This window comes from Leptodactylus fuscus, chromosome 11 (genome assembly GCF_031893055.1).
Source record: "Leptodactylus fuscus isolate aLepFus1 chromosome 11, aLepFus1.hap2, whole genome shotgun sequence".
In the NCBI taxonomy this organism is placed as follows: Eukaryota; Metazoa; Chordata; class Amphibia; order Anura; family Leptodactylidae; genus Leptodactylus; species Leptodactylus fuscus.
The window spans coordinates 23,007,176-23,074,569 of record NC_134275.1 but is presented as its reverse complement, the minus strand read 5'-3'; the positions used below and the strand labels follow the sequence as shown (position 1 = coordinate 23,074,569).

The 67,394-nt window shown below is 42.8% G+C and overlaps 1 protein-coding gene across 1 annotated transcript; it reads right to left on the bottom strand.

Moving 5' to 3' along the window:
• Positions 1 to 12,540: 12,540 nt before the first annotated feature.
• LOC142184480 (uncharacterized) lies at positions 12,541 to 62,590 on the bottom strand. The gene is made up of 9 exons (XM_075259367.1): positions 62,421 to 62,590; positions 51,844 to 51,951; positions 48,200 to 49,828; positions 48,019 to 48,118; positions 32,074 to 32,225; positions 29,946 to 30,058; positions 27,550 to 27,630; positions 15,673 to 15,795; positions 12,541 to 13,174 (listed from the first exon to the last, which is right to left on the bottom strand). The coding sequence occupies exons 1-9, from the start codon at positions 62,473 to 62,475 to the stop codon at positions 13,100 to 13,102; spliced, it is 2,436 nt and encodes an 811-aa protein (XP_075115468.1). The 5' UTR covers positions 62,476 to 62,590; the 3' UTR covers positions 12,541 to 13,099.
• Between the last annotated feature and the right edge of the window lie 4,804 nt (positions 62,591 to 67,394).

Below are 67,394 nucleotides of genomic sequence, written 5' to 3'. Positions count from 1 at the left end.
ACTATTCATTTTCAATATAAAAATATTGTCAAATGAACCTCAAGAGAATAATATAAACTTAAAAAAGTTTGTTATATTATCTGACTATTACTTAAGGGTTTTAGAACACATTTCTTAAATGTAAAAAAATATACATATATATATATATATATATATATTATATTATTAACTCTAGTAACATCTATGGTTATGGTTACGGGTCAGTTTTGACTCATATCTAACTATTTTATGAAAAAGGCAAAACAGATTTTTATTTTTTTTTATAGAACTTTAATACACATAAAAGATGAAAATGATATTAACATTAACAGCAATAATAATAAAAAGTAGCTTTTCTAGGTCAAACAAACAAACAACAATCAATTAAGCAAATCAAATCAACAGAAATCAAGTACTAGTTTTTAGATGCATTAGTATTTAGATGCATGTGTGGCAAAAAGTGACACTTTTTGTGTGTTCTTTGCAGAGGTATTTTTTTACAGGCGAAGCACGATGTGTTTGTCTTTCTGTCCTTATTGCTAGGGCAGACCTGACACCTCTTTCTTTTAGAATCAGGTGGTCTCACTGGGGTTGTGGCTGTTGTGGTTGATGTTGAGGCAGGGCTGGTTGAGGAGGATGCTGGTGATGATACTCTTTGTGTTGCTGTGGGTGTGGGCGAAGCACTTGTTGAGCTCTGAAGTTGTCGGACCAAGGCTGCAGCGACTGGGTCTCAGGACACTCGTTCCCTTTGGTTAATGTGCGCCTTGACAAGGGATCCTCCTAGTTCCTCAAGAAACATCCTCCACTTGTTTTTTTTTCTTTGAATTCCACCCTTGGTGAATGTGGGTCCACAACACAAATGCATTGTATGCTGACACATCAAGGATGTTTGAAAATACAACCATTGGCCATCTCCTAGTCACTCGCTGGCAAGTGTAGTTGGCAGTCAGCTTGCGTCCCAGAGACTATCAGTGGCCTCATTGCAGGATTTGTACACTCCAGCAAGGAGAAGAACACCAATGTAGGCATCCAGGTCATCATCATGAAGGTCATTCCACATGTTGCCGTGGACTTTTTTCCTTCAAGGTTTGTCATAGCAATAATGACCTTTTTTTATTGACAATGGCATAAACAGATCAAAACATGTCTTGATGTCACTTAGTTTTGTCACAGCAAACCTTGTGATCCCAGGGGTCATTTTTATGACATTTATGGGGTCGAAATTGACCCCGACAACACAAATGTTATCATTTTAATAAGAGCATTTTACAATTTAGTAAAATAGTTTTATTTTATTGTATTTTGTTTAAAAATACGTTTCAGAAAAAGTCAAAAAGTCTTGATGCAATAAACAAATGTATGTAGAATTTGTATGCATTTAAAACCTAAAACGGGTCGGTCACGACCCTAACACTAGAGGAAGGGTAGGGGGGCAACATGGTGGCTCCGTGGTAACATTGCAGCCTTGCAGCGCTGGAGTCCTGGGCTTGAATCCCACCAGGAACAACATCTGCAAGGAGTTTGTATATTCTCCCCGTGTTTGCGTGGATTTCTTCCCATTCTACAAAGACAGACTGATAGGAAAAAAAAAAAGTACTTTGTGATCCCTATATGGGGCTCACAATCTACATTAAAAAATAAAATTTTGGAGTATAGGCTTGTATTGCAGAATCAATATATCACTGTGTATACATACATATATACATATACTCTATGTAAATAATGAACCTACTTTAGGTTTTATATGAGATTACCCTTGATATGGTTATTGCCATGTAAGTTGAATTGTAATGTGCTTCTTTGTGCAGCATATATTGTTGCTTATTCACCTAACACGCTAATCTTTGTTTTTTCATATTTGCATGATTTTAGCTCTCTCATTAGGCCAGGCTAGAGGCTAGGTAGTAATTAAGACAGCAGTGCTGCCCACACACAAGATCAATGCTTTCTAAAGCCTTATATTGGATATAACCTGCCAGATCTGTGAGTTATCTTTGCTGGGCACCTCTGCTGTGCTAGCATCACCAATGAACACTGCTGCTGGCATTTTTTTTTTTTTTTTACTTTTCTATGAAATAAAGAAAAAGTTAATTTACTGCACATTGCCCAGAAATGTATTACATGTAGAAAACATCTTTTTTTTATCAACTGTAATTTTTATTGAAAGGATTTTCAACAAACATAAAATAACAAAACAAAAGCCCAAGAGAGGAAAAAAGGGCACTTACAAAACAGTGAAGTAGAACGGTGCAATAACGGGTCAAAAAATTAACAAATAAGACAAGGGATCAGAGGCCATTCAGTACACAGTATCATACCTCCCAACTTTTGAAGAACCGAAAGAGGGACAAAATGTGCGGTGCGCATAGCGCACAGCGGCACATTTAGCTCCACCCACTTTTATGTTGACTCCGCCCATTCTAATTAATTTTTCATGTGCCCCCACACAGTATAATCCTCCTACAGTCACCCCTAAATTATATGTCCCTCCTCTATCTCTCCCCCAGTTTCATATACACCCTTCATCTGCCCCCAGTTTCATGTCCCTCCTCCATCTCTGCCCCCAGTTTCATGTTCCCTCCATCTCTGTCCCAGATTCATTTCCCCCATCTCTACCCCCAGATTCATGTCCCTTCCATCTCTTCCCCCAGATTCACGTCCCCCCATCTCTGCCCCCAGATTAATGCCCCCATCTCTGCCCCCAGATTCATGTCCCCCATCTCTGCCCCCAGATTCACGTCCCCCATCTCTTCCCCCAGATTAATGTTCCCCCATCTCTGCCCCAGATTCATGTCCCCCCATCTCTGCCCCCAGATTCATGTTCCCCCATTTCTACCCCCAGATTCATGTCCCATTTCTGCCCCCAGATTCATGTCCCCCATCTCTTCCCCCAGATTCATGTCCCCCTATCTCTTCCCCCAGATTCTGCCCCCAGATTAATGCCCCCCCATCTCTGCCCCCAGATTCATGTCCCCCATCTCTGCCCCCAGATTCACGTCCCCCATCTCTTCCCCCAGATTAATGTTCCCCCATCTCTGCCCCAGATTCATGTCCCCCCATTTCTACCCCCAGATTCATGTCCCATTTCTGCCCCCAGATTCATGTCCCCCCATCTCTTCCCCCAGATTCATGTCCCCCTATCTCTTCCCCCAGATTCATGTCCCCCCATCTCTTCCCCCAGATTAATGCCCCCCCATCTCTGCCCCCAGATTAATGTCCCCCCTCCATCTCTGCCCCCAGTTTCATGTCCCCTCCATCTCTGTCCCAGATTCATTTCCCCCATCTCTACCCGCAGATTCATGTCCCTTCCATCTCTTCCCCCAGATTCACGTCCCCCATCTCTGCCCCCAGATTCATGTCCCCCATCTCTGCCCCCAGATTAATGTTCCCCCATCTCTGCCCCAGATTCATGTCCCCCCATCTCTGCCCCCAGATTCATGTCCCCCCATTTCTACCCCCAGATTCATGTCCCATTTCTGCCCCCAGATTCATGTCCCCCCATCTCTTCCCCCAGATTCATGTCCCCCTATCTCTTCCCCCAGATTCATGTCCCCCCATCTCTACCCCCAGATTCATGTCCCTCCATCTCTGCCCCCAGATTAATGCCCCCCATCTCTGCCCCCAGATTCATGTCCCCCATCTCTTCCCCCAGATTCACGTCCCCCATCTCTTCCCCCAGATTAATGTTCCCCCATCTCTGCCCCAGATTCATGTCCCCCTATCTCTTCCTCCAGATTCATGTCCCCCCATCTCTGCCCCCAGATTCATGTCCCTCCATTTCTGCCCCCAGATTCATGTCCCCCTATCTCTTCCCCCAGATTCATGTCCCCCTATCTCTTCCCCCAAATTCATGTCCCCCCCATCTCTGCCCCCAGATTCATGTCCCCCCATCTCTACCTCCAGATTCATGTCCCCCCATCTCTACCCCCAGATTCATGTCCCCACATTTCTGCCCCCAGATTCATGTCCCCCCATCCTTGCCGGGGGTGTGTCGGGATCTTCGGCGTTGGTCGGGGTGGGGGGGGGGGCATGTCAAAAGTTTGCCATAGGTCTCACCATTCCTAGTTACGCCACTGGCTCTCAATAAAGAAACAAGGGGAAAAAGAGCAGGATTTCGCAGAAAGGATCCAAAATTTGTGAATAAAGTATATAACAAAATTTATTTATGACACAAATACTGCCAGAAAATCAAGAGTTGTTCGAAAGTTTAGTTAGGCTTTAAAATACAGACATGGTAGCCGCTAAACATATGTTTGTATCACATTATAGGGGTCTACTAAATTGTTGAGACCCCCACTGATCATGAGAGCAGGTGGTGCTGACACTACCTGCTTCTATTCCTTTCAATGGGAACACAGGGGATAGCTGAGTGCTGTACTCTCCCTTGTAGGGCCAATTGGTTCTTGTCTGATTTATATTTCACCTTCCTCTAGATGAATATGGGGGAACAAAATTGGAAAATTTTCCAATTCCATTAACATCCTCTTCTATCTCCTAGTTAAATATACTATATTAATGCCCCCCCATCTCTGCCCCCAGATTAATGTCCCCCCTCCATCTCTGCCCCCAGTTTCATGTCCCCTCCATCTCTGTCCCAGATTCATTTCCCCCATCTCTACCCGCAGATTCATGTCCCTTCCATCTCTTCCCCCAGATTCACGTCCCCCATCTCTGCCCCCAGATTCATGTCCCCCATCTCTGCCCCCAGATTAATGTTCCCCCATCTCTGCCCCAGATTCATGTCCCCCCATCTCTGCCCCCAGATTCATGTCCCCCCATTTCTACCCCCAGATTCATGTCCCATTTCTGCCCCCAGATTCATGTCCCCCCATCTCTTCCCCCAGATTCATGTCCCCCTATCTCTTCCCCCAGATTCATGTCCCCCCATCTCTACCCTCAGATTCATGTCCCTCCATCTCTGCCCCCAGATTAATGCCCCCCATCTCTGCCCCCAGATTCATGTCCCCCATCTCTTCCCCCAGATTCACGTCCCCCATCTCTTCCCCCAGATTAATGTTCCCCCATCTCTGCCCCAGATTCATGTCCCCCTATCTCTTCCTCCAGATTCATGTCCCCCCATCTCTGCCCCCAGATTCATGTCCCTCCATTTCTGCCCCCAGATTCATGTCCCCCTATCTCTTCCCCCAGATTCATGTCCCCCTATCTCTTCCCCCAAATTCATGTCCCCCCCATCTCTGCCCCCAGATTCATGTCCCCCCATCTCTACCTCCAGATTCATGTCCCCCCATCTCTACCCCCAGATTCATGTCCCCACATTTCTGCCCCCAGATTCATGTCCCCCCATCCTTGCCGGGGGTGTGTCGGGATCTTCGGCGTGGGGTGGGGGGGGGGCATGTCAAAAGTTTGCCATAGGTCTCACCATTCCTAGTTACGCCACTGGCTCTCAATAAAGAAACAAGGGGAAAAAGAGCAGGATTTCGCAGAAAGGATCCAAAATTTGTGAATAAAGTATATAACAAAATTTATTTATGACACAAATACTGCCAGAAAATCAAGAGTTGTTCGAAAGTTTAGTTAGGCTTTAAAATACAGACATGGTAGCCGCTAAACATATGTTTGTATCACATTATAGGGGTCTACTAAATTGTTGAGACCCCCACTGATCATGAGAGCAGGTGGTGCTGACACTACCTGCTTCTATTCCTTTCAATGGGAACACAGGGGATAGCTGAGTGCTGTACTCTCCCTTGTAGGGCCAATTGGTTCTTGTCTGATTTATATTTCACCTTCCTCTAGATGAATATGGGGGAACAAAATTGGAAAATTTTCCAATTCCATTAACATCCTCTTCTATCTCCTAGTTAAATATACTATATCGTATACTATGTGGTAATGATTAAACCAAAATTTCACAGAGTTTTTAGTTTTCATCCATTTCTGTCATCTTTATTTTTAAAATTGTATGTAAGTTTCTACTATGACCAGCAATTCTGTAATTGGCTACTATTCTCTTTCTTTTTTTTTTTCTTTTTCTTTTTTTTTTTAAATGTAGATTGTGAGCCCGACATTGAGCTCACAATGTACATTTTTCCCTATCAGTATGTCTTTTTTGGAATATGGGATGGAAATCCACGCAAACACGGGGAGAACATACAAACTCCTTGCAGATGGTTTTATGCCCTTGGTGGGATTTGAACACCAGGAACTCCAGCGCTGCAAGGCTGCAGTGCTAACCACTGAGCCACCGTGTGGCCCCTGCTTCTCTTTCTTTTCTATTGTGTCTGTATCTTCTGGATATTGGACGTCTGCTTTTGATTTCCATTGTCATCCTCATCCTCTCAGCATAAGTTAGTGGAGTCACAGCTTCTGATCAGGGAGAGATTTATGGATTGGGTAATTAGACAGTCCCTGAAGGCCCTAACAAAAGATAACACTGTATGCACTCCTGATGATGAAGGGAAAACCTAACATTAGGATGCTACCCAAAAGTAACATTAGCATGACATATGGAAGACACTATTCCATGGATGATGAACCATGTGGAACTGTCAGGGCAACTCAGCTCTTGCATGCTTGGAGCTAAGCAAATGCAGCATTTCACATCATTTTAAGATTCATTAAAACCATAGGTGTTCACAGGCTATTTGGTTAGGAAGTTTCAAATGGCAGATGTGCAATATATAGGTTAAAGGACCATTTCTATTACAGACATATCACATTCATTTACACAACATGGCCCCCCTGACCTTTTCCCAACTGGTGATGTAACCAGCAGACCATATGAAGGAACAGCCAAGTAATTGCTGTACTGGGAATACCATTAAGATAAGATAAGATAATCCTTTAATAGTCCTACCATGGGGAAATTCAGTGTGTTACTGCAGCATGGATAATACAGTAATATAATTCAAGAAAGAACACATACAAGCTCATAGCAGAAAGAAAAGATACTAGGAGTCATAGCAACTAAGAAGAAAAAGAAAGACTCAGGATCATTTAGTTCTCTGCGGAGTGATCTTCACTTAGCCTGATGTTGATGATACAGCCTGACTGTGTTTGGGCGGAAGGATCTCCGGTAGCTCCTTCTCACATTTAGGGTGAAGCAGTCGGTCACTGACAGTGCTGCCCAGTGCTATTACAGTCTCATACATGGGGTGGGAGTTGTTCTCAAGCATGGAGCTCAGCATGGACAGTATTCTTCTGTCACCCACCACCTGCACTGGGTCCAGGGGGCTCCCCAGGACAGAGCTGGCCCTTCTAACAGGCCTGTTAAGTCTATTTCTGTCCCTGGTTGGTATGCTACTCCCCAAGCAGGCCACTTTGAAGAAAATGGCTGGTGCTACCACAGAGTTGAAAAAGGTCCTAAGAAGTGGCCCCTGGACTCCAAAGACCCTCCGCCTCCTGAGCAGGTAGAGTTGTGCATCCAGTCCAGCTTATTATAGAGCTGCAGCACACCCAGCACTTATAGGTCTTGACTATCTAAATGCCCGTTCCCTGGATTTCCACTGGTTTATGTTTATGTTGCCAGGAGTAGATTGAGCAGAAGAGAAAAGTATAAGTGCTTCCATCATATTTCCCGTTCTTTATGTAGCCACTCCTGAGCTTGGCTCAAAAAAACCACAGCAAAATTTGCAACAAAAATGCAGCTTTTGTGTATTGTGGGTCCTTGACCTAGACATATAAATGATGTATCTGAACAAGTGCAGAGATGAGCTTACTACATAAATATTGTGCCATATCCAAGTATTAAGCACAGGTGGAGTACTAGAACCAAACTAACTGCAGGGTGTGTCATTTCTTGGTAGAAATTAAAAATTGTGCACATGTCTTTTAGGGTGTACCTGGGAATAATGAAAGACCAGTGCGTACACATTTAATTTCAACAATTAAATTCAGTATAATAATTTGATATTATAGGAATACTTTCCTCTTTCAAGACTTGGAAAACTTGCCATATGAACAGATGAGGAGGAACAGAATATGGCTAGGGCTGAACAGCGACTTTTGGCTGTGACATTCGTCATGCATCCAAAAGTCAATGTGTCACCCTGCAGTAATGCAACTAATATAAGCGAATCAGTTCAGATTTCAACCTCGAGGTTGCTGCAGTGTTCAGATTTTGGGGGGTAACTGAGATATGATGTACTCACATAAAGAGATCTTTCTAGATATCATACCTTGTGCAGCAGTACAATGCTGTTGCAGTTTGTATAGAAATATAACCTCCTGTTGAAACTAATAGAACTTGTGACTCAGTCAGTAGAGTAACAGCCATACTTACTTTGTGTCTTGAGTGAATGAAGGAATTGAATAATGTAAATCTTTACAAAATATAAATTCAGAGAGGATCTACCGACACTGAGTAAATACTAATGAGCCAACAACCCATGAAAGAAACCATTCATCAAGTGACTGGGCGACAGGAACTGATTACTGGTAGACATTTATAAGGTCATTGTAGGTATATTCTTTATTTTTATAAGGTTTCCCATTCTTAGGCTTTTTAAAAATATCTCTGACAATCCTTCCAGGTTAAGGCCCCATGTAACAAGCCGCAGGTTTCTGTAGGTATAATTGACTTGTGTTTTTGCAAAACTGCGGCATCTGTTTTTAAAATTGCAGCATCTACACTGCAGATTGTATTCTGCAATGTTTGGATGGGGTCAGCCAGAATTCCATCCACTTTGCTGGGATTGCAAAACGCAACATTTTTGGATGCAGCATTTCCGCCGCAGCCAAAATGCAGCATTTCCGCAATGTGGGCGCCAGCCTCAAAGAGTTGTTTTGTATGTCAATTATGTGAAACCAATTGAGTTACAGCTGTAACAGCCACATGAAGAATGCTATAGACCGGGCTTTTCATCATTTATATGCTCGATATTCCTGCAATTCAGATTTTGGAGTTTTGTAGTTTTACTGCAGGATTTAATCAGGATCAGGATTGTATTGGTTGTATTTAAAATTTATAGAAGACAAAGTTATTACTATTATTATAGCCTACCTTGCTGAAGCTTTGCAATTTTAAAGCTTATTTACATTTTTATTTCTTCATTGTTTGATACTTGTCAGCAAAATATATATCTAAACCAATCCATAGTGCATTCCATGAATGATCACTCAATGTATAATACAAAAATATGTTTATTCTACAAGTATTTGCACTGAAATGTTTATCATTGTAACCTCATAGTCAGAAAATGTATCAATAAGATCAGGGGAACTCAACGGCTTTTAGTAAAGGCCCCCTGAACTGGGTCGGCCATTAGGTGAAGGTCTGAGATGACTATTACATGTCCGGTATAATGGCACATACAGAGGACTAGGAGTATAAGGGATAGGTAGCCACAGGCATAACTAAATTTCTGGAAGGCTTTTAAATAATGCAATCCATAATGCCTCCATAACAATGTCAGGCAAAGTGCCCCCATAGCAGTGACTATCACAGGGTACACATATCTGTACATATCTATAGCTGTACCAGCATACCTTTCAGAGGATAGAAAGAGGGAGAAACCTTGTGGTGCAGTGACATTTACATATGTTAGGCCGCACCTCTAACCTCATCAAGTCCCACCCATGCCCCCATTGTTCTCACATTGTTTTCCCATCCCATTGTTCTCCCACCCATGCCCCCATTGTTCTCACTCATTCCCATCCAGCCCCTTTGTATCTCCATACAGTAATAGTGCATCCTCCTTTTTGTAACATACAGTATAATGTCCCCTTAGTTCCCGACACACAGTATAATGTCTCCTTAGTCCTTCTTAGTATAATGTTCTTTTATGCCCCTATACAGTATAATGCCACATTACTAATTCTACATGGAATAACACCCCCTGTGACTACAACAGGGTATAAAGCCCACTTGTGGTCCCAACACAATAGATATCCCTGTTAGTGGCCCATACACAGTACAATACCCTGCAATCTCCCTCACACATTGTAATGCCCCAATAGTGACCCCACAAAGTGTAATACCTTATTAGTGTTTCCATACGGTATAATACTACGTTAATGTCCTCACATAGAATAATACCCCCTCAGTGTCACCACTGCCATTTTTTTTTTTACATAAAAGGGGGGTTTTGTGCTATAGGTTCAGTTCCATTGTAGTAAGTCCGGACCCCAGCTGTTAGCCATAGCAAACTCTCCATGTTTGCTCCAGGAAAGTGAGAGCAGTTGGGGAACAGACTGATATCCTGATGCTGTTCCCATTGTAGTGATGGGTCTCAGTAGGAGAAGCAGAGATTGCCCAAAGGTCACTGCTGCCTGTATTTTTATTTTTGTGCAGGCAGCAAGAACAAATGCCAATCTGCTCCTATACTGCTGGAGGAACAGCGGCCAGGATGTCAATCTTTTTCCCTACTGCTACCATCATCCTGGAGCAAAAGGGGAAGCTTCCCGCAGTCCCCTATACCTTCACTACTCTACCATTCCAGACAAGTGATGAACCAAAGGATGGAGTACACCATGGAATCAGCACTGATCTTATATAAATTCCAGAATTGGACAAGTGTATGCGGTGATTGAATCAACTCAATATAGATAACTCATTTCAGGGCCCCTTTTATAAAGCAGCACATACAAACATTAAAGAGGCTGGGCTTTAAATCATATAGAACAGACACACACACACACACAAAAAAACGTGTGAATGAGTGGGATAGGAGAATCAGCTGATTATGGAATAGACTAGGGGCACCAAACAGCAAAAGCAAACAAATGTTTGTAGATGATTCCCCTCAGATGATAGGCAAAGATGGGATCTGAAAGACTCAGGGAAGACATCTGATAGAGAACACAGCTATGGTTACCTTATGGGTAACCATACTAATGATAAATGAGAGGGAGAACAAGATATTTCTGGCACTCAAGATGGATTTTTTTTATGCGTTTATTGCAGGCATCCAAAGTTATACATATATAAAACGTTTCGGTCCAATGACCTTCATCAGTTATAACGGATGCAGCAGGGGTAGATATGTGGAAAAAGGTGCAGTATGGAGGGTGAAGCTGGACCTTTTTCCACATATCTACCCCCTGCTGCATCCGTTATAACTGATGAAGGTCATTGGACCGAAACGTTTTATATATGTATAACTTTGGATGCCTGCAATAAACGCATAAAAAAACATCCATCTTGAGTGCCAGAAATATCTTGTTCTCTGGATTATGGCGGTGAGATGCCTTTTCTGAGCACCTAGCATTCACCGAGTGACGGATCATTACATAAAGATAAATGAGAGGGAAATATGGTTAAGGGGTTGTCCCATCTCAAGGATCCTATCTATACTGGTAGCTTATGTAAATTGAAGACTTTTCTTAAATATATTGCTTTAGAAATGTTGCTTTGTTTGCCTGCTATGCGAACTTATTCCTCCCATTGTTGTATTGAGCTGTGTGATAAGACAAGTGACTCACTGCTCTGCTGGCAGGACAATCAGTTCAGCTAATTGTAGTTTGCTGATAAAGCCTGGTCTGTTATGTCTCTATGTAAACACACAGATAACACTGAGTTCTCTACAAGCATGTGCATATTATCTGATCTGCATAAGTATTGTGATACTTCTGTGTCCCATTCAGCAAAAGCTAGGGGGGAGGGAGAAATACAGGAAGTGAAAAGAAGAAACAACCGTCAAACTGCTGAAACAGTAAGATGGGAAAACCCCTTTAAGGAAGGCTCCAAGTCAAGTGCGTCTGAGATCAAACAGCATAGGAGTCCTAGAATAGGCTGTAAATGTGCCGATACTGCAGCCAAACACAATGGCTGAGTGTAGAATATTTGGATAAGTGAAAGGGGAAAATGGGAGGGACAAGATGGACTGCAGGACATGGAGGATGGGAGGAAATGGTACAATAATAAATAAATAAATACAACTGTATGAGGAATTTATAAATACATAAAAACATAAATGTATTAAAAATGTATACACATAAAAAGGAAATGAATGTCTGCATATGAATGTGGGCATGTAAAATGAAAACGACAACCCAGGCTGATCTACAAACAGTATAAGAGAAGCAAACAGGATGAAATAAGATAAAATAAATAATGCATAGAACACTAGGGATAAAATGAGAGATAGAAATTACTCTTAAGAATCTCGTTTAGACCGTGCGGAGAGATGTAATTGAGTTTAACAATTCTGAACACTTCCTATTTGCGTACCCGCTGGATTCTATCAAGGAAACTTTCTGGGATAAAATCCATCCAGGTCCCTTTAAAATTGGTTAAAGATGAACTACAAAAGTGCAGGGCATGGCTGGACCGGCTATGTTTAAGGGACCCCGTTGTTTCTATGGCGGTTCATATGGGTTTGAAAGATATGTGGTGCAACCAATGTATTGTAATCTGCATGTGGATTCAGTTACATATAGAAAATATTGTCAGGAACAGTTTATGGAAGTATTAATAAAGAAGCTGCTGAAAGAGTATGTGCTATGTGTGATCATTGTACAACACTTACAGCCTTATCAATGTAACAGACAATGTGAGATGACCAAGCATGTTCATTATACAATTAGCTTTGCTCAAAGACTGATTGGCAAAACTGGGCACGAAACATAGAAGTGGGGCATCAGCAGACAATAATTTTAACACCCTGAACCCTCTATGTTATTATAAGCCCAATTTCTTTAATGTTTGTTTGAACCTCACAGCTGTTTTGTAAAAGGGGTCCTAGAGCTCCAAAACATATTATCTATGTACGAGTTAATTCAGTAAAGTACATTGAGTACCACATACACCTGTCCAAGTCTGGAATTCATAGAGGTCCACACCTTGGTGACACCTTCCACTCTTTTTCCTAGTGTAGCACATCCTTTGGTTCATCATAAGCCTTAACCTTGGCTGCCCACAGCACACTGAGGAGAGACATCGCTGCAATCTCTACTAGACTAATTCTGCATTAGATGTGTGACTAACTAGCACAACCCCTTTAAGGTCATCCATGCTTCTCAGACCTCTTTCTGTTCTCTTCCTTACATGCCTGTTTACTAGTCCAGGTGACTGGCACCCACGGTCTAGGTTCAGACCTTGGTCTAACAGTTGTGTTCCCCTGATCTAGATGTTCTTGGAATATTTGTCACAATAGAATGTAGCAAGTTGTTTCCATTAAGATCTCTTTGGCAGTGTGATATTCCATGATATAATGTCATCTCATAAATAGATTGAATGGATAGTGTTGGTGCTGTTTCTTCTTCTTGACATGACTGTCTGCAGAACATCCGTGACCTGTAATATAAATACATCATCGCTATCAATGGTATAAAACTTTATTTGCGCTTGTCATGTTTCGGTAGGTTCACACTAGCGCCTGCTTTCCATTGGAGGACCAGAACAATGGATAAAATGGTCCGCTGTAATAGTGGTTACACATGGACTAACACAGACCCCTTGACTTTTCTGGGATAGGTCAGGTGTCCATCGTTTTAACACTAAAATCGGCGGAGGAAAAAGTTCTCCGTACAGTACTTTTATGTACACCGATTTCAGACAGACAATGTGACAGAGTTTCCAATGGAGATTTCGCTGCCAATGCGAACCTAGCCTTAACTGGTATATGATCAGTCTATTTCCCCAAATATAGAAATCACTAGAAGTGCACATTATATTACATTCTGTTTTCATAGACCCACTTCCTGCTACACTGCACCAAATACTCAGCTGTGAGGGCCGTCTACTACCAAAGACTCTCTACCCACATCCCAGACTTCATATCTGCAAACGAGAAGAGGAAACTCTACATCCTACTGGGAGAAGAGGAGACCACTGTGGAGATCGCTGCCCAATACGTGTCCAGCTGTCACCAAACAAGAGGAAGATGAGACACATGGACTATCAAACCCCCCACCCACCACCTGAACACGACTAAGCCCCCCGCATCACCTGTTTATCCCATACTCACCGATACCCACATGCCCCAAATAAGAACGATGAGACCCTAAGCACACTCAAACCCCCAACCCACAGACCTCGTACCACCACCACCCCAACCCCTTTGTTTTTTTGCTTTGGCAACACCAAATATTTTATTCTTTGGTAATGCTAATAAAGCTCATTTGCATCTTGTATCTTGTATTGCTCAGTTACATACATGTGATCAATTTTTTTTTGTTGTACATGTAAATCTTAAAATTATTCATGATCACATATAGCAGATTCACTGAGAGGCGAAATAAGGTTTGTAAAAATCCATGCACTTGCTTACAAAGGGTATTTATTCACAAATTTCTGCAACAATTTTACCATGTGTTAACATAACTGAAGTTGGCCATTTACAATTTCATTAAACCATGCCTATTTCTTATTCAGGGATTCTATTTCAATAGGAAAAATGCCATTATAGATCACCAATAAAAAGAGAACTGTACAAGTCCTCCATCAACTGCTACACAAATGGTTCAGCTTTTTCCTTTATCAAACGGAATCTTGTAGATCGCCTAGAGGTGTTCTCTGATATGTAAGGACTTGTCTCACGAGGAATGATGAATATTTGTTTTTTTATTTATTTTGTGACTGAGGGTAACAGCAGAAAGTGAAAAAGGCCAAGTGTAAAAAGCAATAAAGTGAAATAAAAGTGGATATTTTTTCCAGTTATTGCTGTCCATTAAACATTATGACCAATACGGAAGCCTAGTCCAATAACAATAAAGAGTGGGGAAGTGAATATTTCAGTTTTATATGTGGGGGTTTCTGTAAACTGGCTTGGGCAGGTGAACTATTCAAAAAGGCAAGTTGTAGTGGGAGAGAATGGGAGGTTGTATGCAGTTGTAAGGGGCGTCGATCTCTAAGCTAGGGCAAAGAAACTTGGTATTGGTAGTGGAGAGAGGTAACGTGTGAAGTGGCCCATGTAGGCAATCCCAATGGCAGCACTGAGAGTAGAGGTTTAATTATAGCTGTAAGTGCCTGGGGGACTACAACCACCATTATATACACTGCAGACCCCCTCAACCCTGCCCCAGCTTGGGAGGTCAGGTGAGAGTGCCTGGCCTACCATTGACAACTACTACTACTACTACTACTACTACTAGTTTTACAACTACTATTACTACTAATCCTCTGGTTCCCTCCAATTGAGTTGTATACGGCACCAACCAGAAGATATAGAATCCTCAATCATGTCTCAATAGTCCAATGCTCAAGTGGTACCTGGAAATTACATATAGCCAACTTTTGCAGCATGTTTTCCTTATCTATACTGTCTGCTGTTTATGTACATATCTTAGACAACTATTTCCCGCTTGTTCAAATTATAAACACACATCTTAAGAAGCACAAGTTCCTTTCTTTCCTAGTCTTTTAGGCCCGGTTCACATCTGTGTTCGGTAATCTGTTAGGGGTGTCCGCATGGGGATCCCCGAACGAACTACTGAATACATTGATAAGAGGTTTGCAGTGAAAGCACATGGACCCCATAGACTATAATGGGGTCCATGTACTTTCTGTGTGGTCTCCTTATCATGCGGACAGGAAAGTAGTTTGTGAAGTACTTTTCTGTCTGCATGTTCTGTGCCAACACCGCATGGAAAACACATGGACTCCATTATAGTCTATGGGGTCTGTGTGCTTTCATAAGCTCACCGCTTGCCAATGCGTTCGGTATTCCATTTGGGAGGTCCCCATGCAGGCTCTCTGAACGGATTACTGAACGCAGATGTGAACCAGGCCTTCCAGCCATGGCATCAGTCTTGATAGAAATTCCCACTCCCCAACTACATATGTCATTTTACCTGTGCTTTAGGTACAGTTCCAACCTTGACAAAATTAATGATTCCCATTTTAATCTCTGTACAGTCCACAACAGTAAATCCAAAGTCAATATTATGTTCCTCATCAAGAAGGATTCCATTAACCTGGAAAAGAAATGGGTAAATGTCTAAAATTGGCATCTATCAGCATACACATTAACAATGTAAACCTTATACAAGTTTGTTCCAAAAATGTATTACAAGGCCGTGATTTTTATGCCGAGTCATTTAGCCAATCTTTAGGGATAACTTTGGCTAATAGGGTGCACTGCATATATATTAATAATAGAACCAGGGGTGTAACTACCGTAGAGGCAGCGGAGGCGGCTGCCACAGGGCCCGGGCCATTAGGGAGCCCGGTGACGGCTGCTACCGCTGCGTTTTTTTTTTTTTTAATAGGCTGTTACGGGCCCTATTCACTTGCCGTTCCTGGCTGGGCCGGGATCGGTAAGTGACACCGCGGGCCCCACAAATACTATCATTATACTCGGGGGTCTTTGCAGGCCTGCGTCCCGGGTCATGTGACGTCTAACGTCATTTCAGAAGGATGGCAGCGGAGAAGACAGCGTAGGAGCTGGGGACAGGTAAGAAACAGTAATTTTTTATGTTTTTATTCCTGCAGGTCTCCGATTATTATACTCTGGGGTCTGAAAAGACCCCAGAGTATAATAATTGATTATGGGTGTCCACTATGGGATATAATACTGTGTGCAGGGGACACTATTGGGGATGATACTGTGTGCAGGGGACACTATTGGGGATGATACTGTGTGCAGGGGCAAGTATGGGACATTATACTGTGTGCAAGGGCCAGTAAGGGACATAATACTGTGTGCAGGGGCCACTATGGGGGATAATACTGTGTGCAGGGGTCACTAAGGGACATAATACTGTGTGCAGGGGCCAGTAAGGGACAAAATACTGTGTGCAGGGGCCAGTAAGGGACATAATACTGTGTGCAGGGGCCACTAAGGGACATAATACTGTGTGCAGGGGCCACTATGGGGGATAATACTGTGTGCAGGGGCCAGTAAGGGACATAATACTGTATGCAGGGGCCACTATGGGGGATAATACTGTGTGCAGGGGCCAGTAAGGGACATAATACTGTGTGCAGGGGTCACTATGGGGGATAGTAATGTGTGCAGGGGCCACTAAGGGACATAATGCTGTGTGCAGGGGCCAGTAAGGGACATAATACTGTATGCAGGGGCCACTAAGGGACATAATGCTGTGTGCAGGGGCCAGTAAGGGACAAAATACTGTGTGCAGGGGCCAGTAAGGGACATAATACTGTGTGCAGGGGCAAGTAAGGGACATAATACTGTGTGCAGGGGCCAGTAAGGGACATAATAGAGTGCGGAAGAGGGGGCCGGTCGAGGTCTTCGACGTCGGTGTCAGTTGGGGGGGGGCCCTGCCATTCCTAGTTACGCCACTGAATAGAACCCACCAGAAGCTTCTCAATATAGTCCCTTACAAACAGTCAAGGGCAACTGATAGAAGATTTTTGCAATGTTGTTGACCTCCTGATAACACCAATAGTCGACATGTCTCATTTCAGGACTACTTCTTTAGATTTGTCTTAAAACATAGAACCAATTGCTGTCTGCCACCTTTCACTTTTCTCAGGGCTAAGCCCACTCACTTTAGAAGACTTGGGATGCCATTCACATCTCATTGTTAAAATCCAGTCTTTACATTCAGGTGTATACTCTTCAAAAGGAAATATTACAGACTGACTGAACTTTGAAGCCTATTTTAACGTTCTTGAAGTTTTGTCAGGCTTTTTGACACTTTGAAGCATGCGTCCCTTCATCAAAGTGGCAGAGAATTCAGACTATTTACTTAAGTGGTAGATCCGATATAGACCTTCTAAAAAGTAATGCCCCAAAATGAAAAGATTATAGAAAATAGAGCAAATGATGAAAGATACCTGTTATTTTTCTGTTTGAAGACATGAGTTGCTGAGTATTTTCATGCCTTGAAAATTTTAGTGGTCGTTCAGAAATATAACATATATTTAACAATTGCCTTATTGTGTACAGTATAATAGTATAACAACAAATACTTGGAGTCAACTGGCCACTGTTGTACTCGTCCCTGATGTTTACAATGGAGCAGATCAATTTGGGCAGAACAGCTTCGCCTTCAGGTACACTTGTACCAAAGTCCTGTGATAGGAAACTTCTGCAAAAACCTGTATATTGTGACCCACGGAAATGAGATAACATCATAGTCAGATGATCTCAGTGTCTGGTGACCGTGATTTGTGGTACGCTGGGTGTTTGGCGTTTCCTGACCCGTGTCGCTCCGCTCAGTCCATCCCCACTATCTGGGGCTCTGGTGAACACCATTGTGGGGTTGGAGTTGGTGTGGCCTGGGAACTGTTAAACATGCGGCGCCGTGTTGACCATTTAAATCAGTGTATCTAGTACTGGTTCTCACTTTGGCTCTGAACTGCATCTGTAATCCTAACAACACTTCTTAGAACTAGACTTTTATCTATAGAAACATGTAAACATATTTGTGAAAAAGAGAATAAGGATGGGAAAAGCAATATCACATGTAAATAACTGCATGCAGATCTGTACCGGGGGAAAAGACTCTATGAAACAAACCCTTGCACACACATCGGTTTGTTGGAGCCTTTCTGCACCCTCTGGGTCAAATAATCTGCCGATCTCTGTCTATTTCTGCAAGCTACAACATATATCAAGGAGCAAGTACCTCCAAGCATTTGTACAATATACAAGAATTAAATGTTATTGACATCTTGGCTCAGCTACAAGCTATAGATTCACTTGAGCTTCAATTGTCTTTATATCTAAAAGATAAATGGTAAGTTCATTTCCAGCCAGCATGCTACATCAAGCGCTCTCTCTTTGGGCATATTCTACATAGAATACATTATAGCCCAAAATTGAAGAACAGAAAAAAAAATAGCTATTAGTCTCTGTCTGTAGAAAACCATCACATTTGCTCCCACCATATTAGCCAGCCTCTGGTATTGTTTGCAATCTTCAAAGACTTGTCTATACATAAAGTGGCTGTCAGTGATGAAGTGATGATGGCCTCTTTCTGCAGGCCACTCATAAAGCATCGAACAACCTGAAAATGTCTTTCTTAATAGATACTGGAAGTGAATGGTATTAAGCTTAAGCTATGTTTGTATCCAGTGGCGTAACTAGGAATGACGGGGCCCCGTGGCGAACTTTTGACATGGGCCCCCCCGACCGACAACGAAGACCTCGACCAAACCCCTTCCTACGCATTTCTGCGCGTTCTATTATGCCCCATAGTGGCCCCTGCATACAGTATTATCCCCAATAGTGGCCCCTGCACCCAGTATTATCCTCCATAGTGTCCCCTGTACACAGTATTATCTCCCACTGTGGACACCCATAAACAATTATTATACTCTGGAGTCTTTTCAGACCCCAGAGTATAATAATTGGAGACCCAAGGGGCCACTCGGTGGCTCAGTGGTTAGCACTGCAGCCTTGCAGCGCTGGAGTCCTGGTGTTCAAATCCCACCAAGGGCATAAAACCATCTGCAAGGAGTTTGTATGTTCTCCCCGTGTTTGCATGGATCTCCATCCCATATTCCAAAAAAAAAGACATACTGATAGGAAAAAATGTACATTGTGAGCTCTATGTGGGGCTCACAATCTACATTTAAAAAAAAAAAAATAATAATTGGAGACCTGGGGGAATAAAAACATAAAACACTACTGTTACTTACCTGTCCCCGGCTCCTATGCGGTCTTCTCCGCTGCCTTCTCCGCTGCTGTCCATGTTCAATGACGTCGGACGTCACATGACCCAGGACGCAGGCCGGGTTCATGTGAAATCAGAGACGTCAGGAAGGAGGCAGGATCGTGGAGAGATAAGTAACATGTTTTTTATGTTTCTTACCTCTCCCGGTCCGCCAATCATTATACTCGGGGGTCCGAAAAGACCCCCGAGTATAATGATAGCAGTGGAAGCGGCTGTCACCGGGGCCCTAATGTCCCGGGCCCTGTGGCAGCTGCCTCCGCTGCTATGGTGGTAGTTACACCACTGGTTGTATTATCTTCAAACACTCCAGTATATTGCTAGTTAATAACAACGTAGAGTTATCTAAGGGCATGCACAGAATCAGCAATCCCTGTCACAACAGCAGAATGATCCCCGCTGCCAACGGAAAGCTCTGCCAGATGTATTAATTATCATTAATTAGATGTAATATCTACCAATCTGTTTTCATTTTCTTTTATCAACTGTATTTTCTTAAAGGTTTTTACATTACAATGCAAAGCACAAAGTAAGATGTAGCAGTAACAAAAATAAGCAAAAAGAAAATAACCAGTTATACAGAATTGGGGTTGTAAAATAATATCACCCAGAGGAGGTTGTTCCGTTCCAAGCCTCCTTTTAGTCTGGGCCCTATGGCAGTAGTATATCATATCGCTGTATTAAGTGCATTACTGATGCTAGGGAATACTGTCTCTTTTGGCAGGCCCAGGCGCCAATATATCTCTCCCCGACAATCCCACTCTACTCCTTCCACTCCTCAGACTACCTCTGCTTCCTATAGTATCCAAATCCTTCCCCAGCCAATTTTTAATATCCAAAATATATTTAAAGAAGACCCACAGTCCACTTGATACCTGAGCAACATTGGTTGTAAGCCTGTTCATTCCTGACTTATTCTTGACTTATAAGTGGTAGTCATCAATATACAGCAGGGGTCAACAACCCCCACTCTTGGCATGCAAGTCCTAAAGCTGGGTTCACATCTGCATTTGGCTGTCTGTGTGAAATCAGTTTTTGAAACATCCCAAAATCTGATTTTGAATGGTTTTACACCCAATTGATTTCAATGGGTTTTGAGCATTTCCATCTTGTCTGGTATCTACTCTAATGTCTAAGGCCTGGTTCACACCTGCGTTCGGTATTCCGTTCGGGGGTCCCCATGTGGACTCCGCTTGGGGACTTCCCGAACAGAATAATAAACGCATTGAAAAGCGGTGAGCAATGAAAGCACAGAGACTCCCTAGACTATAATGGGGTCCGTGTGTTTTCCGAATGCTGTCTGCACGAGTCATGCAGAGAGGAAAGTAAGTCATTCTGCGTGGAAAACACATGGACCCCATTATAGTCTATAGGGTCCATGTGCTTTTATTGCTCACCGCTTGTCAATGGGTTCAGTATTCTGTTCGGGGGAAGGGGAGGTCCCCAAGTGGACTCCCTGAACGGAATAGCAAACGCAGATGTGAACCAGGCCTAAGACTACTAGTGATTGGAATGAGACCAAGTCCTGTGTGAACACGTGAGACACATCCATAAAAATAACCTGTAAAGTGACTAAACAGCCTGCCATCCCAAGATGCAAGAGAAGGTCAATGCCCAATAAAGTCAATATGTGGAGTCTAGAAAGAAAACCCCTCTGAACTATGATCATATTTTGTGAAAAATCACTTTGAGATTGATGTAAGGCTGGAGAAGTAATGTCAACTGATATTTCCAAGGATCATATTCTGTTATGCCAAGTTTTGTGTTTCTGTAAGAAGTGGAACGGCCAAGAATTGTGCCTCTGTAAAGATTATAACTGCCAAGTTAGTGCCCTCACTGAAAGAATACTTATTATGTCTTGTAAGACAGTTGTAACCACTAAGCCTATTGCTGCTTGTAAGATACTTGTATCTACCAAGACTGCTGCTTCAAATCTTGAGTGAACACCTGTGCCGATTATTTGCTGAATATATGTCTTCCTCATGTATGGCAGAATATAACCTAGTAACCTTATATGTGGTCCTGGGAATGTTGCTAACCTATAATAAAGACAGACCGCTGATCGTTCGTATTTGACAGAAGAAGGCCTTTTAAGGAGATACAAAGCTAAATTGCAAGTTAGGGTTGGTTCACACTAGCGTTGTATTCCGTCCGCAAGGAGTCTGCATGGAGACCCCCCCGGACGTAATGCAATCGCAATTGCAAGCGATGTGCTTGCAAAGCACATGGAGCCCATAGACTATAATGGGCTCCGTGTGCTTGCCGCGCACTGCCTGCATAAATGAATTGTGCGGGCAGTGCGCGGCAAGCACATGGAGCCCATTATAATCTATGGGCTCCGTGTGCTTAACTGCACAGCGCTTGCCTTAGCGTTGGTATTCCGTTCGGGGGGGTCACCATGCGGACTCCTTGCGGACGGAGGACGAACGCTAATGTGAACCAGGCATTAGTGAACTTTAATGAAATGTCTTCTTTAATTGGTGCCACTTTTTGTGTGCCAAAGATAAACCCAAAAAAGTAGTGACATTAGATCATTGAATTTCACCAGAACACCAGGGAGACTCAAAGAAAACTTGCAAAATACTCTAATCTTTAAAGTAATTTATTTGCTTATTTAGTAGTGCTTTGATATAACTGGACTCCAGGGGATGATCTGATAACGCAATGTTCTTCTATCCATACCCCTACTGCTACTTCTCAGTAACTTCGCTCTTCTGTATGAAAACAGCTGTGATCAAACAATAGTTTGATTCCATAGGAATATATTGAGTTGTCTGTATTTTAGCTTTTGCACATGATGCTTATTATGTATTTGATATTTCATCTCAGACATTCTAATTACGTTTAAAGAGCATCTGTCACCATAATGCTGTTTTCTATGTCTTTGGAGGAATCTTTGTAGAGTCATACATATACATAGTCTGCTCTATGTGATTTTCTTCCAGCAACTTCAACCAAAACTTTCCTGAATTTTAGCTCATATCACTGATGAATATTTATTAGAAGTTCCAAGATCAACTCTCTTAGAAGAGGGAATTTAACAGCCAATTGGACAAGTGACACTCCTACTCTTAGATCAGCACCTACATGTATTCCATCAGGACCAGCACCCCATTTTATTTCAATCAACAGGAATTGACTGCATACTTCAATAACCAACGAGGTATATGTATATATTTTGGCTATAATATGCAAGTTTATAGTTATGAATTCATTATTACAGGATGCAGCCAGGCCCTGTTACATTGGTTTAGGATAAATGGGGTTCTAGTACTACTGGGATGCATACATATAGGTGTTGAACAGCCCTGCAATTCTAATAGTATGGGCATTACTAGTAACTGTAAGCAATGGCATAACTAGGAATAGCAGGGCCCCAAGCATTTGACATGACCCCCCAACCCCCTTTCCTACACACAATATTATGCCCCATAGTGGCCCCTGCTTACAGTACTATGCCCCATAGTGTCCCCTGCACACAGTATTATGCCCCATAGTGTCCCCTGTACACAGTATTATGCCCCATAGTGTCCCCTGCACACAATATTATGCCCCATAGTGTCCCCTGTACACAGTATTATGCCCCATAGTGGCCCCTGCACACAGTATTATGCTCTATAGTGGTCCCTGCATACACTATTATGCCCCATAGTGGCCCCTGCACACAGTATTATGCCCCATAGTGGACCACATATGAACAATTATAATACTCTGGGGTCTTTACAGATCCCAGATTATAATGGTCAGAGACCCAGAGGAGGATACAAGCATAAAAAACTGAGTTACTTACTTCCCCTGGATCTGGTGCACTCCCCGCTACTTTCAGCCATCTTAAATGGAGTACCAGAAGTCACATGAATCAGGCCTGCACTGCAATGCATAATGACGCCGGCCTGGCCATTGTGACCCCAGTAACCCCAGCAGGTAATGGTCTAATAAAAAAAAAAATCAGGGTTCCACCAGGCCCCCTAATATCATGGGCCCTGTGGCAGCTGCTTCCGCTGCTACCCCGGTATTTATGCTACTGACCATTGTGCATCTTGTATTGTAATATGATTGGCACCTGATCTGGCCTTATCTGTGCACATTTGGGATACTAGGTATCCATCAAATGCAGGTGTACATACTGTATAACTATTTCAGAATTGCTGAATTTTTCCATTTCCTCTTAATAAGGTTTTCCAATACATTATACAAAATGGTGTACATTTGTCCCACATAAAAACAAGCTATCATATGGCTATATTGACGTGAAAATAAAAATGTTACAGCTCTTGGAATGAATGAAAAAAAAAAGTTTTAAAGGAGTTGTTCAGGATTTGGAGCAATGTGTGGTGGCCGGAGAAGGTGTACAATTAAAAAAAACATACTCAGCTGTCCTTGGCGGTCTACTGTCTGCCACTGCGACCTTTCCCTCTCATGCCTGAGGCTCACGTGACCACTGAGACCAAACAGTGGCTTCTGCAGTTGCTGGAAAGGGATCGGTGAGACCAGGGCTGACATAAGGACCCGGCGTACCCGGGGAAGTGCCAGGGCCCCAAACTCCTGAGGGGGCCCGCTCAGCATTGGCGTACAGGGTCCACGGCCATCTGGAAGTTGCCAGGGCCCTAGATTACCATGATACCCTGTTTCCCTGACTGCTATACATACTGCTAATGGAAAGGGGCCTAGCAATTGCCTAGCAACAAGCCCAGGGAAGTTGACTAAAAATAAAAAAAAATACTTATACTCACCTGTCCTGGGCTCAGCATCCTCTCCAATGCTCTTCTGGCTAGTGTCTGAGGTCCTGCTCCCTAGGCCTCACTGCTGGGGCCTGTGATTGGGACCCAACAGTCACATGGTGCAAATCGGCATAATGACGTTATCGTGCCCCACGTGACTGCTGAGGCCCATTCACAGGCCCCAGCAGTGACGTCTGAGGAGCAGTACCTCAGTCACAAAGGCAGAAGAGGAGCGAGGATACCCAGGAGAGGTGAGGTACGGTGAATATAAGTGTTTGTTATTTTTAATCACTTCCCCTGGGCCACTGCAGAGCATGTAATGCTGTGTGGGGGCCACTGTGGAGCATATAATGCAGTGTTAGGGCCACTGTGGAGCATATTATACTGTGTGGGGGGCTACTGCGGCGCATATTATACTGTGTGGGGGCCACTGCGGAGCAAATTATACTGTGTAGGGGGCTACTGCGGAGCATATAATGCTTTGTGGGGGTCAGTTCAGAGCATATAATACTGTGTGGGGCCAATGCAGAGCATATTATACTGTGTGGGGGCTACTGCGGAGCATATAATATTGTCTGGGGTCACTGAGGAGCATATAATGCTGTGTTTTGGCCACAGCTGAGCATATAATACTGTGTGTGGGCCACTGTGAAGCATATAATACTGTGTGTGGGCCACTGCGGAGCACATAATGCTGTGTGGGGGCCACTGCGGAGCACTTAATGCTGTGTGGGGGCCACTGCGACGTACATAATGCTTTGTGGGCTACTGCTGTGAATATAATGCTGACTGAGGCAGCAAGGGATAAAGAAGTACCGTATTTTTCGGACTATAAGACGCACTTTTTTCCCCCCAAATTTGGGGGGAAAAGAAGGGTGCGTCTTATAGGCCGAATGTGGCGCCTGGCATCCGCTCTAATAGAGAGGCGGATATCGGCAAGGGATAGACGCTGGGGCCTGAGACATCGCTGCGCTCCTCTGCCCTGCATGAAGCCAGCAGCGGCAGCGGCGATGCTATTCCGCTCCTCCGTCCCCCCGCCGCTGGCTTCATGCAGGGCAGGGCAGCGATGTCTCAGTCTCCCTTGCCGGCATCCGCCTCTCTAGTACAGCGGATGCCGGGTCAGTATCGGTGGCCCCTTCTCCCCCAGGGCCGGTCCCCACCGGCCCCGTACCTGTGAAGTTGCAGGTCGGTTCCTGCCGACCTGTTCGGGTGAGAGCCGGGAGCCTAATGAGGCTCCCAGGCCTGTCACTGCAGTATTAGTATTGCGGCTGGGTCTATGACCAGCCGTAATACTAATAGACAGAATGTCCCATAGACGGCAATACAGTTGTATTGCCGTCTATGGGACTTGCAATCAAGCGACCGCAGGCTCAAGCCCCCGGGGGGGAATAAAATAGTAAAAAAAAAAAAAAAAAAACCCTTTAAAAATATATAATAAAAATATGAAATAAATAAAAGTTCTAAATCACCTCCTGTCCCTAGAATATATATATATATATATAAAAGTAGAAAATCATATATCATAAACCACCGGGTTTTTTTTCAATACAAGGTGATCTAAGCAATAGATAGTCCCCAAAATGGTATAACTAAAAAGTACTTCTGGCCCCGCAAAAAAAAAAACACTCTATGCGTCCCGGTACAGCTGCAGGGTCACCTGTCAATGTGGCCTTGCAGCTGTTGCAAAACTACAACTCCCATATATTAAACACTAGCTGGTACCCGCGACTTCGTCTTCGGTGATTGTAGCAGTGGGTATATACAGGTTTGGGTAAGGTTTTCGTACTGTGTATAAGGTATGAGATATGAAATGTAACTTTGTATCTTGTTTTTGCTATAATTCAGAGAATACGTGAGACTTGTGTGTTGAAGTTACTTTGTATTTGAGCTGCTATACGGTTTTGTGAGAAATGTTACATAGTGACTTTGGGACAGAGGTATTTGAAGTTAACCCCTTCCCGTCTATGGCATTTTTTGATTTTGGTTTTTCATTTTTGACTCCCCTCCTTCTAAACCCCATAACTTTTTTATTTCTCCGCTCCCAGAGTCATATGAGGTCTTAATTTTTCTTGGGACAAATTTTTCTTCATGATGCCACCATTAATTATTCTATATAATGTACTGGGAAGCAGGGAAAAAATTCTGAATGGGGTGGATTTGACAAAAAAATGCATTTCTGCGACTTTCTTACGGGCTTTGGTTTTACGGCGTTCACTGTGCAACCAAAATGACATGTCCCCTGTATTCTGTGTTTCGTTACGATTCCGGGGATACCAAATTTATATGGTTTTATTTACATTTTGACCCCTTAAAAAAATCCAAAACTGTGTTAAAACATTTTTTTTTTGAAAAGTCGTCATATTCCGACAGCCGTAACTTTTTTATACGTCCGTGTACGGGGATGCATAGAGCGTCTTTTTTTGCGGGACCGGGTGTACTTTTTAGTTCTACCATTTTCGGGAAATGTTATTGCTTTGATCACTTTTTATTCAAATTTTTATCAGAATCAAAAGAGTGAAAAAACGGCGGTTTGGCACTTTTGACCATTTTTCGCGCTACGGCGTTTACCGAACAGGAAAAATATTTGTATAGCTTTGTAGAGCAGGCGATTTCGGACGCGGGGATACCTAACATGTATGTGTTTCACAGTTTTTAACTACTTTTATATGTGTTCTAGGGAAAGGGGGGTGATTTGAATTTTTAACCCTTTTTATTTGTTTTTATATTTTTTTTACTTTTTTTTAAACTTTTTTTTTTGCATTTATTAGACTTCCTAGGGGTATTGACATGGGTGGGTGGTGTCGCGGATTGTCAGAGCGGTGGGGGTCGGCAAACATGGCTGCTCCGGAGCGTTAAAGAGAGCCTCCTGGAGTATCGTTAAGGGGAGGGGCAAAGTGGTAAAGTATATGTATATGAGATTGTGTGGGGTTAGGGGATAGGCTGCAGAGGGCAATATGAATTTTGTGGCTTGCTATGGTCCAAAGTGTGTGAGATTGCAGAGATGGTGGTGTGAGTTTGGGTTTTGTGGGGTCCTGGCACAAACGTATGTGCGCTGTTGTGACGAAAAGTAGCCTATTGCGCAATCGAGTGTAGTGACTATGTTTGTGGAAAATTTCAGCCAAATCGGTCGAGCGGGTTTTGCGTGATTGAGGAACAAACATCCAAACATCCAAACATCCAAACACACAAACCCACAAACATCCAAACTCACAAACTTTCACATTTATAATATTAATAGGATTTTACCATTTTTTGCTTCAAAATTTTTTTTTCCCTATTTTCCTCCTCTAAAACCTCGTCTTATAGTCCGAAAAATACGGTATGTAAGAGTTATGGAGGAGGTTATGGAGCTAACATACTGTACCTTACTTAGCAGATTTGGTAACATATGACCTGGATGAATATTCATTCCTTTTGGCAACGATCGAGCAGCAATAGGCCCCACCTGTAATAGTAAACACATTTTCGCTAAATATTCAATTTCATTCTTTATATAATTAATACAAGATTAGCTTTACAATCTTAAAGAACAATTCTTGTATCAATTCAGTTTTTAATATACCATTCATTATTACTGCAGCTTCCAGTCATGGGGATATAGTATAAAAATGGATTGTTCTACGTATAATGGTGCCTTAATCACAGATGACTGAAATAAAACCTAAATTAAGTCACCGTATTACATACATCTTTCCCTTGCTCTCCAGGGTCCCCATTTGTAGAATCTGCAAACATCATACATTCTTTGTGCATACATTCATTGCCCCTCATTGTAATGTATAGTCAGCTAGGTGGAAAAAAAAAATCTTTTGAGTTGAAATTCAGTGGGTGGAATATAATATTTGCATGTTGTTTGCACTTTTATATCTTTAATATAGTTTATATTGCACTTTAACCACTTCAGTACCAGGGCAATTTCTCAGGACAGACATTTTTGGGTTTTTTTTCGCATTATCGGTTTTGAGAGCTATAACATTGTTATCATTTCAGTTATTCAGCTAACTTTTGTGTCTTTTGTCGGTGACACACAGGACTTTATTTTTATATGTTTTTTACATTTTTTTAGATGGTAACGGCATGGTATAATAGCGGCCCCGGCAAAATGGCGCCTCCGTCACCTTTGACTGAGGTGCAGAGGGGATTAATGCTGGTGGATGTCGGGACGGGGTTAATTCCTACCAGGCCAGGAATATTACATCATAGCACAGACTTATATTCTAATAATTCATAATAGTGCCTACTCAGTCAGGGTTCACATCCCTAACTGCAATATGAATCCAGTACATTATTAACCTCTCATTCACATCTGCGTTTTGTAATCCGTTCGGGGAGTCAGCATGGGGACCCCCCCCCCCCCCGAACGGACTACCGAACGCATTTGCCAGCGGTGCACAGTGAAAGCACACGGACCCCATAGACTATAATGGGGTCCGTGTGCTTGCCCCGCGCTGCCCGCATGAATCATGCGGACAAGAAAGTAGATTGTGAAGTACTCTCCTGTCCATATGTTCGCTGCGGAGATCTGGCGGCAAGCACTCGGACCCCATTACAGTCTAACAGTCTATAGGGATTCATGTGCTTTCACTGCACACCACTTGCAAATGTGTTCGGTAGTCTGTTCGGGCGGGGGGGGGGGGGGGGGCAGGGGGTCCCCATGCAGATTCCTCTGAACAGAATACAAATGCAGATGTGAAGGAGGGGTTACACTTTGCTTCTCTCCCTTCTACTCTATGACTGGATGCATGACCCGTCAATCACAGTTTGTCAATAACGGAAGTCCTAATTAGGACTGTCCCGCCCCACTCCGCCTGAAGCTGACACATTATTTGTATCAGTGAAACGTACGTTGGGACTGATTTTAAGAGGCAGGCGCAAAAGCACAGGATTGCCAGAGTCATATAGGATAATACAGTGTCACTCCATGCTCCTATACTTACCTTCCAGCTCACAGAGTATCACAAGTTTACAACTTTACACACATAAGCCCTATTTCACACGGGGATTCCGCATGTCATATTCCGTCGCGGCTGCCACGACGGGATGCAGTTGCAGTGCTTGGCATCCCGTCGCGGCTTTCCGCTCTGGATTAGGCCCAAATGAATGGGCCTATTCCGGAGGGTGCTATTGCGAGGCAGACATCGCGGCTGAAAAAAGAGCACTAGCGGTCTACATAGACCTCCATTGTGAGGCGGCGGATTATGACGTGGATTCAGTACCAGAATCCGCCCCCTCTTGCCCCGTGTGAACGAGCCCTAATGGTGCTCGATGTATTGTCATTGTGGTTCTGAGATTCCCAGGGCACACTGACACAAACAAGCAGCTGAGAAAGATGGCTACTGCCATCCGCCTTCATTGTGCATTTCCTGCTCTCTCAGACTGAACAGACTATGGCCATAGTGATTTTTCAAGAGTTAAATGATTTGGTCATCAAGGCCTAGAAGAAGCTGGTCACTGAAAGGTTAAGATTTTGAAGGGTGTGATCATACACTGTAGTCATGGAATAGCCTTGACACAAACATGAGGTTGCCATTCTGTGGCCAATAACTGGGTTGCCATGCCAGTTTCCACAGTATTCCATTAAAATTCATTGTAAACTGTTGTTTATTGGGGTTCTTAGTTCACATCAGCATGGTTTAGCAGGTTACCATAGAGCTATTAACTAGAAACATCTAATAAACAGTTTGCAATGAATTAACAGAATACAATGGCAGTTGGCAGGGCTTCCATATTTAATACATTAATAGGCTTTGCAATACTCACCTTATCAATGATCTGAGTAGTAACTTCGCAGTCTGATATATAAATAACCACTCTCTTTGGAGAGCCTGGTATTGAGGAAGAAGTTGCCAGCTGAAATCCATCCAGCCAGTCTTCTAATGGATACAAAGAGAAAAAAATTACATATATCTTTTTAATACCCACATACTGTATGGGTTTGAGTGGCATGGTAGTCAAGGTGGCCAAGTGGAATATGGTAGATATAATTGTGAGCAAGCGGCATAGAAGCAGATAATATTGCTAATTTAGCTAGTTCTGTATATGACATGGGGGAGATTTAGCATGTTCTGATCTTCATTATTCTGAAATAATGATTTCCAACTTTCTAAGCTTATATATACAAGAAATTTGATGTCTGAGGTTAGCTTGTCATGCTCATGCACACCAGATGCAACTTAAAGGAAAAAAGTCGCAAGTGTTGCAATTTCACTCTAGTAGGTGAGTGTTAGGTTAAGTTCACATGGGTTTTTTTGGACCGGAACCTGAGGCACTGCACCGGCATCCAGTCACGCACTCCGCTCCGGATTAGGCCCAATGAATGGGCCTAGTCAAGAGGAGAGAGTGTCTTCAGGCCGAATCGCGAGGCGAAACGGCCTGAAGAATGAGAATCTCACTTCTTTTTCCAGAATAGAACCGGCTCCCGAAAAAAAGACCTGACCGGCTCCCATTGACGGCCTCAAAATACTGACCAAAAAACCCGGTGTGAACTTACCCTTATAGTAATGGATTAATGTCTCAGGACAGAAGTGCTAGACTAAAGCCAGTTGCACACGGCCATGTACTAACTGACTGCCGTGAATGAATGGCATGGACGGCGCACGGGGAATACATGGTTGTCATCTGTTTGCCACCCATGCACTGCCCATGCTTCTGCTGCCCCTTAAATTCAATGGATAGGAGCCACGGAAACAGGGCCATAAAATCAGACAGGAATAGGACTTGTTCCATATTTTGCAGCCTGGACTGTCGGCCCGCGCCCATGACTGTGTAATTCACTGTCATGTGTATGAGCCCATAGAAATGAATGAGTCGGTGAGCTATCTGGTAAAAACCTGAATAGCATTCATACAGTCATATGCAAGGGGCTTACGGCACATTCACATGACCAAATTTCAGCCATGAAAGTAGGTCCATGTGTTGGCCGGATTTACCAGCCTGCACCTAATGTCGAGTTAGGGACTAGTTATGCCAGGAGAGTTATCTATGATGATAGGAGTCCCTGCCTTCCGGTGAGATACTGTTGTGTAGTGATTATAGATTGCTGGGAAACAGGGACTCCCAGCAGCGTAAATAACTATACTGATAGGAGCTCCTCTCCCGACATAAGGTGCCGGTCAGTAAATCTGGGCACCACACAGAATGAGTTTTATAGCTGAAACTAGGTCATGTGGATGCGACCTTAAAGAGGACCTTTCACCTCCTGGGACACATGCGTGTAATACACCGCAAGAAGGCCGACAGTGCGCTGAAATCAGCATACTATCGGTTTTCCCGAAGTCAGTCAGGAACGCCATTCTTCACAGCAACATCTATTGGGCTGTACTGTGTGAGGGGGCTTTCCTTACCGCCCAATGATGACGCTGAACGGTGAGGAATGCCCCCCCAGTACGCGTCTATGGACAAGTACTATCAGGAGGGGAGGGGGCGTTCCTCAATGCTCCCACAGTACAGCGCTATAGACACTGCTGTGAGGAAGGGCGTTCCTGACTGACTGTGAGAAATGCCCTTCTGACAGTGAAAAGCTATGGTACCGACACTGATAGCTCTTCTCTGGGAGCACAGAACATGAAAGCCGATAGTGCGCTGAATTCAGCACTCTTTCGGCTTTCTAGTGGTGTATTACACCGCATGTGCCCCAGGAGGTGAAAGGTCTTCTTTAAGGATGCAAAAAATGTATCACTCTTTAGCAGTATTTGATAAATACAGCGCAATTTATACCAATGACTTCTATAAAAAGCACCACTCTTGTATATATGGGCTGGTTCTGGTACTGCCATTTTATTTAAGAGAATTCCTTCTCTGAATGTCACAGAACAAGCCTGCTTAAACAAAAAGAAGTTATATTTAACTAAACAATTCCAAAAGTTTTTGGATTGGGGAAATAACTTACCAATTTTAGGTAAAACAAAACCAACAGGATTTGGCCATAGGCCTTTAATAAAATCCCACATCACTTGGCAGAGTAAATGTTTTATAGGTTGCAGTTGTGACAAACTTGTAATGAAAATGGACATCTCACTGTCTATCTTTTCCATATCTAATCTGCAAAAACAAAAAAATTGTGTTAATATCGGTTGTTACTAGAGATGAGCGAACACCCAGATGTTCGAAGTTCGAAATCCGATTCGAACAGCCGCTCACTGTTCGACTGTTCGAACGGGTTTCGAACCCCATTATAGTCTATGGGGAACATCCGTCTCAGGAGGGTCACCAAGTCCACTATGACACCCCAGGAAATGATACCAACACCCTGGAATGACACTGAGACAGCAGGGGAAGCATGTCTGGGGGCATAAAAGTCACTTTATTACATGGAAATCCCTGTCAGCTTGCGATTTTCGCAAGCTAACTTTTTCCCATAGGAATGCATTGGCCAGCGTTGATTGGCCAGTCGCCAGGATTCGGCCAATCAGCGCTGGCTCTGCTGGAGGAGGTGGACTCTAAGATCGCTGTACACCAGTCTCCATTCGGGTCCGACCTTAGACTCCGCCTCCGGAAGAGCCAGCGCTGATTGGCCGAAGGCTGGCCAATGCATTCCTATGGGTATGCAGAGACTCAGCAGTGTTGAGCCAGTTCTGCTCAATTACACTGTGTGCCGGTCAGCTCTGCTGTGCGTTCGCCAGCGTTGATTGGCCAGTATACAGAATCAGCAGAACCCTTGTGCACACTCGGCACTGCTACATCAGAGCCGAGGGTGCACTTGAACCCTTGTGCACACTCGGCTCTGCTACATCAGAGCCGAGGGTGCACTTGAACCCTTGTGCACACTCGGCTCTGCTACATCAGAGCTGATGGTGCACTTGAACCTTTGTACACACTCGGCTCTGCTACATCAGAGCCGAGTGTGCGCTTGAACCCTTGTGCACACTCAGCTCTGCTTCATCACGGTAATAGAATGGATTGGCCAGCGCTGATTGGCCAATGCATTCTATTAGCGTGATGAAGCAGTGCTGAATGCAGTGCTGAATGCGTGTGCGTGTGCTGAATGCGTGTGCTTAGCTCAACTACTCCGTGATGAAGCAGTGCTGAATGCAGTGCTGAATGCGTGTGCGTGTGCTGAATGCGTGTGCTTAGCTCAACTACTCCACCGGCAGAGACTCAGCAGTGTTGAGTCAGTTCTGCTCAACTACACCGTGTGCCGGTCAACTCTGCTGTGCGAGCTCGGCACACACTCAGCTCTGCATCACCGCTGGCGTTGGCCAGCGTTGATTGGCCAGTATACAGAATCAGTATACAGAATCAGCAGAACCCTTGTGCACACTCAGCTCTGCTACATCAGAGCCGACGGTGCGCTTGAACCCTTGTGCACACTTGGCTCTGCTATATCAGAGCCGAGGGTGCACTTGAACCCTTGTGCACACTCAGCTCTGCTTCATCACGCTAATAGAATGGATTGGCCAGCGCTGATTGCCAGAGTACATTATTCAGCCAATCAGCGCTGGCTCTGCTGGAGGAGGCGGAGTCTAAGGTCGGACCAGAATGGAGACTGGTGTGGAGCGATCTTAGACTCCGCCTCCTCCAGCAGAGCCAGCGCTGATTGGCTGAATTATGAACTCTGGCCAATCAGCGCTGGCCAATGCATTCCTATGGGAAAAAGTTTATCTCACAAAAACACAATTACACACCTGATAGAGCCCCAAAAAGATATTTTTAATAACATTCCTACCTAAATAAAGCTAATCCCTAGCTATCCCTGCCTGTACAGCTATCCCTGTCTCATAGTCACATAGTTCACATTCTCATATGACCCGGATTTGAAATCCACTATTCGTCTAAAATGGAGGTCACCTGATTTCGGCAGCCAATGACTTTTTCCGATTTTTTTCAATGCCCCCGTTGTCGTAGTTCCTGTCCCACCTCCCCTGCGCAGTTATTGGTGCAAAAAAGGCACCAGGGAAGGTGGGAGGGGAATCGAATTTTTTTGGAGTTTGCCACGTGGTGTCCGTATGGATTCGAACATCTCGAACAGCCTGATATCCGATCGAACATGTGTTCGATAGAACACTGTTTGCTCATCTCTAGTTGTTACATAAATAGTATGTAATTATATTTCCAGTTACTATAATTTTATTATAGATGCAAGTACTTATGTTAGGAATAGCTTTCACAATATGTAAAATAAAAGTCCTTTTGCGTGACCATTTCTATTTGGCACGAAAAATTAAATGCCCATATTTTACAGCCTACACTTATAAAACACTAGCCTAGTGTAACAAACAAGTTACCCAAGTAACAAACATCCAAACACACAAACTTTCACATTTATAATATTAGTAGGATTTTTTATCTTGCAAAGTCTGTGAGAATAACAAGTCTATTAAGACATAAAAATTCTAAATATTCCAAATATTTGAACAAGTTACAGAAGAAGAAGTCTCTCAACTTCTCCCTCCTATGATCTGCAGTAGTGATCCCTTCCCCTCACACCTTCTCCACCTCTCTTCTTAACTCTCTCTCTCTTCTGGAAACTCCCTCCTCTTTCTAACATGCTGTCATAACCCGCAACTGAAGAAATCCTCCCTTGATCTGTCCTGTGCTGCTATTGACCCGTCTCTAACCTCCCCTTCATCTCTAAAATCTTGGAACACTTGGTCTATTCTTGTTTAGTCTGCTATCTCTCTGCTAACTCTCTTCTTGTTGGGGTTCCTCAGGGCTCGGTCCTAGGCCCCCTGCTCTTTTCTATCTACACAGCGCCCATTGGACAAATCATCACCAGATTTGGCTTCCTGTACCATCTTTATGCCGATAACACCCAATTATACACATCTTCCCGTGACATCACCCCTGCACTAATACAGAACACCAGTGACTGTCTTTCTGCTGTCTCAAATATCATGTCTTCGCTCAATCTGAAACTAAATCTCTCTAAGACTGAACTACTACTGTCTCCACCATCTAACAGATCTAACCCTGATATATCCATTGCAGTCTAACCCTGATATATCCATTGCAGTCTCCGGCCTTACCATAACGCCTAAGCAGTATGCCCGTTGCCTCGGGGTTGTGTTTGACTCAGACCTTTCCTTCATCCCCCATATCCAACTACTCGCACGCTCATGTCATGTCTACCTCAAAAACATCTCCTCTGCACAATAGAACACTGCTGCAGAATATGTTGGCGCTATATAAATAAAGTGTATTATTATTATTATTATACAGTTACAAATGTACATCTAAAGACCCTGAAAGCTTGACTGTCTCTGCCTGGTGACCACATTAGGAAGTCCATTAGGGGCAGGGCCTGATTTACCAGATTATCCTACGTACAATTGTGATGCAGGCAGAGGTTGAACATGTCAGTTACAGCTGAAGGGGATACAGTTGGCACCAATATGAGAGTATATAGGAACATTTGCAACTGTATATAGACAAATCTGGCCAAACCTTGTGTATATATAAAAATAGATTAATTATCTCTGAATTGCTTCATTGGTTTGTGGCCATGCTGGTATGTTTCTGCTTATATTAAAGGTCCCAAGATGAGATAAGATAATCCTTTAAGAGTCCCACAATGGGGAAATTTGGTGTGTTATAGCACCATGGAAAATAAAGTAACATATTACAAGAAAGAACACATACAAGCTCATAGCAGATAGAAACGATACTAGGAGTCATAGCATTTAGTTCTCTGTGTGAAGAGATCTTTGCTTAGCCTGATGTTGATGGTACAGCCTGACCACAGTTGGGAGGAAGGATCTTCAATATCGTTCCTTCTCACACTTGGGGTGAAGCAGTCAGTCACTGACAGTACTGCCCAGTGCTATCATGGTCTTATACATGGGATGGGAGTTGTTCTCCAGCATGGAGCTCACCACAGACAGTATTTTTCCGTCATCCACCACCTGTACTGGGTCCAGGGGGCTCCTCAGGACAGAGCTGGCCCATCTAACCAGCCTGTCAAGTCTATTTCTATCCCTGACTGGTATGCTACTCCCCCAGCAGGCCACTCCAAAGAAGAAGGCTGATGCTGCCACATAGTTAAAAAAGGACCTAAGAAGTGGCCCCTGGACTCACAGGCCCTCAGCCTCCTGAGCAGGTAGAACCTGCTGTGGCCCTTTCTGTCCAGCGCATCCAGGTGATCAGCCCAGTCTAGTTTATTATTGAGGGGCACACCCAGATACTTATAGGTCTTCTTGACTATCTCAATACCTGTGCCTTGGATGTCCACCGGATTCAGAAAACATCTCCGCTTACTAATGTCCACCACCATCTCCTTGGTCTTCCCAGCATTAATCCTGATTTTGCTGACACCATTCCACAAAGTCCCAGATTAAGTCTCTGTATTCCCTGTCATCTGTCATGACCTACTATTGCGGAGTCATCAAAGTACTTTCAAGGCAGCATGGTGGCTCAGTGGTTAGCATTGCAGCACTGGAGTCCTAGGTTCAAATCCTGCTAAGGGCAACATCTGCAAGAAGTTTTTTATGTTCTCCCTGTGTTTGCGTGGTTTTCCTACGATACTCTGGTTTCCTCCCACACACCAAAGACATACTGATAGGGAATGTAGCTTGAGAGCCCTATATGGGACAGTGCCTGACAATATCTGTAAAGCGCTGCGGAATATGATGGCGCTATAGAAGTAAGTATAATATATAAGATGAGTTGATGAGTCAGCAGTGTACAATGTGAAGAGGAAAGGGGCAAGAACTGTACCTTGTGGTGCCCCCGTACTACAGATCACAGTGTCAGACACACAGCCCCCGCCTCTCACATACTGAGGGCGGGTTGTCAGGTAGTCTAGGATCTAGTTGGAGAGGTGATGGTCCACTCCAACAAGTTTCAGCTTGTCTCTCGGTAGCCCTGGCTGGATGGTGTTAAAAGCACTGGAGAAATCAAAGAACATTATTCTCACAGTGTTCCTCAAGGGTGAGAAACAGCTCTGTGAAGAAGGTGGATGATGGCATCATCCACCCCATTGCCCGGCTGACTAGAGGGGGTCTATAGCAGAGATCACTAGAGGTCGGAGATGTGTCTGGACCAGCCACTGTAGCATCTTCATCAAGTGGGATTATTATTGGTCAGGAAGGTATTGGTGACTTTACAGGCTTTCTTTCATTTAAAGAATCAACTTGTCCATTTTTTAATTCATACCACTTTTGACAGATCTTTTCCAATGTATCACTTCACAGCTCAGAATTGAACTTTGTAGGTGGGTAGTTATGGGTCAGTCTGAGGTATCACAATATGGGCAATGGTTTTAATGTTTAATGCACTGAGGCTGTGGAAAGCCGTGGGTCGTAGGTTAGTTTGATACCTCTATAAGCTAACTGGAACAATTACATTTGCAAGCTTTCAAATCACAGAAGTATTGTTATATGAGGCCAGGGACGGATTAGAATAAGGGTGAAATGGGTTGCTACCAGGGGCCTAGGCTTCAAACGTGCCCAATAGCAAGTAATAGTCCATTTGCCACGTTATGAAATCTCATAATTAATAGAGATGAGCGAACAGTGTTCTATCGAACACATGTTCGATCGGATATCAGGGTGTTCGCCATGTTCGAATCGAATCGAACACCGCGTAGTAAAGTGCGCCAAAATTCGATTCCCCTCCCACCTTCCCTGGCGCCTTTTTTGCACCAATAACAGCGCAGGGGAGGTGGGACAGGAACTACGACACCGGGGGCATTGAAAAAAATTGGAAAAAGTCATTGGCTGCCGAAATCAGGTGACCTCCATTTTAGACGAATAGTGGATTTCAAATCCGGGTCATATGAGAATGTGAACTTTGTGACTATGAGACAGGGATAGCTGTACAGGCAGGGATAGCTAGGGATAACCTTTATTTAGGGGGGAATGTTATTAAAAATAACTTTTTGGGGCTCTATCGGGTGTGTAATTATGATTTTTGTGAGATAAACTTTTTCCCATAGGGATGCATTGGCCAGCGCTGATTGGCCGAATTCCGTACTCTGGCCAATCAGCGCTGGCCAATGCATTCTATTAGCCCGATGAATTAGAGCTGAATGTGTGTGCTAAGCACACACATTCAGCACTGCTTCATCACGCCAATACAATGCATTAGCCAGTGCTGATTGGCCAGAGTACGGAATTCGGCCAATCAGCGCTGGCTCTGCCGGAGGAGGCGGAGTCTAAGGTCGGACCTGAATGGAGACTGGTGTGGAGCGATCTTAGACTCCGCCTCCTCCAGCAGAGCCAGCGCTGATTGGTCGAGTTCCGTACTCTGGCCAATCAGCGCTGGCCAATGCATTCTATTAGCCCGATGAAGTAGAGCTGAATGTGTGTGCTTAGCACACACATTCAGCTCTACTTCATCGGGCTAATAGAATGCATTGGCCAATCAGCGCTGGCCAATGCATTCTATTAGCGTGAACTGAGTTTGCACAGGGGTTCTAGTGCACCCTCGGCTCTGCTACATCAGATTGCTACATCTGATGTAGCAGTGCCGAGTGTGCATCAGATGTGTAGTTGAGCAAAACTGACTCAGCACTGCTAAGTCTCTGCATTCGCATAGGAATGCATTGGCCAGCCTTCGGCCAATCAGCGCTGGCTCTGCCGGAGGAGGCGGAGTCTAAGGTCGGACCTGAATGGAGACTGGTGTGGAGCGATCTTAGACTCCGCCTCCTCCAGCAGAGCCAGCGCTGATTGGTCGAGTTCCGTACTCTGGCCAATCAGCACTGGCCAATGCATTTCTATGGGGAAAAGTTAGCTTGTGAAAATCGCAAACTGACAGGGATTTCCATGAAATAAAGTGACTTTTATGCCCCCAGACATGCTTCCCCTGCTGTCCCAGTGTCATTCCAGGGTGTTGGTATCATTTCCTGGGGTGTCATAGTGGACTTGGTGACCCTCCAGACACGAATTTGGGATTCCCCCTTAACGAGTTTATGTTCCCCATAGACTATAATGGGGTTCGAAACCCATTCGAACACTCGAACAGTGAGCGGCTGTTCGAATCGAATTTCGAACCTCGAACATTTTAGTGTTCGCTCATCTCTAATAATTAACTATCTGAATCAACCAATACAGTTGACTCTTCTGAACAGCCTGGAGTCCATGGTACTAAACATAGATGATCCATCTCGTACATAGCTAGGTTCAACCTATATATTCCAGATTTATGTTAGGCAAACTAAAATGGCCACTGCAATAAAAAGTATAGGCCAAGGGGAGGGGAAAAAAGTAAAAAGCATTAATACTCATCTTCCATCACCTCTTTTGGGCCTCCTAACTGCGTCCAGCACACTCCTGGTGACGTCATGATGGTTGGCGTGCTCATGTCATCGCTGAGGCCCAATCAGTGGTGACCTTCTGACACATGATATCACCGAGGAGGCCGAGAGAGCGAGCTAGACACCGTGAGGAAGCCCACATCAGGTGAGGGAAGGTAAGTAGGCATGGTTTTTATTTGAAGAGTCCTGAAGAGACCCCAGAGTATAATAATTTTACTATCACTTTGACTTAAAGGAGTTGTCCCATCACAAGGATCCTATCTATACTGCTTGTTAATGTGGATTTAAGACTTTTCTTAAATACACTGTGTCAGCAAAACTGCTTTGTTTGGCCACTATCTTACTTTATTCAATTCATTGTTGACACAGCCCTTGACTTATCTGCTCAAAAGTCAAGTGATGTATCTGCTGCTCTCAGGGGGGGAGGGAGGAGGGGCTAAGTGCACGGGAGCGAGCCTGTGTTTCTATCTATTCCTGTGTCTGCACCAGATGTGACCTAGCTTCCTGCTCTCAGATAGGGGAGAGGAGCTGCTTTCATTTCTGAACTCGTCTTCTGTTCTCCCAGTTATCAGGCTAGCTAATTCAATTGTGTTCATTATGGCAGAGACAGGCAGTCTCTGTATGTAACACAGACCTAAAACTGATTTTATTACAAGTTTAGTCTTGTTCCTGTAGCATGTAAATTGGTTTCTCTCCCCTACCCTGTGTAGTTTAATATCTATTTACTGTGTCTATTGTTTCATCTGCATTAATAATCGATTTCTAATAATGATAATAATCTTCTATGGAAAATACAATGTCTATACTCATGTACTTCATGGTTGCGTCTAGAATGGAGTTGCTCCTGCCTGTACTTTATAGTCCAATATTGTGCATATAGTGTTGTTTGAGGACCTTTGATGACACCACAGTCCCTTCAGCCGCCCCATAGGATCACGCTATGCGATGGATGGAGCTACACGCTAATTTGGGGGCAGAGCTAAACAGCATGGTGCATATGAAACCCCACCCACCAAATGACGCAAGAAACCAGGAAGAAAGAAGATTTTACAGCAGCGAAGACTGGTGAGTATGCGACATGGGAATACCTCTTTAACTTCAGCTGTGTTTCCTTAGAGAGCTAGATATTGGATATATGGGTTCCTAGGAGTCTTGAAGGTGTTCTACACTATGTTATAAACCAAGCTAATGTGTGGTTCGTACTGAACTTGTCCAACACAAAATAAATCTTGGAACTGAACTACCCAAACCCAAAATGAAACAAATCTAGAGAAGTTCGTCTATCTCTACATTAATCTGCTCTGTATGGAGTAGGTAGATAATTTCGGTTCTTTCTCTGCACCCTTGGTAAAGCTCCAGGGTCCAGCTGTAATAGTGATCTCTGTACCCCCTCATTAGGCCCCTGCCTTCTAAATCAATGGGCTTAAAAATTATTTGTAACATGTCACAAAAACAATAAATATGAGGTAATGGCTTGTTACAAGATGTTGTCAGATGGGGGCAGCATACTACCATTTATTTTTTGGTTCTATTCCTACTAAAATGATCAGAATTGATTAATTTGCTGTTTTTCAGACGGGCATTTTTTATAGTCAGATTTTCTCATGCAGTACATAGGCACCCAAAATAAAACATTTTAAACCGCATTGTCTTATATGAGGAAAATAATACTCTGTTATTCACAATATAAATCTACTGCTTCCAGGTCCTCTCCATTTCTTCACGTCCAATATAGAGCATCATAGCTCAACATCCAAATCATGGAACAGATTACAGATCAGAGAATAGAATAGATTAGTCATATCTAGGGGGTGCACCCAAAGACTTATGGGCCCTGGCCCAAAAGCTCAGCTTGGGCCTCCTGTGCCACATCCTCTTATGACTGTCAACCACATCCTGTTTGAAAATTTTAGCAGAATTTATTTCCTTTTCATTACTTTTTATCTGATCCCAGACCACCAAGAAGATTTGTTCATGACGTGTCTGTGGACACAAGCTTCCCATCATGCCCATCATATAGTTATTAGAGATGAGCGAGTAGTACTCGATCGAGTAGGTATTCGATTGAATACTACGGTATTCGAAATACTCGTACTTGATCGAGTACCACTCGCTATTCGAATGTAAAAGTTCAATGCAGAACCAGCATTGATTGGCCGAATGCTATACAGTCGGCCAATCAACGCTGGTTCTTCTCCTACCTTTAGAAGTCTTCTCCGTGCAGCTTCCCCGCTGCGTGTTCCGGCTCTGAATTCACTCTGCCAGGCATCGGCAGAGTGAATTCAGAGCCGGAAGATGCCGCGGGGACGCTGCACGGAGAAGACTTCTCGGAGGATCCAGCCCGTGGACTTGGTAAGTATAATTTGATTGAATGTTGCCTACCCCTGAAACGAGCATTTTCCCCCCATAGACTATAATAGGGTTCGATATTCGATTCAAGTAGTTGAATATTGAGGGGCTACTCGAAACGAATATCGAACCTCGAACATTTTACTGTTCACTCATCTCTAATAGTTATCATGCTCCCTTTTGTGCCACAGAATCCCACTTTGACTGTATGCTCTTTATGGCATTAAAATGCTCATTTTCTTATTTCTGAGGGTAATGTGAGACCAATGGCATAACTACTGGGATAGCAGGGGTAGCGGCTGCCACAGGGCTCGGGACATTAGGGGCCTGGCGATAGCCGCTACTGCTGCGTTTTTTAAATTTTCTTAATCGGCCATTACCGGCTGTAGTTACTCCAGCTGGTAACAGGCTCTATTTACTTACCGGTCCTGGAATATTAAGCTGGGTAGAGAGGCTACTATGGAACATTTTACTGTGTGCAGGGACCACTATGTGACATCATACTGTGTGCAGGGGCCACTATGTGACATTACACTGTGTACAGGGGCCACTATGTGACAATATACTGTGTGTTGGGGCTGCTATGGGATATTATACTGTCTGGAGGCCACTTTGGGACATTATAGTACATGTAAATGGGGCGTTATACCATGTTGTTGCCCCAAAAAGGGGGAACCCTAGTCAAAAGTTTGCTATGGGGCCCAGTCTTTACTAGTTACATCCCTGGAATGGGGCAATAAATTAACCAACTGGAAGAAACCTCCTACTCTACACAATCCTTCTTCATAAAGAGTCGGGTCAGGGGATAATCGTACACATTAGGGAGAGTGTGTGTCTACATAGGCAGTAAGGAGACTTATAAGTCATTCCTGCTCCGCTAGGGATTAAGGGTAAAAAATATGCAAATCTATTCTCCAGAATGTAATTAGGAGAACAATGCCTCTGTATGCTGCCCTCTAGAAGGCAGCCTCCTTAACATCATGCTCTGCTAGGGATTCTGGAGAATATCCTGGAGAATAGATTTGCATATTTTTTACCCAGAATCCCTAGCGGAGCAGGAATGACTAGTAAGTCTCTATACTGCCTATGTAGGCACACACTCTCCCTAATGTGTACAATTATCCCCTGACCCTGAAATATAGTCTCTCACTCTGCCAAATCAGTATCCCTGCGCTATGCTGAGGAGGTCTAAAAGACTGAAACAGCGCTGTCCATAGCTGGGAATCTGTTACTTTTGAAATAGAATACTAATTTGATAATTAAATCCGCATCATGATAGTAGACTTATTAACTGAGTCATGCATGATGTTAAGGAGGCTGCCCTCTAGAGGGCGGCGTACAGAGTGCACTGTTCTCCTAATTACATCCTGGAGAAGAGATTTGCATATTTTTTACCCATAAAGAGTCTGCATGCGAGGCCGATTCTTATATAAACAAGCAGTCAGACTGAAGATATGGAGCAAGAGAACAGCCTATTAAATGGAGAAGGAAACTGATCTCTTTAATAATGCAAGCAAAATCAAGTTTTGCAGAAGATACTAAACTTTTAACACAAAAGAGAACTGTATACTGTTACTGTAATGGTCAGGATCAGGCGAAGCTGGAAAATGAAGTTTCCTACTGATAAGAATATAGTTATGCATATGGGAAAGGGAAAGTACTGTATAACCCAAGATTACTCACTGAGAAAACATTGTGTAAAACTGACATGGAAAAGAACTTAGTTGATAGTAAATTTAATTGTAGCAGCCAGTGCCAGATATCTACTGCCAAGGCAAACAAGATCATGAGGTGCACCAAGCGGAGCATGGATGTGTATGATACATAGTTCTGCTGCTATAAGAATCACATGCCGGATTGCATATGGAATACATACTGTGTATAATTTTGGCTTCTTGGGCAAGAAAGACATAATAGACTATAAGCAAGTTTAGAGGCGGGCAATCAAAATAGTACATGGAAGGCATGGACCACAATACCCAGAAAGATCATTAAAACCAGGGTTAATCTGGAAAAAAAGACAACTGAGGGTTATACTAATGATTATGTTCTAATGGAGCTTCCTGTATGTTTATAAGAAAGAATATTAATATACAGATAAAGAATGAAGTTTTTTATAGTAGTGAAGTAATACTATGGAACGATGAAGAAGAATTCAGAAGAAGTTGTCATCGGGAATTCTCAACAGATCAAGAAAGACTTCCTTGAATGTGGCAATGTTATAGGATACTAGCTTTTACCCGCAACTTCGTCTGCGGTGATTGGAGAATTGGGCGGACACAGACGTGTGAAACTGTAAAAGTGCTTTAAAAAGTTTGGTGGGCTAGCAAATGTGATGTGTTATATTGTGTATGTCGTGATACAGACAATGTGATGTGGTGTATTGTGTATGTCGTGATACAGACAATGTGATGTGTTGTATTGTGTATGTCGTGATACAGACAATGTGATGTGTTGTATTGTGTATGTCGTGATACAGACAATGTGATGTGTTGTATTGTGTATGTCGTGATACAGACAATGTGATGTGTTGTATTGTGTATGTCGTGATACAGACAATGTGATGTGTTGTGTATGTCGTGACACAGACAATGTGATGTGTTGTATTGTGTCAGACAATGTGATGTGTTGTATTGTGTATGTCGTGATACAGACAATGTGATGTGTTGTATTGTGTCAGACAATGTGATGTGTTGTATTGTGTATGTCGTGATACAGACAATGTGATGTGTTATATAGTGAAAAGCTATATGTAAAATGTGAGTGAGTAGAGTGAGGGCTACTCCTGAGGTGACAGTAAGGAGTGTGCAGGCAGGTTGAGGCAGGAAATGCCAGGCAGTGTGTGTGAGTCTATAGCTGGGGCTAGGAGTCCTGCTTTTGTGAGTCTCCTGCTAGGAAGCCATGTTGTTTAGTGGCACCAAAAGTAGCCTGTGACTCAATCCTAAGGGAAAACTATGTTTGTGGAAAATTGCATGCAAATCCGTCCAGGCGTTTTAGCGTGATTGAGGAACAAACATCCAAACTCACAAACATGCAAACACACAAACTTTCACATTTATAATATTAGTAGGATAATTATTATTAGATTTTTGTTGTTGTGATGTTTATTCGGGAATTGGAAGCAGAAAGGTTTTTTTTCTTTAAAGTAAGCAACATTGGCTTACCTTACCTTTCTCTGTATCAACACTACAAGATAACTCACTTAAGTGAATGGACAAGTTTTTTTGCAGCCTTACAGTCTATGTTACTATAAAATAAAAGGCATTAGCACTCACCCAAGAGTTTTTAGCCCCTTGCCAACATCCGCCATAATAGTATAGACTCTATATACTATAGAGGATGTTGTTTGTACTGATATTCCCATGAGTATGTAGTACTGCTATATTTACTGTACAAATACATACATGAAAATGAGGTTCTTAGAATACATTTTGATTAAATTAGGTGACCCATCTGCCAGCAACAAAGCAATCTCTTTAGATAAGAGCCTACAGTACAAAGACTCACCTCACTCTACTACTATACATAACTTAATCTTAATGTACTTACAGTGGCGTAACTACCGCAGAGGCAGCTGAGGCAGCTGCCACAGGGCTCGGGCCATTAGGGGGCCCGGTGACAGCCGCTACCACTGCAGGTTTTTTTTTTTTTTTTTTAATAGGCCGTTACGGGCCCTATGTACTTGCCGATCCTGGCTGGGCCAGGATCGGTAAGTGACACCGCGGGCCCCACATATACTATCATTGTACTTGGGGGTCTTTGCAGACCCCCGAGTATAATGGTCGGCGGACCGGGAGAGGTAAGGGAACGTAACAAAAACTGTTACTTACCTCTCCACGATCCTGGCCAAGCCTCCTTCCTAACTGTCTGACGTCTCTGACGTCACATGAACCCGGCCTGCTTCCCGGGTCATGTGATGTCCGATGTCATAGAAGAAGGACGGCAGCGAGAAGACAGCGTAGGAGCAGGGGGACAGGTAAGAAACAGTAATTTTTTATGTTTTTATTTCCTCGGGTCTCCGATTCTTATACTCTGGGGTCTGAAAAGACCCCAGAATATAATAATTGTTTATGGGTGTCCACTATGGGCTATAATACTATGTGCAGGGGACACTATGGGGGATAATACTGTGTGCAGGGGCCACTATGGGGGATAATACTGTGTGCAGGGGACACTATGGGACATAATACTGTGTGCAGGGGCCACTATGGGGCATAATACTGTGTGCAGGGGCCACTATGGGGCATAATACTGTGCGCAGGGGCCACTATGGGGTATGATACTGTGTGCAGGGGCCACTATGGGGCATAATACTGTGTGCAGGGGCCACTAAGGGACATAATAGTGTGTGCAGGGGCCACTAAGGGACATAATACTGTGTGCAGGGGCCACTAAGGGACAAAATACTGTGTGCAGGGCCACTAAGGGACATAATACTGTGTGCAGGGGCCACTAAGGGACATAATACTGTGAGCTGGGCTTACTAAGGGACATAATGGAGTGCGGAGAAGGGGGTCGGTCGAGGTCTTCGATGTCGGTTGGGGGGGGGGGGGCATGTCAAAAGTTCACCACAGGGCCCCGTCATTCCTAGTTACCCCACTGTGTACTTATATATAATAGGCATAGCAGTGATTCTCTTGATGCTAGCAGAGTGCTGTTGCAACTTTTTTGTTTCTCTTGCAGCTATTGTACTGTGCATCTTCAATTTTGTTTGACAGTGCTGAGTAACTTTGTTTCTTGCCCTGATTTTGTTTAACCAGTGTTTCTAATGGATGATGTTACTTATTATCAGGACATGGCCAATGCTGTGCCCATCCCTAAGAAAGGTCATAAGGAAGTAAGCAGTAACTTTAATCTTTCCTGAAAAGGAGGATAATTCATCAATGAGAACAGCATGTTTTTAGTGAGGAAAACCATGTGAAACTAATCTCTATGATATCTTTGACTGTGTCACAATAGTGTTGGGTGAAGGTGGTGTCGTTGATATCACGTATCTGATTTTCAGCAAAGGCACAGTTCGATATAAAGAGGTCATAGATAAGTTACTGAACTCCTAAGTATTTAAAGGTAATCCCTGGACTGTTCAGTGGTTTGGCAATTGACTAAAGGAAAGATATCTTGCGGTTTTTGGTCCTATCCTTTCTTACATGTAGGTAACACAAGAGAAGATTTTCTTGTTTTGCTGATGATACAAAAGTATATAATTGTTTTGTTATTTCTCAGGGTGTATGTAACATGGAAAATGATTAAGCATTATTAAGTATGTGGATAAAACAATGTTGGACAGTCTAGCTAGAGGTATAAAAAAGCAGGAAAGAGACGAATTTCAATCCCACCTGGACACCTGACACCACCACCAATCAGCTATTGTCAGCAGCTGATAAACAGAGAATGGAGGAGGAAGCAGAAAGCGCTATACTCTGTGTACTGGCTGAACAAGGTTACTGCAGATCAGCTCCCATTCAGTTGAAAAGGAGCAATGACTTGGTTCAATGTAAGTGAGTGCTTGTCTGTGAGTAGATTGTAAGCCTTTGTGGACAGTGTCCTTTATTCCATTGTTCTATTTGGTCACTATGTTGATATTGTACTTGTTTGGTGTATTTTGTATGTAAACCCTTGAATATACAGCACAGTGGAATTAATGGTTTTCTAAAAATTAATTAATAATAATTAACATTGCCCGCATTAACATTGCAAAACACCTCTTGAAAATGCCACAAATTTAGAATCTATGGCTCTACTACAGTGGTTCTCAAACTGTGGTTCGCGACACCCTGGGGTTTGTGTGAAGGCTGCTGCCATACATCAATACTATGTGCTGTAATCCCAAAATGGCTGGTGATAAATGCATAGCACTGCACAGCCTTCAGTGCTAGACCTGAGGAGGTGAGTAAAAGTAACAGTTATACTCATCTCTCCTGGGCATCTGGCCATATTCCAGCACCTTCTTCAGGCCTCTTCCAGACTCTGACTTATGTCCTGCATCCTGAGGGTTACTGCTGAGGCCCAATCACACACCTCAGCGTTGACCCTCCTCAGTCAGAGGCTGCAACAAGAGGTTAGGGTGACTGCAGGGTTTCAAGGGGATGCCCATCAGAGGCGAGGCATGATAAGAGCATGTGATGTGATATTTATATTATTTCAACGTCGTAGATCCAGCTACTTTACCCATAAGAACTTGGATATCCAGTCTAATATGGAATATTTTGCATTTTTAACATTTTTCTGCATTTTGTTGGCTATTGCACAAGTAGAATTTTATACTGAAAAAGCAGATCTGAACATTATACTTACTTAGAGAGTTTTTGCATGGAGTCTGGGAATTGACAGGCTGCTGCAATAACATAACCCTCATCTGCGGGAATAACACAAATGCCACCTGTGTTCATGATTTCTGCAACAAAGAAAATGCATTGACTGGCTGCCATGTTTACTTGCACATTTTTATCCTAACCAATATTTTACAATATCTTACCTACTATTTTGTTAATTGATGACATTTTCTTTGCAGGAAGTCTGCACATCATGCACCATTGCCTCCATAGAGTAATCTTTAGGAATGGTTCACCCCAAGGTAGATGTGGTGTTTCCACAGTTCCATTAAGTATGCAAGTCAGAAAGCAATAGAAGCTTACAGCACCAAAGAGTACCCCAAACGCGAGAGTATACTTCCAATTTAGAACAGCAAATGTTTGGAGTAGAATCACTAGGAGAAGAACCTCAAAACTTAAGGAGTTTAGTAACCAAACTTTGTTTAGCATGATCATACAAATAGTGATAAAGCCATTTAATACTAGAAAGCAAATTATCCCCAGGGCTACATAAAACTCCTTCACTGACATACATAAAGTCAGATATCTCACAACTCCAAACATGATCCACCAGATACCATAGAAGATCAAGGCGCTGCTCTCCAGGGTTTTACCAGCAGAGGCAGACAATAAGCCAGCTATGAGAATCATGATTCCAACCACAATGACCAGAACAAAAGTAGCGTGCGTCTCCATGATAATAGAAAAGACCGCAAGAGTGTTAAACGCATGGCCAATGGCATCCACTTCTTTAAATCTGAAGGCATCGGGATACAAACAGAAGAGGAATTTCCTTTGCTTGATCTTAAAAAATCGCAGGCAGGAATTTGTTATTTCTATGAGACCGTGTCTCGGGGAGGTTTTGAATTCTGCCTTTGATAAATAAAGCCTTAGAAACATGTAGATTGATGAAGCTATAAAGATGATTAAATTAATGATTTGGGTCGCTTTACTGTCAATTCCACTTGGAAGGGTTAGAGACGCACAGTAAACGGCATAGAGTAGTGTATATAAGCCAAAGTATAGGTTTTTCAGAGACATCATGCAAGCCAGGACGCCAAAAAGTACTGCAAACACAACCATGAACGGGAGAGGAAGCAAGGGATCATTTGATATGTATGGCTGATTTAACAGTGAATACCCTTCTGCAAACCTTAGGATAGACAAGAAGCTGAAGAACGCTGCGTTTAAGATGTCCGAGGCACAAAATGATGCTACAGAGACTAAAAGTTGGTACATTGCTGATGTAAACATCCAATGCGCTTGACCAAGGAAATAAATACTAGTCGTTCCAATAAGCTTTCCGCAGAGTATACTTGATGCCACCATATTAGCCATAAGTCCTGTCACAATAAGATGGTTTCTTGATAAATAGTATTTGGAATGGACACGACCCACAACCTGGTAAACGGCTTTTTTTCTCACGATATCCCAAAATCTGAGTGCCACAAGATACAGACTGACGGTTGTTACAATCATAAAGTTACAGCCAATACCTGATGGACCAAGTGACGGGATATTACACATAGCAAGGACATGGATGTTAGCTAGGCCGAGCGCAAAGGCCATAATGGGTATAGGCCCTTGATTGTGAAGTGTCCCAACAGAGCCTATTATAAGAAAGGCACAAGAAATGGCAAGCAAACCGGGAAATACGGCTTCACAAAACTCTGGAACGGGAACAATATTATAGTCTACTAACAGCTGTAAAATGCCAGAATTGCTCCAGAGTGCTGAGACTGTCATACATAATGTCAGAACCACAGGATGAGGACTGAATTGTTTCAGGATTCCTAAAAGAAAAGATACAACAAAAAGAATCATTCTGGTGAAACCAGTTCACAAGCTGCATGTAGTATTTTACTGTAATGTTTTCCCCTTCTACACCTTCATTTACAGTACATCCATCTATGCCTGCAATAGCAGTATAAATAGATAGATAGATAGATAGATATACAGTATAGATATCTTGTATATACCATATATATTTAAAGCTATTTAATAACAATATATTTGATGCTGCACCTCCCTACATTTCCTCCCTCATCTCTGTCTACCGCCCAACCCGTGTTCTCCGCTCACTCAATGACCTAACACTTACATCCTCTATTATCAGAACCTCCCACATTCATATACAAGACTTCTCCCGAGCTGCACCACTTCTCTGGAATGCTCTACCCCGGACGATCAGATTAACTCCCAATTTCTACAGCTTCAAACGCAAATTAAAGATGCATCTTTTCAGACAGGCCTATCACAATTCCTAATGTAAACCCTTCTGTACCGTAATTAAAATCCCTAAAATTTAACCCTCCTCTGTTCCAGCTCCCACATTACCCCACATGATATGATGCCATATCAGGCTAACTTTATATGTCCAGGCACCTGATGGGTAATACAGTTTTATGTTTGTGTAATGACAGTCACCTCTATTACAACATTGTCTGACCTCTGTATAAGTAATGCCGCCCCTGCTACCTCTTGTGTCACCCCCTCTACCTCATAGATTGTAAGCTCTTGCGAGCAGGGCCCTCAGTCCCATTGTGTGAAATGACTTTCTTTGTAATGTATCTTTTTGTCTGTACTTGATCCCTACAAATTGTACAGCGCTGCGGAATATGTTGGCGCTATATAAATAAAATTGATTATATTATTATTATATTATATTTAGTACATTAACAAGTATATCATTTATTATATGTCTATGGCGGAATAAATTTATAAGTTTATATTATACCCATCGTAGTGGTTTGATCTAGGTTTAGTAAGAATTATATAGCTGGAATAAACTTTTGTGCCTTTTTGTTTGTAAATTGAGAGTTTTCACTTTTTTCACTATTTTTGTAATATACTTTATGCACATATTTTACTAGAAGGCTCTAAAGTTCTCCCTAGTAACACTGTAACTAATCATTGCATGGGAGAGTCTGTCCCATACATCTATATTCACTGTGTACTGCCAGTATAGAGGTAGCTGCTGTCAATTTCATGAGTGGGGGGAGGGGGGGGCACTTAAAATAGCTGCATTGCAGATCTTACAATCTAAAACACTGGTTCTCATAAATTATCATCACTTCTATTCTTGAAAATATTCTTACTTTCCATCATTTTTTCCACATGTTGAACAGCATTGTATATTATAGCAATGTTCACCAAATATCCCTCTACCCAATAGCAGAAAAAAAGTGAGACAACCCTTACAGGAATTCTACTGACTCGCTGACTGTATGTGCTAGGGTAGGTACTGTAGCACTGTTCTGTTCCCTTGAAATCTATGGGACCGAGCATCAATACCTACAGTCACTGCTACAGTTTGTGATCTGCAGGGGTCCCAGGCGCTGGACCATTCCATTGATGGCCAGTCCTATCTTTAGCTCAGCAGCCAGAAGCATAGACTCTCTATGGTACTGACTCTAATACTGACAACAGAAGTCTAGCAAAGAGAAATTTCTGTGCAGATTAATTAAACTCCTTGACAATGAACCTAAAATGTCTCAAGTTTGTTGTTCTGTTTATGAGAAAATCAAATTCATATAAAATAATAAAGGTTCGCTTTAAAATCCTAGCTGTATATGATATGGAAAATCATAAGGTCTTGATAAAAGATCAGGCTTGATCAATTTGCTTATATTATACATCGATTGTACATAGCATGGGGTAATGTAGCAATTCCCGTATATCCATGTATGGTATGAAAGTCAACATGCCAGTTATGATATTGTCTAAGACTAAATGTGAATGTCTCATCTACTTTTTTCTTAAGTAATTAGATAATGCAAAGTACAACAGAAAGAATCTTCATATTTACCGATATGTGCAAACAGCAGACATAGAATAATAAGCAATGTTCCCAGCGCTGATCTGGATACCAGGGCTCTTGGTGAATTGTAGTTATATACAGCAAGCAGCATGGTGCCTAGACACGGGGGACAGAAAAAACATTCATTAAGTCAATTACAATAAATCTGCCAATGAAAGATTTTAACGCTTTTTACATGGACTTGATGGACTGATGACGTCTTCATCCAACCTCATCTACTATGTAACTATTAATAAAAGAAAATGAATGTGTAGTTGTACACTGCATATAGTCGCTTCCTCCACCCTCAACGTTCAGGGATATGGAATTGAACGTCAATCTGTAGTTGAGCGCAGTGTTCAAACCCTCTCATCTTACAATTGGATTCAAGACTATGAGAAATTCTTGTCTTTCGAACTTAAGGGGTTAAATGGAAGTTTAAGGATGTGTCATCCCTTACTTGCCCTCTGGACTGGATACGTCTATGTATGTGTATCACAAGGTTAAGCAGATTTTCTCAAAACAACACCATGTCTTGATAGGAATAAGAAGTTGCCAAATATTGTTACTGCTAGTCACTATGGTTTAAGCGATGTCATGGAAGTAAGGAGTCTGAGTGGGAGCGATACTCCTCGGTGACTGTAGTGTATGCCGATATACATGAACTGGTCCACCACATTTCAGAATTCCATAGGAGACAGAGAATTTAAGATATGCATAACATAACCTACAATACGCAAGCAGTGATATTGTATATGAGTTATGTTACATAGGGATGACCACACAAACCCTGAAAGTTCATTTCTCAGAAGATGTTATCAAAATCCAATCTGCAGTGAATGTTCATGATTTGTAAAAATTACAGTTTTTGAGATGCAATTGTTAATTTTGATACATTTTTGCACAAGAGATTATTGATATACTGGAGGATCCATGCTCTGCTTAAAGACTGAGATGCGTCCTCAGCGCATGCGCCTGCTTAGATGTTTCTAGGCACATGCACATTGGAGTTACCTGACTTTTCAAGTCACTCTGACACACATATATTGCCTGGATTCGGCAATGTCTTCATGAAGGAGGTGCGTTACTTTTGCCACTTTTCAAACCTCATATAACTTCCCCTCCCAGTCTGCTACTTAAGCCCCTTTTATTTTTAATGATACTCATCTCCCACCAAAGCCGAACTGGCTATTTGATTATCTATCATATTATACATACAATTTGGGAGGAATACAGTATAATGACCGGAGGGGTAGGGAGGCAGCAGGACCCACAGCATAATGACAGCAATTGGGCAAAGCCTGATTCCCTGACAACTGTCCCCCTTCTAAAGATATGACACTTTCGGAAATAATTTCTCCTGCCGCTTGAGGTCACTGCACTGAATTCTCAAGGCACCAGGGATGAGTGCCAATTTCCCCAACCTCTGTCATGGGCTGGTGTGGGAACCTCTCAGTTGATATCTATTGTAACCCTTTTACCTGTTATAAATGACTTCTCCTTAGGATAGCAAAAGAAATGGGACAGTACTCCAAAGAGTTATCGGGGTGCGGTTTGCTTTCTTTCATGTATACTTCACATCACATAAGACACTTTCATTTAGGTACATCCAATAATGCAAAGTTTCAGGTAAAACACTTCATCAGGCATGAGCAACTGGAGTGAAGCAGAACGTAGTAGGATGTGACAACTCGTGTATGGGAACCCATTCCGGGAATCCAGTAGCATGTATGGAGGCAGGGAACATTAGAGGAAAATAAACAGCACTCCTTGCCTACATTGCATTTCTACTGGGAATTTAGTAAATTTTTGTTGGAATGATCACCCATCTGTGAAGATCCCAACCGACTGCCCCTCCCCACCCCAAAGACACAGACCAACCAACCCCCCCCCCTTATCTTCCTGCATGCACTATTATGCCCCATAGTTGCCCTTGCACATGGTATGATGCCCCATAGTTGCCCTTGCACATGGTATGATGCCCCATAGTGGCCCCTGCACACTGTATTATGCCCCTTAGTGGCTCCTGCACACAGTATGATGCCCCATAGTGACCCGTTCACACTATATTATGCTCAATTGTGGACACCCATGAAAAACCCAGGAGAGGATACAAACATTAAAAACACTGTTATCTCCCTGGCTCCAGTGCAGTACGGGAGGTCACATGAGCAAGGGCTTGCGTCGCACAAGTAGGCCTGAAGCCTGCCTGAAGCCAGGAGAGGTAAGTAATAGAGATGAGCGCATAGTATTCGAAACTCTAGTTTCGAACGCCTCGCTCCATAGGAATGAATGGAAGCGGCCGGCGGCCGGGACTTAACCCCTTGGTGTTTGGCCGCTTCCATTCACTCCTATGGGAGCGAGGTATTTGAAACTAGAGTTTTGAATACTATTCGCTCATCTCTATTACTTACCTCTCCTGGCTTCAGGCCTACTTGTGCGACGCAAGCCTCTGCTCTCTAGTAAGTAGCACTGTTTTTTATGTTTCCTCACCTCCCCTCGCCCTCTGATCATTATACTTGGGGGTCTGAAAAGAGTTACACCAGCAGGTAACAGTCTATTTAAAAAATTAAAAAAAACGCAGCAATAGTTACACCCCTGGTTTCAAGGACCGCAGCGCTTGTTTGATCACCATGACCACTTCACTATGTACATTGCGAACAGTCTGTTTTATAGGGGCCATGCAAGGTAATTACAGTCACATCCTATAAATGTGAACAGGATGTAATTACATCGCAGGCGGACTATAAAACAAATGGCATGCAATGTAAATAGTGAAGGGATCACAAAGTTCCCACAAGCACCAATGTCCCTAAAACAACTGATCAGCTGTGATTGAGCTATCCTGAGAAGAGGTGACTAATACCAAGGAACTGGAAGCACCCTTTAAGAGGGTTATCCACTTTTTAAAAATTGATGGCCTATCTTAAATTTAGTTTGGCGTGGGAATTTTTTAGAACTTTGGTTGTGGGTACTATAGAAGTATCCCTTCACCTTCAAGTCTATGGGACACCACTGCAGTACCCATAGCCATTGCTATGAAGAATAGACAGTAGAGATGAGATGGAGGGCCCAGTCAAAATCTGCATTGGTGCCCACAAGAATTTAGTTGTGCCGATCCATTTAGCTATTTTTTCTTAATATTTTTAGCTTGACCAGTCTTCTGATCCAGAGCTACATGTGCTCATTTTGCATAGTATTATTATAATATACTACTTTGATAACCTTAGTATGATTACCGTATATACTCGAGTATAAGCCGAGGGGGGAAAATGCAGCAGCTGCTGAAAAATTTCAAAAATGAAAATGGTCGGAGTTTTTGGGTGCAGTAGTTGCTGGGGAAGGGGAGGGGGTGTTTTGGTTGTCTGTCTGCCCCTTCCCTGAGCTTGAGGACTGTTTTTTTCCCCCACTTGGAATTCAGCCTGGCTGAATATATGGGATCTGCAGTGCTCCTATTAACCCCTTCCTGACGGAACAGGAGCACTGCAGATACTCTATATTCAGTAGACCGGGCACTGTCAGACACAGGGATACCTAATGTGTATGTGTGTCACAGTCATTTTCTACTTTTATATGTATTCTAAGGAAAGGAGGGAATTAGAACTTTTATTTACTTTATTTTTTTATTATATTTTTTTTTAAGCTTCTTTTTTTTCCACTATTTTATGGGAGATTCTATACATTACTATTGCAGCTGGTCATAGACACCCCCTCCCATAAAAAAAAAAAATATATATATATATTTTTTTTTTTTGCTTGACTTGAGTATAAGCCGATGGGGGCTTTTTCAACACAAAAACTGAGCTGAAAAATTTGGCTTATACTCGAGTATATACGGTAGTTATAATGCCCTCATTTTTTCCATTTATATTTATTTTAACTTTATTGATTTTGTGTGGGACTTTTTGTTTATTGCTTGATTCACACTAAAGCTAAATTGTTATTTTTTCTTTTAGATTTTTACTTTACTGATTTGCCTACAAGCAACCATGACACAGGCAGAGGATGAACATGTCAATCATGGCTAAAAGGGAAGAGTGGCTCTGGCCCGGCTTGCGTGTGTAGGCGCGATGACGTCATCACGCCTACACACGCAAGCCGGGCCGCAGCTAAGCAGGAGCTGAACTCACAGCTCCTGCTTTAATCGCGTATGTGACTGGAGAGAGGAGCGTCGGGGGATCGATGGAAGGTGAGTGATGGAAGGTGAGTGTAAGTGTTTGTTTTGTATTAAATATAAAGGTGGAACATAAGGGGGCCCATGAAACTGGGGGGCAAATGAAGGGGAGGGGGGGAACGGCATGACACTGGAGAACATGAAGGTGGTGGGGAGAGAACGGCATGAAACTGGGGACAAAGATGGAGGGGGCCCAATGAAACTGGGGGGCAAATGAAGGGGAGGGGGGAACGCATGACACGGGGGCAGAGACGGGGGACATGAAACTGTGGGCAGATGAAGGGGGAGAACGTGATGAAACTGGGGACAGAGATGGAGGGGGGGACAAGAAACTGGGGGCAAAGGAAGGGTGTATATGAAACTGGGGGAGAGATGGAGGGGGGCATATAATTTACGGGTGACTGTAGGAGGATTGTACTGTGTGGGAGCACATGATAAATGAATGAGAATGGGTGGAATCAACAAAAGTGGGTGGAGCCAAATTTGCCGCGGCGCGCATAGCGCACCGCACATTTTGCTCCTCTTTCTTCTCTTTAAAATTTGGGAGGTATGGCGTTGGTGATGCCACACTCCTGCATGACGTCACTCCCTTCATCTGCGATGCACAGTGTCTCGACTCCCCCGCCTCCTTTACAAGGGGGCCCACTGAGGCTCTGTCGCCCAAGGGCCCATAAAAACCTGGAGCCGGCCCTGCCGGTGACAATGACAAGAGAACATCATCTACATCTGGAGGAGAGAAAACTTCTCCAGAAACATAGAAGGGGTTCTTCACAGTAAGAACAGCGAGGCTATGGAAGTCTCTTCCTCAGGAAGTGGTGATGATAGATTTATTGAGAAAGTTGAAAGAAGGACTGGATGTCTTTCTTAGAAAAATATTATGAGTTATGGGCTCTAGATTTTAAGAACAAGTTGATCCAGGGCTTTATACAGGTTGGAGTTGAAAAGGAATTTTTTCTCCTGACATGGGGCAATTGGCATAAACCTTATGGGTTTTTTTCCATCCTCTGGATCAACACTGTGGAGTTATAGGTTGGACTTGATGGACTGATGTCTTTATTCAATCTCATATACTTTGTAGCTACCATGTTTCTCCGAAAATAAGGTCCAGTTCACATCTGCTTTCAGGGTAAGAAAAGTGCTGCTTGCAATACTTTTCGCTCTGCATGATTCGTACGGAAACCACATGGACCCCATTATAGTTTATGTGGTTGTTTAGCTCACCGGTTTGTAATGCATATAGGTTTCCGTTCGAGGGGTCCTCAAGCAGACTCCCCGAACGGAATACTGAACGCATATGTGAACCGGGCCTAAGGCAGGGTCTTATATTATTTTTTTCTCTGAAAAAAGGGCTAGGGCTTATTTTAGGGGTAGGTCTTATTTTTCTGGCACCAGAATGAATCAGAATCTTTTCTGATTCGCTCCAGACGAAAAATGGTTAGGGTTAGTATCCCAAACTTACATTCACAGTTGATGGTGCAGCAACAGTGGGTCTTAAATAAACTTACTCTCTCTCTCTTTCTCTGTGGCGGTGGCCCTGTGCTCTCTCTGTCTCCTCTCTTTTATGCCAAAGGGGAGGTTCTATAGTTTGCGTGGCTGCATCTGTGGGAACGAGCGGGAGTGGCACCTGACGTGTGGCTATGTAGGTAGCCAAGGCCATGGGATAGTACCTCCTGGGAGGTGGGACCAAGTAGGCGGCACTCAGAAGGCGGACTTGAGAGTCAGGAGGCAGGACTCTGGAGAGAGACTCGGAAAAAGTGAGCCGATTTTGCCCTACTGTAGTTGGAGGTAGCAGGGCACTTATCCCGGAGGGTTGGGAACTATCATATACCTATTGCCAGTCTTTGTAATGTCACGTGAAATAACCTCATAAGGCACTGACTGTAACTAGGGCTTATTTTTGGAGTAGGGCTTATATTTCAAGCTTTCCCCAAACACCCTGCAAAATCAATCTAGGGCTTATTATCAGGGTAGGGTTTATTTTTGCAAAAACAGGGTATGTAACCAGTGATGAGTTTATTATAGTAAAATGGTAAATATTATAATTTGAGATTATTATTATAAAATATTATGAATTTGATTTGTTAACTTAATATTTATAGTAATATTATTGTAACTTAATATAATGGTAACATTTAATATTTTGATTTTGAACCTGGATTGGAGTTGGTAAATTTCTTCCAACTCTGACTCCAATTCCACCCAAAACGGGCTCTGACTCCTCAACCTTGGAGAGATGAATTTGGATAGGGAATGCAGCTTTCCCACTGTGTGGAGAAGACAAAGGAGGGAGGAAGAAGTTGCTAAATATTTGATAGTGTTTACACCACATCAGGAGGAAACCACCTACTGAGCAAACAGACAAAGACAATGTGCATCTACAGAAAAAAGATGGAAACTACCCAATACCCAGACTGCACTAACACTTATACACATCTACAGGAGTAACAATGTTTTTCTCTTTTGTGATGATAGACACACTTTAACCAATTTGTTAATATGCAATGCATAAATTGCAAACAGGACGGACATAACAAAGGTAGTACATTGGTTAAACATTCTTTAATTGCAATGTACTGAAAAGCAAACGTCCAAGCTTTCAACACAGAGAGAAAAAAAAAAACAATTTCTCAACAGTGACATCATTGATTTACTGGCTTCACTAAAACAACATTGAGTAACATTGAAACAATACCTGTCATTTCAGGTGACTTTCAGTATAAGCTACCATGTATATATATGAAGTCCTTTACTAGACCATTATTCTTCATCTCTAATTCTCAGTTTTCCTGAAACTAGCTACTATAATGTTTTTATAAACTGCAAACAGAAATTAGATGAGATTCTTCTCCCCTGTCACATATAGAAAGAAGCAACAACAGCGTGGAAACCATTATCTTACAGAAGTCCTGAACTGTGCTGATGTAAATAAACCTCTGGGGTGAGATAGAAAACTTACTATTAGCTGCAGCACTGTATATGTGGATGTCTCCACTTCTTTCATGATCAGGCCTTGTTCCATGTACCTGGGCCATATCTTAAAGTTAATAAGGTTCCTCTATCATTTTTTTCATGAAAGTACTACAAATTATTCCCACACTTCGGAAGTTCACAGAGACCCCCTCAAGGGGATTAGGGATTGTAGGTTGGTTGGACTTGATGGACTAATGTCTTTATCCAACCTCATCTACTATGTAACTATAAATGACCCAGGAATCCATTATTCCTAAGTGCGCAGATTGTCCATTTTTGGGGGATTTGTCCCATTGTATTCTGCTTTTGGGAGCAGATGTCACATCAACTTGGCTGTATAGAAAAAAAAAACATTGACAGTGGCAAGAAAAAAATTTGGAGATTTTTTTTTAAAAAAAAAATTGGAGTAATCAAATTGTGGCACCAGACCAGGAGTGTGCCTAGATGCCTAGCTTTTTGAAATGAACAAAAAAAAAAAAAAATCCCTTTTTTTATGGGGGGGGGTGTATTTTGCCATTCTTCATGAAGCTATTCTACATCTTTTATCTCCTGGGTCTTGTTTAATACAGACTAAAGTCTCCTGCCTATTTTCTTCTTTTTGCCATACTACTTGCTCAAATGTCCCCATCCCCTCACACCTTTTCCATTCTCTTTAACCCGCTATCACTACTTGCCTAGCTAAAATATTTCACCTCTCACTTTCTTCTGCAATCTTTCCCACTTTTAAACAGGCTGTCATAACACCACTATTGAAATAAACTCTCCTGACCTTCCATCATGTCCTGCTAACCACCAACCCCTCCCCAACTTCTCTTTCATCTCTGAACACCTTGAATACTTGGTCTATTCTTGTATACTCAGCTATTTCTCTGCTAATGCTTTCTTGACCTCCTACAATTTGGTTTTCACACATTACACTCTACAAAAACTTCCATTACAAAAGTCTTCAGTGACCTCCTGACAGCTAAATCTAAAGACAACTACTCCCTACATTCAACTAATCCCATTACGATTCTCTAATAATCTGCCTCCCACTTACTAAACTGTGCCCTATACAGTCTGTCCTGAATATAGTAGCCGCTCTGATCTTTCTGTCCAGTCACTACATGGATGCATCTACTTGGATAGATGCATGATAGACTACAGATACCTTCTGGTCACTGTCTGACATCGCTTAATTTGCCTTACCTTATTTATAAAAAGATGGCTGGACCATTGTACCAAACAAGAACTCTTACCCCATGTCACCCCTATTTGCTCATAGACTGTAAGATCTAGCGACCAGCGCTCTCACTACTATTGTTTGATATGTTCATCAATTTTCTACACTGTTATTTCTGATACTGTTTGCTCATGTATCATTTGATTTGTAAAGTGTTAGATACACTTTAAGGGACCCATTCATACATCTAAAAGTTAGTACGATGCCCATATAAGAAGTTTTAAGAGTGCTGGTGGCCCAAGCTCAACTTCCATACCAGGGCCTATGAGCCTTTAACTACACTATGCAATATGTCTGGAGGTAAAAAGATTTTTACCAAAGTCATAGGACGGACTTCTTTAGATTTTGCAACTAACTGTCAAAAGATGTTGTGATGGCTAATAACAAGTTCAAGAGAGGACTTAATGCCTTTCTTGAAAATAAAAATTTAACAAGTTTTGAGAACAAATATTTTGGGATGGGATGTTGATTCAGGGTTTTATTCTGACTGCCATACTGGAACTGAGACGGAATAACTTTCCCCCTATGGGACAATTGACATTCCATTCATGGAGGGTTTTTTTTGTCTTCTTCAAGCTTAAAGGGAGTCTATCATTGGGATGCTTTAATTTTAACAAAATCTATCTTCATGTAGCCTTTAGAAAGGCTATTGTAGACATAAATTTTGCTTCAATTATGTTGCCAGCATTTTCAAGAAAAAGTTGATTTCTTCTTATGCAAATTAGTGTTCACAGAGCACAGGGAGCGTTCCCACTGGGCTCCAAGCACCTCCGTGCCTGCTCCGTCCACCATCTTGCTCTTATTCTTAGGGCCCCTTCAGGTACTACACCTGCTTGTGTAAAGGTCCCTTCACACGGTGTAAGTGCGCCGCTCATTTAGACCCGTACACGTGAGCGCTTCAAAACACATCCCGTTCACTTCAATGGGAGCGCGCGTAAAGCCGGCTTTACGCGCGCTCCCATTGAAGTGAACGGGATGTGTTTTGAAGCGCTCGCGTGTATGGGTCTAAATGAGTGGCACGCTTACACCGTGTGAAGGGGCCTTTACACAAGCAGGCGTAGTACGCCTGCTCATGTAAGAAGAAAGTAAAGAAGAGGAGGAGGAGGCTTCAACTACAATCCAGAAGGGTGTGGGATTGCAGGTCCAGGACGATGACGCAGGGGTGCTCGGAGCACAGTGGGTGCCCCCTGTGGTCTGTCTACGCTAATTTGCATAATAAGAAAACTTTTTCATGAAAACGTCGACAACGTAATTGAAACAAAACATATGACTACATGAAGATAGGTTTAGTTAAAATTGAAAAATTCCAACAACAAATTCTCTTTAAGAAACAAGGTTTATAGGCTGAACTTGATGTACTTGCCTTTATCCAGCCTTCCAGGTTTCTTACTACTTTTCTGTTATCTACAGTACACAGTCAGGGATATGATGTGATCAGTAGCTCATGATCTCATATTGACTTCCTCAGTGCACACCTGTGTAGACACTTGTTCCAGTCTGGCAACGTCTACATTGAATTTGCTTCACTGGACTGTGGACTTTAGCGAAACCACACTATGAATATCTGTTTCCAGATCAGTATGGGTGACTATGGAGAAGTTGTTTGTACTGTTCTTTGCAAACCTTGTATTTGTGTGGGTGTTATGTACATAAAGCTGAAGCGCTGTGATATACTTATGATGGACTATTTTACTTTTGATGGAATAGATAATAACTTATCAAGATGCAGCGACTGCACTGCACATGTTACTCCTTAGTGCCAGGTTCACACCTAACCGTGCAACTCACATGTTCATTTACATAAGAAGCATTAATCCAATCTTTATGCTTCTGTATTATGCATGATGCATACATTATTAAAACATGGTAATATTTAAGATTAGGTTTGAAATTGGATTTTTACCATCCCCCTCCTTTAGATGTTATACATCTGGTTTCTTGGTGGTAGAATTGCTGATTCCAAATTCTCATGACTATATTTATCTATATTTTCTTAAGGGTTTTCTATCTATGATGTAACCCGTGTACTATACAGTTTGCTGTAGGTTGCAGCATCATAATACTGTATATGTTCTATTTTGTTAACAAGCACTCTGAGCATTGTATCCATAGACAGCATGCAGATCGTGTTGTTTAATGTACAATGTTACTTCCTTACAGATTTAATAGTTGCTTGTATGGCTCGTACAAGATATCATTACATTACTCAGATGGACTTACCAGATATCCTGGTCAGTGAAATAGTCAGAAACTCAATGACTTCTGCTTCTGGCATCTTATCTGAAGAATTGTATCAATCCCAGTGTAGGAAAAAGGAATAGAATTTGCATTTACAGAAATCTCAGCTGCTCGGTCCGGTGAAGTTTCTGTATTTCTCACACTTTAATTATCCGCCTTGTTCTTCTATTAGTTTTTGCCATGTTTTGCAACAGGCAGAACCAGTCTAAGCTGTCAAGCTGTAGAAGTGATTGCTTCTTACACAGCTAGCTATTAAGAGAAGGTTATCTTAAACCCGCCCCAAAGTAGTTTCTGAAACAGTCTGTCATGTTCTTTTTGGTAATCACTTTAAGTATCCTTCTTGGAAGAATCACTCTCGTGCATACACATATATATACACTGGTGTCTTGGCTTTCACCCAACAACTACGTAGCTTCAGAATCCTTTTTTTTTTTTTTTTTTTTTTTTTAAATGTAGATTGTGAGCCCCACACAGAGCTCACAATGTACATTTTTCCCTATCAGTATGTCTTTGGAATATGGGATGGAAATCCATGCAAAGACGGGGAGAACATACAAACTCCTTGCAGATGGTTTTTTGCCCTTGGTGGGATTTGAACACCAGGACTCCAGCGCTGCAAGGCTGCAGTGCTAACCACTGAGCCACCGTGTGGCCCCTGCTTCAGAATCCTTGACCACTATGAAAGCAGTGACTTCACGTTCATAGAAATAAATAAGATTATGTTGAAGATAATACAATAATAATAATTTATAGTATATTACAGTATAAAAACCGGCATGATCCGCATTAAATAGGTTACAAATTTTACCTGACAAGTGAATGTTTTTTGTTTCAGGTTGGCACACTGACAACAAGGGTGTAATTCGAGGGGGCCCATTAAGAGCCTCCCCGCAATACGAGGAGCTACAACTACAGAATCACTCCACACAATGGGACTGAGGGCCCTGCTCACAAGAGCTTGCAATCTATGAGGTACAGGGGGTTACACAAGAGGTAGCAGGGGCAGCATCGGAGGTAGCATTGCTTATACAGTGGTCAGACAATAAGATAAGATAAGATAATCCTTTAATAGTCCCACAGTGGGAAAATTTCAGTAGCAGTTACTGTCATTACATAAACATATAACTTTATGAGCCATCACCAGTCATGTCCTTTAACATGCAGAAGGTGCCTGGACATATAAAGTTAGCCTGAAACCGCATCATATCCTGTGGGATAATGTGGGAGCAGGAACAGAGAAGGGTTCATTTTAGGGATTCTAATTATGGTACGGAAGGGTTTACATTAGGAATCGGGATAGGCTTGTCTGATAAGATGTGGCTTTAGTTTGTACTTGAAGCTGCTATAAGTGGTAAAGAATAGAGAAGAGCGAGTAGGTATTCGATGGAATACTACAGTATTCGAAATACTCGTACTCGATCGAGTACCACTCGCTATTTGAATGTAAAAGTTTGATGCAGAACCAGCATTGATTGGCCGAATGCTGTACAGTCGGCCAATCAACGCTGGTTCTTCTCCTACCTTTAGAAGTCTTCTCCGTGCAGCGTCCCCGCGGCGTCTTCCGGCTCTTCATTCACTCTGCCAGGTATCGGGCCTGGGCAGAGCCGACTGCGCATGTCCACTTGTAGTGCGGGCATGCGCAGTCCGATGCCCGATGCCTGGCAGAGTGAATGAAGAGCCAGAAGATGCTGCGGGGACGCTGCAAGGAGAAAACTTCTTGGAGGATCCAGCCCGACCCTCACTCGTGGACTTGGTAAGTGTAATTTGATCGAATGTTGCCTACCCCTGAAACGAGCATTTCCCCCCATAGACTATAATAGGGTTCGATATTCGATTCGAGTAGTCGAATATTGAGGGGCTACTCGAAACGAATATCGAACCTCAAACATTTTACTGTTCGCTAATCTCTAGTAAAGAAGCTTTGTAGCTATTACAAAAAGGTTATTACATAAAATATGTTCTATTCTTTAATATTAAATTTACTCAGTCAAATCCATTAACAAAAAAGAGCTGGACCTAGACTTAGTGATTTACACTGCAAGTAGGTGGTTTAGGGGGTATTTTGCTAGTACTAGACGTCTATTCATGGTTGAGGCATAGTGGGTGTTAAAAGCTGTTACATATAACGTAATGTAATCTTCACTATCAGAAGAATTGCTGGTCTAGACCTCCACAATTCAATGGATTTGGCTTGGGGCCAAAGCTGGAAGTGGAATTCCCTGTTATTCATGCTTTAATTCCTGTACATGGATCAGGACTTTGCTGCAAGGAATACCCAGGTTACTACTACATAAGTAGACTCCTTTAGCACCAGCTGTTGTGACTTTAGATGGTGGCATCAGCAGGCAGTATACAATCTGTAGGCAGTATACAATCTGTAGGCAGTAGTCATATTCAGGCATCAGGAGGGGACTCGGCCCCTGGATTGATCCCCTGTGCGCAATCGTATTGTGTACTGGGCAGGTGCCAGAAGCAGAAAGCTCCATCTGCTGTATAGCGGCCTGACATCTCGGAGGCCGAGCGGATGGGGCGGGGCGGAGCAAGCGTTGTTAGCAGGCAGAGAGCAGGCAGGGAGAGGACCTGCTCTCTGCTAAGCATGAGGGGCGGCCGCTGGAGCAGTGCTGCATCCACAGGGCCGTCCCAATCCACTGTTCACTTCCCGTTCCGGGCTGCCGAGACGGTGGCACTAAGCCAGTCCAGGACAGTTTGTCCTGGACTGGCTTAGGTCAGCAAAAATGCTGCCCTCACTGGCTTAGGTCAGCAAAAATGCTGCCCTCACTGGCTTAGGTCAGCAAAAATGCTGCCCTCCCCTGGGGCCCCGGCATAGCGCCGCCTGAAGCGGTCGCTTCAGGTCGCCTCATGGGAGGTGCAGCGCTGGCTATGGGACGTTATAATAATGGGTGTTTCTGCATAATGCTTGTTTGTGTGCTTATGTGCTAGTATGTACTTGCAGAGGTTTAATCATTCTGTCCTTAAAGTTTTGCACTTACAAGTAATTTCTTCTCTAAACATGATCTCTGTCTTCTGAGTTTAGCCTATAATTTAGCAATGCTTTGGGCTTCATTCAACTAATCCATTCCCGCCGCAGCCAGTTTTTGACTTCCCGACAAAGCTCCATTTTTCAAATCTGACGTATTATTTTATGTGGAAATAACTTTGGAACACTTTAACTCTCCGAAGTGGTTTTCAGATTTCTTTATTTTGGTATTAAATTGAGCATTCTTTTAAATTATAAGTCCTACAGCAATTTTCCAAATTTTCAAGAACATTTCCAAAACTGATTTTTCAAGGGACTAATTCAGTTCTGAAGGGACTTTGAAAGGACTCTGTATTAGAAACCCCCATAAATCACCCCATTTTCAAAACTGCACCCCTTAAATATGTAAAAGAGCATATAGGAAGTTTGTTAATTCCTTAAGCATGTCACAGGAATTAGATAAAATGGAGGTAAAATTTACACATTTCATCTTCTTTTACTAACACACCACCACATTGCAAATTATTCTGCAAATGAGATTTCAGTGTTTTCAGACTTTTTGTTTTTTTAATTAAACTCATGGGTGGTTTTGTGCCTTAGGGCTATTCAAATCACTGAAATCAATCTCGAATACCTGTGATAATTATCTTACTGGGTGAGCCCAATTAAAGGAAACCTACGATGCGGCTCCACTCCAGGGGTGGATTGGGAAGAAGATAGAAGTATAAGCACTTCCTATATATTACTTATGCTTTTTGTTGCAATTCTAGGCTTTGGCTCAAAAATATACAGCAAAATCTGCAACACAAAAAAGCTGTGTTTTTGCAACGTGGGACCTCAGCCTAAGACGGACATTCCACATTATTAAGCAAGCCACAGGTTTCAGAGGAAGCATCAAATAGTGCAAGGCCTTTGATATTGTATCAAAATATTAGATATTTCACAAAAACTTAAGCATGATCACAGTACTTGAAAAAATTTGTGGCTGATTTAGAGTACGGATGAATTCTTGAAGATATAGCCATAATGATCAAAAACTTGCTAGTTCAATGGATGCATGAATTTTAAAGGTGATATCAAAGAAGGAGTCCTATATTAATATGCAACTTCACCTGTTACGATTTATTTTTAATAAAATAGTTTTTGACTTTAGTAAATGTGACCTCTTAATGCTACATATTCAACCAGCAACCAGTTTCAGCACTTCACAACATACAAAATGTTTGGAACCATGGATTTTGATTTTTTAATTTCTGGAATAAAAAAGTGATTATTTCATCATGTTACTGCAGAATTTGATACGCCCAAATGGACTTCCACTTCATCTGTAGGATTTAAATGATATCAAGTTATATCAAGGATCAGTTAGTTAGGAAGGGCTAGTAATGGGCAGGCTAGCTAGGGAAACAGGGAGGGGGATGGAGTGAGAAAAGGAGGGGAGGAAAGAGTGAGAGAGGGAGGGGGAAGAACTAGGTACCAGTACAAAGACCCCCAAACCAAACTGCATCCTGGACTACAATAGGTACATGGGGGTAGGGGTGGACTTGTCAGATCAAGTCCTGAAGCCCTACAGCACTATGCACAAATCAAGAGTGTGGTATAAAAAACTGGCTGTGTACAATGTACAGATGGTAATGCACCATACATACATGTTATTTCAATGTGTAGGCCAGAGGGGAACTTTCCTGGATTTTCAAGAGGTGGTTATCAAGAATCTCCTTTTTAGGGACCAGGAAGGGGGGAAACCTAGTACTTCTGGAAGCGAGGCCACATGCATAGTACCAGGACAACACTTTCCAGGAGAAATTGCCCAAACTTCCAAGAAGGGAAAGAATTAAAAAAGGAGCCGAGTCTACTAAAAGAGGTGGATAAGGAAGGACACCATATACCAGTGGTGTGATACGTGTCCTGAAAGACCAGGGCTCTGTATGAAAATGTTTGCACATTTATCATACACCCCTTGATATTTAATCTACCCT

What these genes read in the sequence shown, in the direction of transcription:
- LOC142184480 (XM_075259367.1), bottom strand. Translation starts at nt 62,475, where the DNA reads ATGCCAGAAGCAGAAGTCATTGAGTTTCTGACTATTTCACTGACCAGG. An exon ending in TTCACTGACCAGGATATCTG is followed by an intron (nt 51,952 to 62,420) that starts GTAAGTCCATCT and finishes CCCCGTGTCTAG; the next exon opens with GCACCATGCTGCTTGCTGTA. An exon ending in TCTGCTGTTTGCACATATCG is followed by an intron (nt 49,829 to 51,843) that starts GTAAATATGAAG and finishes CTTTTCTTTTAG; the next exon opens with GAATCCTGAAACAATTCAGT.